This window comes from Panthera pardus, unplaced genomic scaffold (genome assembly GCF_024362965.1).
Source record: "Panthera pardus isolate Hobbes unplaced genomic scaffold, ASM2436296v1 HiC_scaffold_13, whole genome shotgun sequence".
Lineage (NCBI taxonomy): Eukaryota > Metazoa > Chordata > Mammalia > Carnivora > Felidae > Panthera > Panthera pardus.
Window position 1 is genome coordinate 71838322 of NW_026526688.1, and position 72089 is coordinate 71910410.

Below are 72089 nucleotides of genomic sequence, written 5' to 3' on the forward strand. Positions count from 1 at the left end.
TGGTCCAAATATATATGTGCGTGTAATGTATACATCAGATTTCAAAGACCAAACACTAAGAATGGAAAATGCCTCCTTAGTAATTTTTATGTTGGTTACAGGTCAAAATAATACTTTAATTTATTGTTAAATAAGATATATTATTAAAATTAATTTTACCTGTTTCTACCTTTTGACATCCACAAGAAAATGTTGTACTTGTCCAGTACAAGTGCCACACTATTGAATTCACGTAATCATAACCATGACCCTCAAGTGGGCTTTTTACATTGCCAGGAAGTGATTTGATACATCCCCAGACCATTCATCCTATTAATTTTCACACCTTCTACACTCTCCTCTACCCCTATCTCTACTCTCAGTTGATGATTCTGATTTCATTTTCATTGAAACAGTGGAAACAATCAGAAGAGAATTTCCATTTTGACTCTTCCATCGCTTCCTACCATCAACCCCTACGTACTCTGTGCTCCTGCCCTTTACCATAAATGAACTATCCACACCAAACTTTTCACTTGTGTATTACATCATGGCACCTCAAGAGCTTTGCTCCATCAATTATGGATTCTTTCTTCTACATGGTTGCGTTGTGACTCTTAAGTGTATCATATCTATAAGAATGTAAACATGCTGTTGTTTTTGAAACTCATGAAAACTTTTGTTGACCACATTTTGCGTGTCAGAACTGTTTTTAATTTTTCCATTTAGTACTAACAATCCTCAAGAGAGTTGTTCATATGCACTGTCTCAAACTTTTCTTCTTGGATTCTCTTTTTGGCCACTGGAATATTCATACTACCCCTTCTCTGACTCTGTCACAGTGTTTAGCTCAATGTCAAATTTCAGGTCTCATCTTGCTTGAATCATTAGCAGAATTTAACACCGTTGACTACTCTTCCCCTGTGAGTCACCTTTTTCATTTGGAGACAAGTATATCTCACTCTCTTGGTTTTTCTCCTGCCTTCCTCTCATTGGTCACTCCATATGGTCTTCCCTTTTCCCATAGTTTTTAAAATTAGAGATTAGGGGTCAGTCCTTGACCATCTCCTCTTCTCTAGCTACACTCCCTGGCTTGATGACTCATTCTAATGGCCTTAAATACAATCCAGTTGCCACTCATTCCTAAATGTCTGTCTCCAGCCCAGACCTCCTTTCTGAACTCCAGACTCAACCCTCTCCAAATGTTTGCCCAACATCTCTACCTGAATGGCTAATAGGCATTGCAATCTCAACAGGTCTAGAACTGAGCTAACCTTGCCACTTCTGCAAAATCTACAAAGAGCCTTTATTATCTCATGTGATAGCAATTTCATTCTGATTGCTCAGGTCACAACTCCTGGAGTCATCCTTCACTCCTATCTCTTTCTCACAGTCCACGTGTAATCCACAAGAAAATCCTTTTGGCTCTACCTTTAAAAATGTAAGAATCCAACAGCTTCCTACAACCTTCTCCACTACCCACTCACTCACCCCACCCACCCCCCACACATATGCTATTCCCAGTACCTTAAGCAAGAATAAACATAAATAGGTTCACGTCATTCTTTAAACAAATTCACAGAAATTTTCCATTTTATTAAAATAAAAGATAAAACTCTTACAGTGGTCTACAAGCCTAGTATTATATGCCTTCCCATTATCCTTCTGATCCTCTCCCCTCTCTTTTTCTTACTACAGTCCACTTATATTGGCTTCTTTGCTCTTCCTCAAAAACAAATAGCTTCCACACAGGACCTTGGTTCTAGCTATGCAGAGTACCTGGAATGTTCTCCTCTTGCGTTCTCCTTTACTGCTTTCAATGTTCTCCTTTACTGCTTCCAAAACTGTTCAAATATTACCTTCCCAAATATGTCTACACTGCCTACCCCACTTATTACAATAATTGACACCATTTCCTCAAAACTGAGAAATCTTGATCTCTTCTGCCATGTTGTCTTTCTCTTTCTTTCTTTCCTTTTCTTTCTTCTTCTTCTTCTTCTTCTCCTTCTCCTTCTCCTTCTCCTTCTCCTTCTCCTTCTTCTTCTTCTTCTTCCCATAACACATTTCATCTTCCAACTCATTAGGTAACTTACTTAGTGATTAGGTTTATTGTCATCTCTTCTAAACTAGAAGCTCCAAAAAAATAGGGACATATGTTTTGCTCATTGATGCATCCTATGCAACTGCAAGCAGTATCTGGACCACATTAGGTATTTTATCTTTGTTGAATGAGGATAATTAACCCTGAGAATTTAATGCTAACTCAAGTACTGTATAAAAATACTTTTCATTATTCTTGATTTACTGAAAATGTTACAAAGAATTTGGTCTTATGATGCAACATAAATGTTCATGAATTTTCTTGCCATTGTAATAATGTTTGTTTAAAAAATCCTCTACATCTAAGGGGCACCCGGGTGGCTCAGTTAGTTAAGCGTCTGACTTCGGCTCAGGTCATGATCTCGCGGTCTGTGAGTTCAAGCCCCACGTCAGGCTCTGTGCTGACTGCTCAGAGCCTGGAGCCTGTTTCAGATTCTGTGTCTCCCTCTCTCTCTGCCCCTCCCCCACTTGCACTCTGTCTCTGTCTCAAAAATAAATAAACGTTAAAAAATTTTTTTAATTAAAAAAAAAATCCTCGGGGCGCCTGGGTGGCGCAGTCGGTTAAGCATCCGACTTCAGCCAGGTCACGATCTCGCGGTCCGTGAGTTCGAGCCCCGCGTCAGGCTCTGGGCTGATGGCTCGGAGCCTGGAGCCTGTTTCCGATTCTGTGTCTCCCTCTCTCTCTGCCCCTCCCCCATTCATGCTCTGTCTCTCTCTGTCCCAAAAATAAATAAAAAACGTTGAAAAAAAAATTAAAAAAAAAATCCTCTACATCTATCTGACATTGATCTGGGTTGTCACATTTGTTTTGCCACAGAGCTGCGCATGAGTTTCATCTCACATACAGTCTCAGCAGTCACCTTTTAAAAACACAGTTGAACTAGGCTCTTTCATCAGGCTTAAAAGTCTTTTTATTTTTATTTTTTTCAGTTTTAAAATTCTTATATTTGCCAAGGAACCTCACAACTTTTTATAAATCTAAAAATTCATCTGATTTCTCTTCAACATGTGTACTAGGACAACTGTAACAAATCACCACAACAAATGTGGTTGCTAAAAACAACAGAAATTTATTATCTCACAGATCTCTAGAAGTTTAAAATCAAGATGCTGTAAGGACCATACTCCCAATGAAGGCTCCAGGGGGACAACCCTTCCTCAACTTCTCCAGCTTCTGGTGGCTTCTGGTGGCTTCTGGAGTCCCTTGGCTTGTGGCTACATCATTCTAATCTCTCCCTCTGTTTTCACATGGCCTTTCTCTGCGAATGTCTCTGTGTCCACATCTTCTCTTTTCTCCACACAGATGGCAAATTGATGCTGGTAAACCATAAATCCAGAATTATTTCATCATCTGAGATCCTTAAACAAATCACATCTGAAAAGAATCTATTTCCAAATTAATTTACCCTGAGGTTCTAGGTGGACATGAATTTGGAGAGAAACTATACCACTGTAGTATAAAATTCACATGGTGAAAATTTTTAAATCATTTATACTATATTATTCCTCATGCCTCTTGAATGTTCAACTTTTGAATTTTGTTATTTTTGAGTTGTGTTTTTGTTTTGCTTTGCTTTGACTTCTTTTTTGGTAAGATACACTAAGCACACAACTTATAACCTTCCTTTAGAATAGTCCTCAAAAATATGAAAATAATGACAAATGAATATTTTTGTTCTGGCAAATACATTTCTCTCAAATGTTCTATTGCACAAAGGTAAGAGGTTAGAGTGAAGAAAACAAAGAAACATCAAATTGCAGCTAGTATGTTTGTATAATTAGACCCTGTCCGGGTAACCTTGACCCACAGTGTCATGTTCTATATGGACACATGATTTTGCAACTTTCTGGGCCTACAAGTTAAGCATTAGTGGAGTCCTTCCCCCTATCTCGACCAATAACAGGAACGTTTTTCAATCCTGTGAGCAAAACCACAGGGTTGAGGTGTATAAACAGAGCTGTTTTACTGATGGCCTGGCAGCAGCTGAGTAACAAACAAAAACCTCCCACACACTGAGCCAATAGCACACCATGGCAAGAAATGGAGTAAAAAAACTCATTAGCAGATTCTCAAAAACCTTTCATTTTCAGAAAGTTGAACACACCAGCTAGGGATGGGCTTTTTTTTTTAAGTTTATTTATTTATTTTGAGAGAGAGGGAGTATGTGTGAAAGGGAGTGGGGCAGAAAGAGAGGGAGAGAGAAAATCCCAAGCAATTTCCGCACTGTCAGCTCAGAGCCCAATGTGAGGTTCAAACTCACGAAACTGGGATCATGACTTGAGCCAAAACTAAGACTCGGACACTTAACTTACTGAGCCATACAGTTGCCCCAGGATGGGCTTTTTAAACAAATAATTAGACTATATTCATGATACATTTATTATGATTGTTAATGACGATGTCACAGATACGTAACATTTTCTTGTGTATGTTCCTATGTAAATTATAAAGCAGTCACTTCCTACATTCATCTAGGGATGAACATCCCATTAAATAAATACATGAAAGCATGAATCAGAAGAATTGTTTGGATACCAAGATCAACATCTTATTAGATACACTCAGATAACAAGACATAGAATAAAGAAATACACAGCATGCTATTCACTTTTGTTTTGCTCCAAGAAGTTTGGTTTCTAGTATATTTGCTAGAAAAACATAAAATAAATATAGTATAAAAAATTACTGAGTTATTTAAAAGAAAAATCCTTCACCTTCTTCATGGAGACAAGTATATCAAGACAAGTATATAATCTCTTGGTTTCTTTTATATAAGATGTAGATATATGTCTATGTGTTGCCTTACCATTTTTCACAACTATCCAAATAACTGAGAACTGACACTACCATGAACCCCACCTCTTCTCCTACAGTTAATTGTTTTGGTGCTTTAAATTGGTTAATCTGAGTCTAATGCATAATAAGTCTGTCTTTTCAAAATTAGCAGTATTTTTCTTCTAACACATATTTGAATTACAATCTTTTAATGGATAATTATGGAAAATGAGACAGCAATAAGCACAGAAAACTGACTTCAGTCCTTGCAGAAAAGGTGCTACTTTGAAGAATCCCTTAAATGAGTAACCATAGGACTATGTTTTAATGTATAGAACAATAATCCATTAGTTTAAAAACAAAATCAGAGAAACCAGAAATTAATGCTCTTGTTTCCGGAAGAATGCTAACAACAACAACAACAACAACAAAGCAGAAATGATGACAGAAGGAGAATATCATCATTTTGGAAACATCAGAGCAATAATGAATTCAGACAAGATTCATTGATCTATGCTAAAATCCTCGCATGAAAAGTTGGGAACAAGATATTTTAATCTCAAAGAATCGCTCCCAGTGTTACTTATTACTTATTAAAGGGAACAAGTACATTTACAAAGGACACATCTGACAGGCAGCACTTTAACCAAGAGATCAAATGTGCGGTCACCAATAACAAGAGAGACTGAGATGTATAGACCTCTGGACACAATGCCTTGTGAAGAACATACGTAACTTTGTGGTACTCCAGTGACCTTAAATATTTGACTGGAGCCTAATCATCAAGAAGAAACTATATAATCAAGAATTCAGAGGCATTCTGCAAAACATATGACGTGTATCAATTATTCAAAAATAGAAATGTAACAAGAAGACAAAAATAAATTGATGGCTAGGAAACTGTTCTGGATTAAAGGCAACTAAATAGACATGACAACTGAACACAATCCATGATAGGATGGTGGATTGGGGAAATGAAACATTGTAAATAAAATACCTTTCTGTTTGGGGAGGAAGTTGAAAATTCTGAGTGTGGAATGCCTAATAAGTAATGGTGCTGTACCGGAGTAAAGCTTCCTGAGTAAGATTTTTATATTGTATTTTTGCAGGAGGATGTCCTTTTTTTTTTTTTTTTTTTTTTTTTTTTTTTTTTAAATAAAGAAGAGGATGATGTATTGCATTTAGAAGCAAAGATAAAGCAAATGTGGGGTGCCTGGGTGGCTCAGTCGGTTGAGCGTCCGACTTCAGCTCAGGTCATGATCTTGCCCTCTGTGAGTTCAAGCCCCGTGTTGGGCTCTGTACTGACAGCTCAGAGCCTGGAGCCAGCTTCAGATTCTGTGTCTCCCTCTCTCTCTGCTCCTCCCTACTCATGCTCTGTCTCTCTCTGTCTCTCAAAAATAAGTAAATGTTAAATTTTTTTTTTAAAAAAAGATGAAACAAATGTGGGAAAAAGTTAATAATTAGTGAATTATAGTAAAGCGTACTTAGGTATTCATTGCACAATTTTTTCCACTTTACTATAAGTTTGTACTTTTAATTTATTTTATTTTTTTTTAAGTTTATTTATTTATTTTGAGAGACACAAAGACAGTGTGAGTGGGTGAGGGGCAGAGAGAGAAGAAGAGAGAATCCCAATCAGGCTCCACACTGTCAGCACAGAGACTGATGCAGGACTTGAACTCATGAACTGTGAGATCATGACCTGAAACCAAGAGTCAGATGCTTAACTGACTGAGCCACCCAGGCATCGCTGTAAGTTTGTACTTTTAAAAATAAGAGGTTAGAGGGGCACCGGGTGGCTCAGTTGATTAAGCGTTTGACTTTGGCTCAGGTCATGATCTCACAGGTCTTGAGTTCAAGCTCCACCTCAGGCTCTGTGCTGACAGTTCAGAGCCTGGAGTCTGCTTCAGATCCTGTGTCTCCCTCTCTCTCTGCCCCTCCTCCACTCATGTTCTGTCTCTCTCTCTCCGCTCTTTCTCTCTCTCAAAAATAAAATAAACATTAAAAAATAATAATAAGAGGTTGGAAAAATTACAATAATTTTCTTATATTAGTGTGTGTCATGAGAAAAGTACAAGGCTAGGACAAACTTTTTATTCATTCACAAATATTTACTACCTGCCTCCCACCTGCCAGACATTTTTCTAGAGTTGGATGGATCAGCAAACAAAACAGGCAAAGAGCCCTGATTTCGTGGAACGTCTGAGCTTTTACCTCATGTCTGAGCTTCCTCCTTTTTTCCATAGATGAGGATGGAGGATGACAATTGGGCCGGACTCAGCGAGGTCTATCATAAGGTCCCGTTCTACACTAAATGCTATCATTTAGATGAACGAATTTGTGTTGAATAGATACGATCACAGTGGCTAATTTCTTCCATTTAGTGTTTTTTTAAGCTTCTTTATTTATTTTGAAAGCAAGAGAGACAGACAGAATCCTAAGCAGACTCTATGCTGTCAGTGCAAAGTGTGACGCTGGCTTTGAACTCACAAAGTGTGAGATCATGACCTGAGCTGAGATCAAGAGTCAGATGCTTAACCAACTGAGCCACGCAGGCTCCCACTTAGTGTTTTAAAAAAAAGATTATATTGCAATGAATGCAAAACCACTAACCAACAATGCTTACATACAGGATATAACAGAAAATACCAGTATCAGTCCTACTTTTTGTATTATTACAAACCAAAGCAAGACACTATCAAAGTATTTATTGAAAACATGCTAAGTTGTTAAATTCTCTTTGGTTTTTCTTTCTAAAATTATTAAGGAAAAAATCTATTTCCAGTAAAAGAAAACATATTCTTTACCTTGTCTTCCTTTGCAGATCCTATACTGCTTTTCCAAATCTGTCTAAATTAAAAAAAAAAAAAATGCATCACCATTAATGGTTATGCATTGTCCTAAACAAAATGTAAAACACAGAGTGTTAATTGAAAGCTAAATTTAAAAGTAGTAGCCAAAGATGACTTGTTAAAATAACTTTAGATATCTGCCAATTCAATAGGATCAACATTTTTATGAAAAACACATAAGATTTTCTGAAAAATAGAATAAATAGGAAATACTTGTCTATTTAATTGAATATACTTCTCTGGCCAGAATATACTTCTGTCTATTTAATTGAATATACTTCTCTGGACACTGCATATTCTCTGTATATTTAATTGAATATACTTCTCTGGACACTGCATAAAATTCTTAATGTTGTTTATGTTCTGAATTCAAGTTTGAGGTCAGATGAAAGGTTTTGTTTCTTTCCTATTCATTCTCTTTTATTTTATCTTTTGAGTTTATCAATAATAATGAGTAGCTTTCTGCTGTTGGTGCTACTTGTACAATGACAGTTCAGAATGCTCTAGATCCTCACTGCATTTGTTTTGCCATGTAATTACACACTTTTGTGTGTGTGCATGTTGTAGGGTGGTGTTGGACAGGGTCTGAAAAATCTTATCTTTTAGCAAATGCACTTGCTATGCAAAACAAGTACAAGAAGCCTGGAAAGTAGGAGAAAGGAAAGTGGAAATTTCTGTACTGATGTTTAAGGAGATCCCTCAAAGAGTTAAGGAAATTCAGATCAGGAAGAAGATATAATGGATAACTGTGGAAAGGACACTGGGCTTTGATTTCAATCAAACAGGGAAGAACAAGGCAAATGAAAGGGAGATTTTCTCGCCAGACAGAAAGGATGGAATTTAAGTTTACTAAAAGTTGCTAATCGAGTGGGGGAGATGGTTAAGTATTTTTCACCTGAAGAGAGAAGGAGAGAAGAAATCAGCATTGAGAAGTTTGTCTTCAAGAGGGAGAGGGGCACCTGGGTGGCTATGTTGGTTAAGCATCTGACTTCTGCTTAGGTCATGATCTCACTGCTAGTGAGTTCGAGCCCCGCGTCGGGCTCTGTGCTGACAGCTCAGAGCTTGGAGCCTGCTTCGGATTCTGTGACTCCCTCTCTCTCTCTGCCCCTCTCCTGCTCATGCTCTGTCTCTCTCTGTCTCTCAAAAAACAAATAAACGTTAAAAAAAATTTAAAACAAGAGGGAGAGAGATGAGGAGGTATTACATCAGCACAAGCAGGAACAGATACTTTCATCATATTTAAATGTCCCAGAAGAGAGGGACAAGTTTGAGCAAATAAAAATAAGAAGATGATTTTCTTTCTTTTCTTGTTTATTAAGTATAAGACAGGCAAGAAATGGAGAGATCTTGCCTGCTCTCCTTCCTTTCTGTTTCATTCTTTCTCCCTGTCTCTCTCCCTCTCTAACACCCGAAGGCAATGTGGGGAAATAACTAAAAGTGTGGGCTCAGAGCACCTGAGTGGCTCAGTTGGTTAAGCATCCAACTTTGGCTCAGGTCATGATCTCACAGTTCATGGGTTTGAGCCTGTGACTTCCTCTTTCTCTGTCCCTCCTCCACTCTCTCCCTCTCTCTCTCTCACTCTCTCAAAAATAAACATTAAAAACAATTATTTAAAGTGTGGGCTCCAAGAAAGACGAAGTGACATGGAAGTGAAGATATTAAGAAACGTTAGGAAAATTGCTAGTTATTTTTGAGCCTTGGTTAAATTATAAGGCAGATAAAATACAGCTTTGGAAGACGGTCTTTCTCTTGATTTTGCTTCCCTCACCACCTGTTCCCCTCCTCTCACCACACACACTCATAGGAACCCCTCTCCCCACCCACCTTCTTTATTATTGTTGCCTGCCTGACCTGTTCTTTCTGGATTAGCCCCACTTCTTACCAGTCTGTTCTCAACTTGAATCAAGTAATGACTCTGCCTTTAGAAGTTCAAACAGTGGGGCGCCTCAGTGGCTTGTTAAGCATCGGACTATAGCACAGGTCATGATCTCACAGTTTGTGAGTTGGAGCCCCGAGGGGCTCTGTGCTGACAGCTCAGAGCCTGGAACCTGCTTCGGATTCTCTGTTTCCCTCTCTCTCTGCCCCTCCCCTTCTCTCTCTCTCTCTCTCTCTCTCTCTCTCTCTCAAAAATAAATAAACATTTAAAAAAAAGAAGTTCAAACAGTGGATAACTAATAATTACCTTATTTATAGAATATAAATAATAGGATTATATAGGATAGAAAATACAGGATATAAATAATTAGGCCTATTTAACACTGTAATCTAGGACCTTGCTAACCAAAGGGCTCCAACAGCTGCTGTGGAGAGATGGTAAGAAGAAAGGGAGGAAGGCCAGGAAGGCAAGGTGAATAGGTAAGTAGCTGTTATTCCTCTCAGGAATACCTAAATTTTAAAAACTGAAGTTGTCATTTAACCCCAAAGAAGAGATCTTTCATGGAGAAGTTTATCCACCATGAGATTGACCCTCTTCCTGAAATCTTTGATTGTTGGGGAAGTATCCAGGATTTTCATTTACATCCCTTGAAACTTCTTACTTTGCCTCCATATAACACTAGTTTCAGGTTACAGTACTGAGTTTCCAAGAAACTGTATGTAAAATATATCTAACCATGTTAATGGTCAGTGTTAGAAAATTCTAAAAGGCTCGTAGTGATACATGCAGTTCCTCAGTTGTGTCAATAGGTGGTGCCATTTATACACAACAATGTATTTTCTCACTTCTTATTTAATATAATTTCTCAAAAATGTTAATATGGACAAATAACTGGCCTGTGTGCTCTATTGAATTTGTATGCTTTCAGCAATCATTACTTCTTGAGGAGAAATTTTCTAATGTTTTATTTTGTTACTTTCATTGATTACTATTTCTGTTTGAAACAGCTTACCTCTGTTACTAAGAAAGTCACTTCAGCCAGGAAAAGGCCTCTCTACCCCCCAAATTTCATTTCAACCACGTTTTGATTCAAAGTGGTAGAAAGAGAGAGGTGGAAACGAAAGCTAAAGAGATTTTCTTCCAGGTACACCGCCTAAGTGTCAACGAGGCTGGTCAGGGGTGATTCTAAAACCAAAGATATCTGTAGGGATTGTCTCTTTCATTCAGAGAAAAAGATTTCCCAGTTATGTATTTTGTTTCCCTCTCTGATGGCCTCTCGTCAGTCCATAAATACTCATAGCTGGTTCTGCCAGCATTTTGGGTTTGCAGATTATGTGTTTTATGAGGCAAAACACAGCAACACAAACATTTATACTGCCCCCACGTTTTACAACCTCAATTGGTGCATTTTATATAAAGGCCACAAAATGAACACGGTTATGAATGAAAATTGGATATACCTCAAGGACGCCACAGGCTGAAATTGAGAATGAAGCAGATTGAGAAACCAAAAGCCTATGCTGAGAAAGGTAAGGAGTGAACTCCTCCAGTTACCATTTTCATTCCCACAGGCTAGAAATTAGCCAGGGGAAAGGGAGATTATGTTTCCCATTTGGGAAATTTGATTTCCGATATGACTTGGATATAAGTAATGGAGTTTCTGTTATGTAGGAATGAAGTAATTTCTATGAAGGAGTCAAACAAAAATAGTTGTGAAATATCACTGTATGCTAGGATCTATTTTTTGGTTTTATCTTGTTTGGGTTTTTGTTGTTGTTTCTATGTATCATGCGCCTCTAAGTTTTTTGTTTTGTTTCGTTTTGTTTTGTTTTGCTTTTAAATACAGTAAAACTTGTTTGATGTTCCTTAAAATGCTTCTCTAAAGATCAGTATTCAATGCAAGGGCCACTTGCCGTTGTTCTGTAGGGTTTACTTCAGTCAGGAAAGTAAGACGTTTGCTTTGTCTTTCAGGCTGGTGTGTCATTTAGTAAACCAATTTTAACCTTCTTCATAGGAATATTTCACCTTGTTTCTTCACTATTCATGAGCAATAATAATTATTTCCAAAACTCTTTTAAAGTCTTCGCAAATGACTAAGAATATTCCAGTAAAACCGCAGTAATTGTCAAGGAATGGATCTATATTAAACAAGTTGACAGATACACCTGAAAACTTTGCTTTTTCAGGGTATGCTGGCAACTGGCAATACTTTGGTTGGCCAGTTACTAATTACTAGATCACTCTTCCCCTTCTAACAGCTTTGGGCCCTGGAGTAGGAAGGGTGCCAGATGCCCAGAGACTGAGTTGTCCTTCAGTAAGAGTTCATTCTTTGTGTTTGTAAACTGATGGCTAAGTAATACGCACAAAAGAGCATTGTTAATTTATTTTGATAGGAAATAAAAATAACAAGAGCTTTTTTTTTTTTTTTAGAGACAGATGCAGAGAGAGAGATCACAAGTGGGGAGAGGTGCAGATAGAGAAAGAGAAAGAATTTTTTTTGTTTAATGTTTATTTGTGAGAGAGACAGAGACAGAGACAGAGACAGAGACAGAGACAGAGAACGAGTGGGGGAGGAGCAGAGAGAGAGGGAAACACAGAATCCGAAGCAGGCTCCAGGCTCTGAGCTGTCAGCACACAGCCCGAGGTGGGGCTTGAACCTACGAACTGTGAGATCATGACCTGAGCCGAAGTTGGACACTGAACCAACTGAGCCACCCAGGTGCCCCACAATAGTTTTTCTTATATTTCTAATTTTGCCCTGGGACTGGGCCAATTACTTTATATATACATTGCCTAACTCAATATTAAAAGCAACTATACGTGGGACAATTGTAAAATTTTTGTCTAAAGTTAGGCTACTCAGATTAATACATAATTTCCTGCTTAGTGTCTAGTCTGTAAAATAATCATAATATAATTTGTAATTGTGTCCTAAGACTTTACAAATGAAATGGAGTCCCTTAGAAAATGTTTATAAGTGCCTTTTATATATCATGATGTAAGCTCAGCTAATTGATTGGGACCTATGATGTATTAAGTAATGATTTAATGATAAGCCACACTTGCAACCTTTTAGAAACAAATGCTGACCAGTTGAAACAAACGATACTTCTTGAATTGAAGCAAAAAATATAAGTCAATTCACTTAATTATAAGCATTTGTGACGCCATTAAGAACTCATTTCTTAAATGAGAATTTTAGACAATGTTTAAAAATCCCCGAATATTTTGCCATTTGCCACAGCACTACTAAATTAGCAGAATAATAAAAATAGGTAATACTAATTGAGTACTTTTCATGCATGGTTCAGGTGACGTGCCAATTTATCCCCAGGTATTGTCTTATTTAATACAACAAACTCATGAGGCAAATACTGTTCTCCCATCTGATGGAAGAGGAACCGCTTACTAGAAAGATTAAGAAACTCGGCACAGTTTCTGAACAGTAGCACAGGTTATAAGAGGCCAGGCCTGACCAGGCGAATGCTATTTCCATGTCAAAGTCCATCTCATCCTCTCAGCTGTATTTCAGACTTCCTTCAGCGAAGAAATTCTGAATGTCTTCTACAGAAAAATAAAAACAAATTTTTTTTGTTTCCAACATAAGATTCAGAATATGTTATATATTGCCAGGAAAAATTTAGGGCCACATTCACCAGCCCTTATCAATCAATATAAATAAACACGAGTTGATTTATTACTGACAGTATTGAAAAAACTCACTTTCTGAAGAGGTTGAAAATAGATTGCTTAACTGATAACACGATTTTAAACATTCTGATTAGATTAACCAACTGAAGTAAAATAGTTGTGTTTCGACGCCTGTGACGCTGCAGAGGTTACGTTCAGCCACACACACCTTACTGTAGGACTATGATTAATTGAAGATCAATTAAAAGTCAAAGATTAAAGATTGCCTTTTAACCCCACTTATAACTCTCAGAAGAATCGGCCTGATTTTGCTCAAGACATCTAAGAGACTTTGTGTTTCATGGTGGGGGTGGGGGGGGGGAGTATTGTATTTCAAAACTGAGAGCTAATTCTTTTAAAGATTATGAGTTGTAAGCACCCCATTCGATTCAACCCATGGAATCAACACGTCTACTTAGTTTCTAAAGAAACCATGTAACTCAAGATGGATTTTGAAAAAGGTGAAAAGGGTAACCTGTTCCAACTTTTCTTTGGGTTGTGTTTCTCACAGATTGCATTAAGGTTTTCTAACTCATTACTTGTGTTTGTTTCATTATTTTGCTCAACTTAAGGACTCCTGGAAAAGATAAAGCTATGCCTCTCAAAGAAACTGCTGCCATCTGCCAATGACCGGAAGAAGTCGACCATGACTTTGCCATCTCCACTTGTTTCCACGGAGTACACAACCTTGTTCGCAGCCAGAGCAAAATTCGCAAGCTGATCTGGTTGGTGGTGGCTCAGTGTCACTCGTGGTGTGGCAGGTCTGTAGTCGCTTGGTCAGCTACTTCACATGGTCCACCACGATGTCCACCGAGGTTCAGTATGTGGAAAAGATCGAGTTCCCGGCTGTGACGTTTTGCCATTTAAACAGGTAACAATTACTCTTTTAGTAGTGATAGGTCTCTATCACCTTGCTAGGGTAACCTTGCTTGTATAAGATAAGTTAGGTTTTACTATGTGATATTTAATGTATATAAAACCTTTGAAGTTCTTAAATTATACCTAAAAACCCAAATTTAGGAAGGCAAAGGAGCTTATTTGATTTCTTCTTTAATTTTTCTTTCTTTCCTTTCTTCTTTCTTTCCACAATTATTTACTAGGCATCACACCAAATCCTGTGGTTAGATAAAAGTCTGGATCCTTGCACTTAAAAAGTTTGTTGATTAGGAAGAAAGAGAGAAACATAAACAGTCACCATGCAGTGTGTATGATAATTGTGCAGTACCATAAAGTTATGTGCAGGGGCTCTGAAAGCACAGGGGACAGGGGACAGTCTCGGTCTGGAGTGTCATGGAAGTCTGAGTATCAAGGATGCCCAGGCAGTTCCTAGATGGAGGTGAAGAAGAACCTGAAGAGGGAGCCACTGTGCGAAAGTAGTATGGAGACAGGAAATGTTCTGATGTGTACATAACGAGACCTTCAAGGTAACCAAGGCAGGGCCAGCATCATGGATGCGTGACCTGTGCCATCACACGGGGCCCGAAGCTCAGAAGAGCTTTACGCTTGGCTTAATACTCTGCTGTTCTTGAGTCCTTAGCTACAACTCCCTCCAGAAAACTGCAATTCAATGACTGTATCAGGTCTCCTGTAGGAGGGTGGCTGTGCCCCATGACGCCTTCCAGAAAAGCCCTGTAATTGCCAATGGATGGCCTGGAAGAGCACATGCTGGATTTACCCTAGAGACGGGGAGGGCGATTTCCTTAAGATCCCCCACTGATCCACTACTTGATCATGGACAAATCACTTAATCTTAGCTTCAACTTCTGTATGTGTAAAATGATATGGCGTTGTCTACCCATTTCCTGTTGCATCAGATGAGGTGACACATACACCATTTTGTCTCATTCCTGGGGTTTTCCTTGGACAGGTGTTCAATATATATTAGATATTATAGCACACTTGTGTGACTGTTAGATATGTGTCAAAGTGTGCATCAAGGTCCCAAAGAGTAAAAGCAAATCAACCCCATCCCCCAGAGATTTTTAATACCATTGCCTTGTACTATGTTAAATGGTCTGTGTTCTAACATAAGCAAAGGCTGATTGAAGATATCTGTTCTTAAAATAAAATGTATATACTATTTTGACAATGGCAGCGTGAGGAATTTCACAGATCCTCTCTTCAGAGAAATAACCATAACTGGTAAAAAATTATTTTTTTTAAAAAAGTAACCATTGAGAGGTAAATCTCCAAAATATAAACAATTCCTCCCCCCCAAAAAACCCCACAAAACTCAATAACCCAGTTAAAAAATGTACTAAGGATTTGAGTAGACATTTCTTCAAGGAAGACATACGAATGGAGAATAGTTATATGGAAAAAAAAATGGTCAACATCATTAACCATCAGAGAAATGCAAATAAACACAGTTAGATACACCTCACACCTGTCAGGATGTCTATTATCAAAAAACAAAAACAAACAAAAAAACAAAGACAGCTAGTGTTGGTGAGGATCTGAATAGATTGGAATCTTTGTACACTGTTGGTGGGAATGCATAAGGGAACATTGGCTAGGAAAACAGTGTAGAGGCTTCTCAAAAAATTAAAAATAGATTTACCATATGACCTGGCAGTTTCTCTTCTAAGTATGTATCCAAAAGAATTTAAAACAGATCTCAAAGAGATACTGACACTCCCATACTGATTGCAACAGTATTCATAATACCTAAGATCTGAAACAATCTAAATGCCCATTGATAGAAAAATGGATAAAGAAAATGTGATATGTGCATACACTGAAATATTATCCAGCCTTAAAAAAGAAGGAGATTCTGCAATATGAAACCTTATAATATAAACCTTGAGGACACTATGCTAAACGAAATAAGCCGGTCGCAGAAAGGCAAGTACTACATGAATCCACTTATACGATGTCTCTCAAATAGTCCAATTCATTGAATCAAAGAGTGGAATGGTGGTTGCTAAGGACTGAGGGGACAGGAAGTGGAATTGGGGAGTTAGCAATCAATATGCACAAAGCTTCAGGGGCCCCTGGGTAGCTCAGTAGGTTAGGCGTCCGACTTCAGCTCAGGTCATGATCTCACAGTCCGTGAGTTGGAGTCCTGCATTGGGCTCTGTGCTGACAGCTCGGAGCCTGGACCCTGCTTCAGATTCTGTGTCTCCCTCTCTCTCTGCCCCTCCCATGCTCATGCTCTGTCTCTCTCTGTCTCAAATATAAATAAAAACATTAAAAAATATATGCATAAAGTTTCAGTTATACAAGATAAATAAGTTTTAGAGATCTGCTGTGCCACATTGTACCTATAATCAACAATACAATATTGTATACTTGAATTTGTTAAGAGAGTAGATCTCATATTAAGGGTTCCTACCACATAAAATTTTTCAAAAATTAGTAGCAAAAAAGAGAAAATCATTGTATCTATTACAATAATTAGAATATAATATGGAGTGCCTGGGTGGCTCAGTTGGTTAAGTGACCAACTTTGGCCCAGGTCATGATCTTGCGGTTTGTGAGTTTGAGCCCTGCGTCGGGCTCTGTGTTGACAGCTCGGAGCCTGGAGCCTGCTTTGGATTCTGTGCCTCCCTCTCTTTCTGCCCCTCCCTCACTCATGCTTTCTCTCTGCCTCTCAAAAATAAATAAACGCTTAAAAAACAAAGACATGTTAAGGGATTTTAAATAAAAGATGAAAGCATGACTCTTATACAAATATAAAATGAACACGTGTCAAAGATTTTATTTTAGTGAGAGATCTGATAAGATATTAAAATTGGCTCCTAGGAGATCCAACCAGCAGACATTCTTCCCCCTTTTTCCTCTCCATAAAACGATCTGGAAAAGACTCATTTCTTGTTAATGCATGGTGGACTTAAATCTGTTTTGGTGGGATTCAGTGAAGGGCTGAGTCAGGCATCAACTTGGACATCAGATGAAGCATATACATTTGGGTTACATAACCTGGGGATGTGTAGTGAGAGGGCATTAATCCACACAAGAAGGACAGATTCGTTGACTGGCTATCAATTATTAACTTGTTTAAACAAATCAGTGTATTTTTATTATGTTTTCTTTTGCTAGCCTCTTACCAGTGTATGTTAAATAAAAGAGTAAGTACACTCAAACTAAGCAAGGTTTCTGAAAGATTAGACACAGGAAGGTTTTAAAATTTGAATTAAAGTTGAAAATAAACTCAGCAAGGCCCTTCGGTTTTATGCTGAACAATATGTCTCACAGTTTTTTTTTACTTCCTTTGTTCCAAATATTGGTAGGCTTTATTCATTAAGTTTAGTTCATCTGCTTAAATCACCCTCATGGTCTCAACTATTATTATGTAATACAAAACATTTTAAAAGATTATTTTAAAACGCCTTCCCTTGTACTCCTTTTATCTATTGTATTCATACCTCCTACACGTGTGGTAATTCCTTCATTTCTCTGCACAATCCTTTTGAAAAGAATCCGGTGAACATTATATGAAGTAGTAATGATTCTTGACCCAAAATTGCAGGGCTTTGGAGCTGATCCCTGGTATGCTGTCATCATTCAGAGAGACAGAAGGCTGAAGGAAGTGGAAGGTCCATCCCTCAGTTAGGGCTAACACCATGATTCTCCCCCAAATCCTCTGCAAATGTAGATGGCTAACTCCTCAAAGATCACTACAAATACTTTTGACCAAGAAAAGCAAGGTTTTTGGCTGTAATACACTTAGTAGAATACCACCATGAGTTAGCTGTGTTTTTAAGAGAAGAGGAAGTCATAGGAGGCTATGTATAGGATTCTAGAACCTGGGCTGGTGGATTTAAGACAGGCCCTGCAAGGGTCAAAGCTGGGTAAATAAGACACTATCTTAGGACCTGGCCATTAAAGCAGTTTCTCATCTCTGAAAGGATGTATATTGGCTTGGGTTTGTTTTCTATTTTCTATGTTTGGTTTTGTGTGTGTTCTACCCTGACCGAGAAAGGGTTTCACGTGGCTTATATGAGAAAGCAAAAGGATATAAAATATAATTGAAAGTGAAGATAAAATATAATATAAAATCTGGGACATAAAGGAAGTCCAAGAGTGTGGTTACATACACACAAACTATGCACCACATAGCTCTGTGTACTTACTTACCAAGGGTGGATACACATTTATTCTATGCTTTCTCGCAGTAAATTTGAATGGAGCATGTTTGTTCAGTTTCAAGATTTATAATATCCAAAGTATGAAATACCAATCACATTTTGAAAAGAATATAGAGTATACATTTAAACAACCATACATAAGGCAGGGTCGAAGTTGCTTAGCAGAATAAGGGAGTTACAAAATCCTTATTGTAGTTAGGGCAAATAGATAGCTTCTGCTTTAGTTGCCAGGAAAGTACTTTGACCATAAATGAGGCATTCATTTATTTAATGCATATTTACCTACCTCTCACTGTATTCTAGGCACTCTTCTACATTTTTTAGGAAAAATAACTTAATCATCAAAATAGCGTTTTGAGACAGGTTTTTTTTTTTTTTTTTTTTAACATACACCAATTTTACAAGTGAAGAAACTGAGTCACAGTGAGAGGAAGAAATTGGCTAAGTCATCCCATTAAGTGGCTGTAACAATCAGGGCTCAATCAGAGAAAAAGAAGCCCTGTGAGTGACACAGAATAAGGGATTTATTCTGGGGATTAAGTCCACTACATGGACTTAATTTTAATTTACATGGACCAATTTTAATCCAGCTGGGCTTGAAGTCAGCAACATCAGCAGTCAGAAAGGAAAATAGATCTGAAGTGAAGGAAACAATCACAGACTAGAAATGCGTGTCTCTCTTTTTCACAAGCCCTGATCTTGGTAGTGTAGGAGACCTACAGGATAAGCTGGCACCTTCTTCAGGTTGTACTCTTTCTTGACCCAAGATCTGAAGAAGCTTAAGGAGGCCAGGGAGCTCCTGGCTGCTGTCCCACACCAACAAGTTGAGTCAGGAGATCTACAACAATGTGTGTACCAGACCAAAGCTCCGACCCTACGATGACCTCAGATTGTAACCAGATAAATCCAAGGAAGAAGATGTTGGAAAATAGTTCCAACATAAGCACATGGGCACGGCACAAAGCCACAACAATGACAGAGCTGGGATTTGAACTCAGGAAATCTAGCCCCTAAGTCTATATTCTTAGTGACCTCGCGTTCCTATTCTCTTCATGTTGCGTCTCGAAGATCCGTTAGGACGTATCCAGATCAATGTCTGAGAAGTATTCTAGGTAAATGAAACTGTATGTGCAAATACAAGGTAAATTGCAGGATGTGACAAAGACTTCTTAGGGATTCAATTTTGCTTGAATGTGTTCTGAATGAAGGAAAGCGTAGCAGATATGCCTGAGAAGTTGATAGGGGCCAGATGTTTGGCCCCTAGATAATGTGTCTACTACATAATAGAAAGTTTTTGCTCTTCTAAATATTGCCTTTATTTCTACTAATAGGTTCCAAACAGATGCTACAGCCAAATTTAGTATTATTTTTTTCTTACGGAATATTGTATCCAACGTCCTCTATCTTCAGGAAATCAGGTCCAATTATACTGGCTTTAAAGACGCTATTGGGGCGCCTGCGTGGCGCAGTCGGTTAAGCGTCCGACTTCAGCCAGGTCACGATCTCGCGGTCCGTGAGTTTGAGCCCCGCGTCAGGCTCTGGGCTGATGGCTCGGAGCCTGGAGCCTGTTTCCGATTCTGTGCCTCCCTCTCTCTCTGCCCCTCCCCCGTTCGTGCTCTGTCTCTCTCTGTCCCAAAAATAAATAAAAAACGTTGAAAAAAAAATTAAAAAAAAAAAAAAAAAAAAAAAAGACGCTATTGATTTTTTTGCAAGTTATCAAAACTTCAGCATTACGGAGTTTGTAAAAAAAAAAAAAATGGTCTTTATCTCAACAATAGCACTTTGTTGGAATGTGACTTTTTTGGAAAGCCATGTGGCCCACAGGTAATGGTTTGATATTTCTTCCAATATCATCAATATAACAAACTATAGCACAGTACTGCTTCACACTGAGATAATGTTTACTTTCGTGGGGAATCAACTGAAACTTGCTCAAAGATTGTGTTTAGTTAGTTGAGCATTATGACATCAGGGGTGTGGAATACACACGAGACGTATTTCTTTTCTTAAGTAGTTTAGATAAGAAAAGGTAGAAAACAGAAATCTTCGATTACCTTTATTGAAGGATAATCTTTCCAAAACAAAAAAAATTGTCACCCCAGGGGATATTTTAATTTTTCCCATTCTTCAGTAACTTATTCCAAGGTAGCATTTTTATTATCATTAAGGAGCCAACATTTAGTTTTTTTGGCTTGGGGGCTATAGAAAATGAGTAGGCACCAGCATTTGACTGTGAAAATTATGTATATTTCTCTGATCACTCATAACATCCTGTTTTTATCCTTTATAGGATTAATCTACACTTAAGATAAAGTTTCAGATATACCTGAAAACTATTAGCAAAGGCAATTTGACATCCTGTTTCTTGTATCAGCAATTCTGTAGCATGTGTTGTCAGGTGATTCCAAGTTAATTTCATAAATTCATGATTTGGGGACACAATTCTGTATCCTTTTGGTAGCCTTCTTTAGCACACAGAAAACAGGAAAAAAAAAAAAAAAGCCTGACAGACATCTGACAGAGATAAAGCCCTGCTGTACTCTTAATTTAGAGAAGTTCTTCTCTGTTGCTTGTTATTTACCAACCAACATATTTAAACTTGTCACCAAGAAATTTTATAGTAAACATGTATTAGGTCCTCTCTCTCTGTCTCATGACTCACATTGGCTTTTTCCCGTGTGAGTTCTCCCTCCCAGAGCCATGATGACTCCTGGCAACTCTAGCCTCTCATTATCATAGATTAATACTCCAGTATCCTCTTAATAATTCCATGGAAGACAGATTAGTTCTTCTTGCTTATTTACATATTAAAATGTCCCACCTAGATAATCACATACAAAAAAATAAAAACTATTATTGAGCACAAACCAGAGTCACCACATTATCTGTTCTTTCTGATCTTTATGCATTCTCATTTAGACATCTGATTTAAAAAAAAAAAAAAAGTTTGAGCAATTTAAACTTCAAAAGTGACCAAACTACCCAGCTGATTGTATTTTCTTTGGTTCATTTTCTTTTTTTTTTAAATTTTTTTTTAAAGTTTATTTATTTTTGAGACAGAGAGACAGAGCATGAACAGGGGAGGGGCAGAAAGAGAGGGAGACACAGAATCTGAAACGGGCCCCAAGCTCTGAGCTGTCAGCACAGAGCCTGACGCGGGGTTTGAACTCACAGATCGTGATATCATGACCTGAGCCGAAGTCGGACACTTAACCGACTGAGCCACCCAGGCGCCCCTATTTGGTTCATTTTCATATTGGAGGACTTTGCACATGTCTTCACTGAATATGGAAATTGTTTTACTTTTTTTTTTTTTAATTTTTTTTTTTAATGTTTTTTATTTATTTTTGAGACAGAGAGAGACAGAGCATGAACGGGGGAGGGGCAGAGAGAGAGGGAGACACAGAATCGGAAGCAGGCTCCAGGCTCTGAGCCATCAGCCCAGAGCCCGACGCGGGGCTCGAACTCACGGACCGCGAGATTGTGACCTGAGCTGAAGTCGTAAGCTTAACCGACTGAGCCACCCAGGCGCCCCTGTTTTACTTTTAATTATGGCAAAAATATCCGAGCAAGGAACAAAGTGAGTGTCTCTGGAAGAGGATTAAGCTTGCTCTTCAATTTCAATCAGGTACTGAATTTTCCTAAACCTAGCCAGGGCTCAAGACAAAAAAGAATGATCAAAAGACTTGATCAAAACATTTTGCCCCGTCATATTGTGCCCATGAATTGTATATTATTTCCATTTTTGATTATGTAGACTGGAGTCCCATGTATGCAAATATTGATCTCTAATATTAAAAATTCATAATTTAGAGGCTAACCTGGACATTTTTAGCTATACTACTGTCAGTTTTGTGACTCCAGAAACGTTTAAGCCACAAAATAAGGAAACCAGAGGTTTCTAAAGCACAATGTGTGTAGTTAATTTAAGATGACTTTATGTATTTTAAGAATATTTTTAGAAAGATTTTTATGTAAAGAAGGCAATATGTTTTGGAAAGAAGCCATGCACACGTATTTAACAAACCATGGAACATATAGTCTGAAGGATTATTTTAAAAATACTTGCTATGGAAAGAATTTTGTATAAATTGATTTTGCCTAAGCCTAGCTTCTGTAAATTGGTAATTGATCCAAAAAGTCTAAGTGTTTAAGCTTGAGAGGCAGATGTCCAGACACCTACGAAATTCAACAGACGTCAGCTTCAAGCGTACCTGGTGTAGCTCCCACCCAAGGTTAATCCTTAAGTTTTATCTTACACAGCTCTTTCTAGTATTACACATTTAGAGATAATCTACTTCATTATAGTGGTTTTATAAATGAGGATTCTGAAATGCTGATAAATTAAGAATCAGAAATCACACAATTAATGGCAAAGTTGAGAAATACATCTAGTTTCCCCAAATCCCATTGAATTATCCTATCTTCCAATCCAAGTGAATGGGGCCATTGGCTACTTTCAAAGAATTTTTCTTAAGGTATATTTCATAACTTCCTCTTGTATCTCATTCAAAATACTTTTTGCTCAACACAGTACTACACAGAATAATGCATGTATATATATTTGATCATATACTTATACTGTATTTGCTTGTACATATATTTGATTAATATTTCCAGGTGATTTCAGGGGAGCGTGGGTGGTTCCGTCTGTTGGGCGGCTGACTACCGCTCAGGTCATGATCTCGCGGTCTGTGAGTTTGAGCCCCGTGTTGGGCTCTGTGCTGACAGCTCAGAGCCTGGAGCCTGCTTCTGAATTTGTGTCTCCCTCTCTCTCTGCCCCTTTCCTGCTTGCTCTCTGTCTCTCTCTTTCAAAAATAATAAACAATAAAAAAATTAAAAAAAATACTTCTAGGTGATTTCAATACTGGCCATATGGTCAGTTCCAATATTACATTGTGGATTATACAAGCTAGAATTTCCCAAATATTTTTTTTTTAATTTTTTAACGTTTATTTATTTTTGAGACAGAGAGAGACAGAATATGAATGGGGGAGGGACAGAGAGAGAGGGAGACACAGAATGGGAAGCAGGCTCCAGGTTCTGAGCCATCAGCCCAAAGCCCGACGTGGGGCTCGAACTCACGGACCGCGAGATCGTGACCTGAGCCGAAGTCGGACGCTTAACCGACTGAGCCACCCAGGCGCCCCGAATTTCCCAAATATTTTTAGGATGCAATTGAAGTCTGCAGATGCAATGCAATATTCCATAAGTGAATGGCTCTTAAATACTTGTCCAGACTAGCCAACCGAGTATTTCTTAGAGTCCTAACAGACCCAGGAGGAATAGGGTCCTGAGTTACAAATGGAATATTAAGCACGTTCATTAAATGTAATTACATATACAATCGACCTATTCACAGGAAAAATCATCGTATCCCCAAGCCCATTCTTTCTCCTTATAACCTGAAATTACAACTACAGACAGTCTCTGACTTCACAATGTCTCCACTTGCAATTTTTCAGCTTTACAATGGTGCAAAGTGATACACATTCAGTCAAAGTCACACTTCGAAGTTTGAATTTGGACCTGTCCTTGGGCGAATGATATGTGGTGTGACAGTGTCTCATGATGCTGGGTGGCAGTAGCTCCCAGACAGCTACGCAATCACCAGCATAAATAACTGATATGCTTACAACCATTCTGCACCATCTGTTTCTCATGTTTAGTTCCATATTCTGTCAACTACATGAGATACTCAACATTTTATTATTAAAAAGAGCTTTGAGTTAATTATTTTGCCCAGCTGTGGACTAAAGTGAGTGCTCTAAGCATGTTTAAGGTAGGCGAGGCTAAACTATGATGCTCAGTAAGTTAGGAGTATTAAATGCATTTTTGATTTATGGTATTTTCACCTTACAATGGCTTTATCAGGATGTAATCTCATTGTACGTCAAGGAAGATCTTTAATAACAAAATCACAAGAAGTTTCTTCGTTTTTTTTCATCTGGCATAGGATTTATAGAAGAGCATGATGTTAAAGAAATAGTGTAAGTCTTCACTCTTAGGAGGAAATGAATTTCAATTTTAAAGAAGGCCAGAGATTTTAATTGCAAAGAGACGAAAGGAGCCAAATGATTTTCTAAAACCAATGAAGCGAAGAGAACAGCCAAGGAAGAAGCAACTAAAAGGCAACAAGGTGAAGAGAGGGCCTCCAGGAAATCAGATGATTAACAGTCATGATATGTACTGTGGCATTCATCTAAGGTAAAAAGTAATCTATGGAAACTCTTGACACCTTGACATGTGATTCAACCATGAAAAGTATCTTAGAGGTGTTTAATTTTCAGTTTTTATATAAAAATTGAACAGTGATATGAAATGGTTGATTTTAAGTAAGTCAAATGCTATCATGAGATAGTATAACTAATTCTTAAGCTTTTGTAGAATTGATATCAATTTGTAACTTGGGGAAATTGTTGTTTGTTTCAGGTGGAATTCACTTATGAACAAACCCTTGGTTTTGTTTATGCTGGAATCATCTTTGTTATCCATTCACCACAGAAGGTGCCCCAGATTGATGGTTTAGGCTTGTCATCACCTGTGGGAATGCATGCACAGGTAACAATCCGCCAAGTCAAGGTAAATAATATTCACAAGGTGTAGAGTCTGAGGGAATCAGGTAAGGTAATAAATGTATATACACATAAATAATACTTCCACTAGAAACCTTTTTCTGCCATGCTCTCAGAAGACCTCTGGAAATTCCAGAGTTTCATTTCAGATTCTTTCCCATTACTAGGAGGTAACTATTTAGCAAAAACAATGAATTCACATGTACAACATAAGTGAAAGCTGGGAAACCTGGTAAAATCAGCGTAATTTTAAATTCCATTAGAGATGGAAAGAATCAGTAAATATGAAGACACTCCTAAGTTGCTGAACTGTGCATTTTCTCAATGAGATGCTCTGGAAAGAAGAAAAATAAGTGGGAAGAGGAGGAATTTTGGAGTCAGACATGTCTGGCTGATTTCCATTGGCCAGCCTCTTGCTCTGCAATTTCCTTAATTAACTTCCTGAAATTCCATCTCCTTTCTCTGATAAAGATAATATTGTGTTTTCATGGTTATTATGAGGTTTACGTGAAATGACATAAAGAAAGCACTTACCCACTGCCTGGCATAAAATAAGTACTCAATAAAGGATTATTTGTGTGTGTATGATTTTGGTTCCTATTTTGTGGGTGGACTGATTAATATGCTAACATATTATTTCCATAAATGATACTATTTTTCTTATATGAGTTAATTTTTAGAGCAGTCTGTCTGATTTTATTAATTCACTACAGGTACAGAGCATTTGGGATATGTGTGAAAGGACCCCTGTTATATCTACCTTCAGGGATTTTCACGTTAATAGAGCAGGCAAAATAGGCAAATGTAGTCAATTAAAAAAAAAAAGAATCAAAGAGATCTGAGAAAAAAAGTAAAAATGTATATTAGCTTCTCTTCTTGGAATGGAGATGTATGGATTGACTCAGATAAACTTCCTGAGCTAGGTATTTATTTTATCTCAAGACAGTCCATCAAGAATACTCCTGGGGAGAATGCAACCCTAACATCAAGCTGCAGAATTTTAGTACCTACAGCACTTCTGGTTGCTTGAAGGAATGCATGGCTCAGCACATACAAGAGCAATGCGGATGTTTACCTTTTCTGCTTCCTGGTAAATAAAGAATGACAAATTTCCCTTATTTAATTTTTCCTACTTAATTTGAGTCACAGGAAATGAACGTATCAGAAAATTGTTTTCCATTCTTATGAAATTCTATGCCAGAAAAGTCATCCATTTAACAAATACAACCTCCACTGACAGATTTTAAATCCCGGAGTCATAGTGGAGATTTCTGGAAAAGAAAAGAAAATTGAACGAGGCCCCAATTCTTCTTTTGAGCATGTAAGTCTGGGTGCTCTTAAATATCTAAAACCGATCATCACAGTTTTCTCAGTTTGAAAGCAAAATTAGATCATCTATATAAATCTTAACCCCAAATATTTCATCATTGGGGAATTCTTTTCTTTCTGGTTAGAAAAACAACCGAGGCTCCCTTTGCATAGAATTTGGAACATTTCCAAAGTCATGGATATTGGAAGCAAGCCCCGAAGGATGCAGTAGGGCAGGGTGGATAAGAGCTAGACTCTGACCCAGGCTGTTCATTTCAGCTACACAATTTTTCCTCTATGTGACCTTCAACTAAACCTCTCTGTACCTCCTATAAGCTGGGAAGAATAATAATAGTATCCTAGCTCATGGGATTGTCATAAGGATGAAAGGAGCATGTAAGTAGCTTGAAACCCACCTGACACAGAATACACTCTATATAAACACTGGTTATTTTTATTCAGATTTGCCTCATCCCCCTTCTCCGGCAAATTTATAAAGAAGTGTAGAGTGCATTAAAGGCAATACCGGTTTGGCCCTTTAAATTTGCTGCTATGGCCCATCTCCCGCGCACGCGCGCGCACACACACACACACACACACACACACACACACACACACTGGATATACTACTAACTCTGCTCTTATTAACAATGGTTTCTACTTGGCAAACTTCTTAGGAATTTTGAGAATCATCACTTCCTTCTTTCGAGCATTCTGATCATTGGCCTCTGGCCCCTCAAAAACTGCCATTCTGTAAAACTGCTAATGCTGGATCTGATCCATCATTCCTAATTATCTTTCCAAAGTTTCTGGGGAAAAAAAAAATCTGAACTGATGGATGAACCATAATGTTTATAATTTTAAAATGTATTACTTCTTACAAGTCAGAAACTGGATTATAAATATGTAATTTTGTAAGTTAATTACAACTATGTAATTAGGAGCTAGACAAAGTGAAATATAAAATACGAAGCATGGCATTTGTGCAAACTTTTGCATATCCCACGTGCTTCCAAAATGGTATCTTATTTGGTTTGATCCTCACATATCCATCTACGTGAGAACATAGACGAGGACGTTAAAAATATAGAGACGTTAAATGAAGCAGCGAAAGTACCTCTACTAACAACTTGCAGAGCCAATCCCCAAAATCAGTTTTTCAGATATGGATTGTTTCCAAAACGTCATTGCTCTTTGCAATGAGAAAAACAGCATTTGAAGAAGCCCCGCATACTTTGGGAAAGACAGGCTTCTTTATCAATTTAATGATGAAAGTAGATTTATTTTTTGTATTTCTTTCATTTCCTTTACAAAGAGCACTTCCTCATAGTTAGCCAAATGTACCTGCAAATTATAAGTGGACAATCCCTTTTGGTTATTTTCAAGATCCTTGACTAAACATTGAGGCTAACCCCAGAGACCGCATGGGGTTACGGCAGTAGACAATTAGCGATGTTAAGGTGCAATGACTAACGTTTTAGAATCAGCCTGGAATTAATCCCAGCTCTGCTACATATTGATTTTACAATTTCTCGCAAGGTCCACAGCCAATGGTTAACAATATTAGTCCTTACCTGCCCCATACTACCGCTAGAAAGGCAACATACCAGGTGTGTCAGTGTGTATATGTATGTTTAAAGCACATGTAAGTATTGTAATTACAGGTAAGTTTAAAGCATATGTAAATATGGAAGTGTTCAGTCACTAAATCGTACACCGGAAACTAATATTACATTGCAGGTTAACTAACTGGAACTTAGATAAAAACTTTTTTTTTTTTAAAGAAAGTATACTGTATGCTATGCATCTTCCAATACCATAAAAAAAAATCAAACAATCAATCAATGCATAGAAGGAACAGGACAGAAGGTGAGCAAAATGAGCCAAGCCCAGCTCCCCTGCAACTGCTTGGACAAACCACTTTCTGGACCTTAGTTTCTTATTTATAACAATGATGATTCCCACATCACAGGATTAGTGTAGGGACAAATGAGATGATAAGTGTGAGAACAATTTTAAACTTCAAAGCTACGTTTTAAGACATTATCTCCACTTAAATGATTTTGCCTGATATAGATGGATGAAGAGAAACATGGAAATTAACAAAAACATTACTATTTTTCCTTTCAATGTATATTTACCTTAAGTATTAGCATGTTTTCATAGTTTGTTGTTGTTCTTGCTGTTTTGCAAACCACAAGATGGATGGATAAAATATATTTTTGTCATTATGTCACTTATTTCATGAAATGTAAAGTCTTTATGTTTAGATTTATTATTTTTAAGGAAATGGGATAGAGTGTGACCTACAAAAGTTTTACAACTGTGTTTCACCTACACTTGGTAAGTGGTTTAATTTATTTCTTTATTCTCACGATTTATATGACAATTGCTCAGAGTGATACAACACGTTAAACCATAGTATCGCTAGTCCTGAGATGAAACAGAATAGAGACTGTAAAGAGGAACTTTTTCAATGTTTTTAGAATTAGGAACAGTAGCTTATATAGACATAGACAGTAAAACAAAACAAAACCCTCTGAATTCAAGATGCACCTGAATTAAAGATATTCATTGACCTGGGCACCTGGGTGGCTCAGTGGGTTAAGTGTCAGACTTAAGCTCAGGTCATGATCTCACGGTGTGTGGGTTCAATCCCCATGTCAGGCTCTGTGCTGACAGCTCAGGGCCTGGAGCCTGCTTCAGATTCTCTGTCTCCCTCTCTCTGCCCTCCCTCCACTTGCATGCTCTCTCTCTCTCTTTCTCAAAAATAAATAGACATTAAAAAATTCTTATGAAAAACAGACATTCAGTGACAAAGTCACAGCAGAAAGCTTTGATTCTTATTTGTTTTCTTTAAAAAAAAAGTGTATTTATTTTGAGAGAGGGAGTATGAGCAGGGGAGAGGTAAGGAGAGAGATAGAGAATCCCAAGCAGGCTCTGTGCTGTCAGTCCAGAGCCCAACGTGGGGCTCTATCTCACGAATTGTGAGATCCTGACCTGAACTGAGATCAAGAGACAGATGCTTGACTGACGGAGCCACCCAGGCACCGCATGATTTTTATTTCCAAATTTTGTGTTTTTTCAATTTTATAGTTTTGTATAATCAAAATAGCCTTGCTTTTTTTTTTTTTCTTATTACATAAATAAAGCATGCTTGTTATGACTAGTTCCAACGTTACAGAACAGAGAAAAGTCTTGCGGAGATCAGTACAAGTTGCATCACTCTGAGAGTTATTATCATTATTTAGGTGACCATCCTCTCATTTATTCATTTCGTTATATACCGCATTATATGTAAATGCTTATATAAATTTTTATGCAAATGAGACCAATACCATACACGCCACCTTTACTGGGTACAACTTCTTTTTAAGCAATATTTTTTTACTTTCATATTATTTATCTTAACTCCAAACCAATGTTAATACTCTAGTATATTCTACTTTTATTTTTTTCCACATAAATAGGTTCATATTTATGATGGTAAATCATTGTTTTTTAAAATTAAAATAGAATAATATTCTATAAAACTTGCTGTTCTGTCCCATTGTGGAAATATCTCCAGGACACCAGGAATAGAATGAGAAGTTTCTTTTCCATTGTTGTAAAATAGTTCATGGAATGGATACGGGTAGAAGGAACCTGATGTATTTTTTAATATCTTTCAAGCTGAATATGCAGAAGTCAGATTATTGACCAGTGGAGTTAGGAGTTACATTGTCAAATTTCTTATGATTTCCTATCCCTGATGGAGGCTGGAGAGAAAGTTTGGGGAAATAAATCATGCATGCAGTCCTTCAGGGAGTGTGGAGTGATAATGGGTTACACAGAAAAATGTGTGCTTATGACAGCATGTGTGTGTGAGTGGATGTGTTTGTGTGAGTTGAAGGAAAGGATGGTGTTTATTACCAGAATAAAGAACTAGAGAAAGCAAGCAAAAGTCATGCCCTGAAGAAGTATCATACTTAGATTCCGGAGAAGAAACCCAAAGTTTGCCATTAATCAGGGAGTCTTGGTAAACAAAGCATTCACAAGAACAAAGAGTTTCGGTAGCAAAACTACAGGGAAGAACAAGAAAGGAATATTTACCCAGAGTGAGGAGCAGAGAGATTGGGTACCAGGATGTGGTCCAAAGGAAAGCTGGAGACAAATACCACCTCCTGCAGGGGATTTTTCAAGGATACATTTGCATCGATAGCTTGATTGCTCTACAGAAGTCAAGACAAGACAGAGGACAGAGAACCTCGGTGGTTGAGTAAGAAGTCACTAGGTCCACAGCTACAAGATAATCTGAACACCCAGCCATGTATTTTACGCTGTTAGAACTTGAGATAAACCGCAGGATAAGTTTACTTTAAACCTGAGTCATTGGCTTTCAGGATTATATTTCAAAGTTCCTCTCAAAGTGATATAAGGTCACACAAACAACTTTCCATCTTTCTCCTGTCCAAATGCATACTATTTTATGGAGATAAACCCAAAGAATTTCTAGAAAAAACTTCTCATTTCTCACAAAGGTCAGAAGCCAGTGACTCAATGAATTTAAAAGATAATAATTCCTATGTTTCATATTCTTTCTCCTTCGCTGTATTTATGTTAAAATATAAAATATAAACACCATTTGTTAAGACAGTGATGATAGAAATTGTTAACCACGTTTTTAGCATTGAAAATCAAATGATAAAATTTTAAAAAACTCTTTCCTCCCAACTGTGAAATGATCCCCTTTTCTCAATATCCTGTCCTGATTTTCATTTCAGACTACATTAAAGTTAAGGAATCATGTACAATGGGAAAACATAAATTCTAGCTGCCCTGTTCCTTGTGAAGAAACAGAATACTCTGCTACTATTTCTTATTCTACTTTTCCAAGTCAAAAACCTTTGAAATATCTTTCCAAGAAGTTAAATCAAAGTCAGGAATATATCAGGTAATCTTTTTTAGTCTTGTAAATTCCTTGAAATCAGCACGAATATTTTGTTTACTCAAAACTCTTAAAGGCCAAGAAAACAAAATTCTGATCAATCAAAGGAGGCAAAGACTTATGTCACTCAATTAACAATGAAAACCTAGAATTTTAAAAGTACATAAGGTCATGCCCTTGAATCCTTTAATTGTGTGAAAACTAAAATGAGGCCTGCTTGAGTAATTTGCTCATGATCTCACCCTTGTTGACCCAACTGGAGAAAATAATAGTACTGACTAATATTAGTTGATGCTTTAAAGTATGAAAACCTCCAGGACACCTGGGTGGCTCGGTCAGTTGGGTGTCCGACTTCGACTCAGGTCATGATCTCACGATTTGTGAGTTCAAGCCCTGCATCAGGCTCTGTTCTGACAGCTCAGAGCCTGGATCCTGCTTTAGATTCTGTGTCTCCTGCTCTTTCTGCCCCTTCCCTGCTCACTCTCTGTCTCTCTCTGTCTCAAAAATAAATAAACGTTAAAAAAATTAAAGTGTGAAAACTCCTTACCTGCATATCACATAGTTTGTTTTAATAACTGTAAGGTTGATGGAACACAAATTATTGTTCTCATTTTACAGGTAAGGAAACTGAAGCACACTGTATCTCATGTAAATGTCCTATAAAGGTAGTCAGTGGCACAGAAAGAACTTATGCCCAAGACTTATGACCACAGATTCCTTGTATTTTTCCATAAAGATATATACTTCCAAGTTTCATTAACTGAGGATTAAATTAGGTCTCTTTCTGCTACACCATTAGAAATTGCAAGTCAAACTTCATGGAGAACTCTTTTAAAATCAGGGAGCAGCCTTAACATTTCTCTTTGTTTCGTGTTTATATTTTTAAGTTGAGCACCTGAAACAGCAATATAGTACATTGGTGTTTGCAATTTCATTTAATATAATTAAAATATATTAACTAATTAAAAGCTGATTTACTTTTGCACAGCCGGGTATCTAACGGTAAAAGCATGTTTTGAATCCAGTGCTATCCTGGTATTTATTTTAATGAAATAAATAAAATACTCTCCCCATGTAAATACCCAAACAATAAAGTGATCTTTAAAAATCAGAAAGCGGGGCAACTGGCTGGCTGGGTCGATTAAGGGTCTGACTTCGGCTCAAGTCATGATCTCACAGTTTGTGGGCTTGAGCCCCACATCAGGCTCTATGGTGACAGCTCAGAGCCTGGAGCCTGCTTCGGATTCTGTGTCTCTCTCCCTCTCTGCCCCTCCCCCGCTCACGCTCGCTCGCTCTCTCTCTCTCTATCTCTCTCTCAGAAATTAAATAGAAACATTTAAGACATTTTTAAATCAGAAAGAGAAAGTACTTTCATCAAGACAGGGTTCATAAGGTATGATTTCAAATACTTAGCAGATAAGAAGAAGAAAAGGCTAGAAAATTTGCAATGATCTCTGTTAATGGTTTTGTATCCAGTACAGATGTCTCTTTGTATTCCATTTTAATATGTGAAAGTGATTTATATATGGTATTATTTCTGTTATACTAAAATATGACCAAGAAGAGTACTTTGTGTGACTTTTGGCTGCTAGAGATCTCCCGAGTTTCATCACTATTTAATATGCAAAGAATGTAGGCATGATTTTGGAGACATATCGGTGAATCAAAAAAGAACCCATGTATAACGAAGATGATCCTAGAGAACATTGAGAGGTTTTTTTCCCTAAAACTTAGATTATTATAAATTTCTTTCCAATTAATCTTATCACACAATGGATATGTGAGGACCTCACATGGCTGTGAAGAGTTGAGGCCATTACTGTGAGGAATAGGGCGAGTCGCTGAACTGAGGCAGCGGAATGCAGGGTGTCCAAATCATAGATGGAGCTGGTGGTTAAAAACCACACATATAATTAGGAAACTGGCTTGGGCACAGGTACCAGAAATCAAAGAGTAATAAATCAGAAAACACAAATGCCAGGAGAGCAGATGTGAAATCTTAGCCACGGTAAGATTTGAAACAAAGCAACTTCCAACATACATGAAGACTTGTCTGTGTTTCTTCCGTGCACACAGCCAACCTCAGACTATGACCAATCTAGGGCCTCATGTGGCAGCTGCCAAACCCCATTAGAAAGATGATAGGAAGCTTAGCTTGACTAAGGTAGGCAGTTTGCAAGTGAAGATAAATTTATTGAAGATAAAGATAAATTTTGGCTGAATCTAGGCCAATTCCATTAGCAAAACAAATGAAATTTGTGAATTGTTCTGTTTTAATTTGACAATTTTTCAAGTAAAAATTGTATGAAATTGTTTGTTTTATGCAAAACTAATTCATTTCCCTTAATACAGCACTCGTACTCAAGCAACTGGAAGTCCTTATTTAGTGTTTTGTAAACGCAATATACTCTCGATTTTTATGTTGATCTCCTTACTGTTATTAAAATCCAAATATGTTATAGTTGTGCCTCCCCGACACAAACAAATATTCTTGGACTTAAATCCCAAACAATTTCATTATCTTCATGAAGCATAGATTCAATGAGAGCCAAATTACTAGGCAAGCAAGGCACATGCCTGCAAGAAGTAGAATAAATGTCACACTATTTTGTAAGGGATGAATTTATCTTCTCTCAAAAACACAGATGGATAATGATTGGAAACAGTTATGAGGTTTGTGCTTAGGAAATTAAACAATATTATCAGTGTACATGCAAATTAAGAGCACAATGGAGAGCAAAAAGATTGCAGTATTGCTAAAATTACTGGACTTCCAAGACTTTATTATTTTCTTCACTTTGGCAGCTGTTTTATTATTTGTAAATATGGCAGTACCTCCTGATTATCAACTTAAATAAAATACATTCTCCTGTCACCCTGGGTTAAACCAGTGGAAATTAAGTAAACATATTAATGATATATTTTGAAGTAAGTGTACTTAGGAATATTGATTTCTAACTGTGAACAATTAGGAGAGTGATTTACAGCCATGTTCCTTAGATATATGAGAAAACACCACGTAATTCCAAGAAACATTGCTAATAGGACTCATTCTTATTGTTGCCATCTGAAAAATCGTCAGGTGGTTGGTTTCCACCTCAGCTTATAAACAGACAGGTTAATATCTACCCCTTCCTTCATTGGTTTCATCTTCAATTTGTTCCTTATTTCTTCATTTTACAAATATGTACTGAGCACCTACTCTGTGTCAGGATATGAGGTGTTCTAGGCATTAAGTTTACCTCACTGAACAAAAGACAAAAACCCTGACTTGTTGCACTTATTCCCACTGGGGTGAAGATGAACAATAAATATATATAGTCATATCAGATGGTGCTAAGTGCTGTGGAGAGAAAGGAAGCAGAAAAAGGGCCCAAGGAAGCCAGAGTCAGGAAGAGTTGTTCTTAGGGTTGAGGATTGAAATAAAGTAAGATCTTCCTGAGAAGGTGGCAGTTGAGCAAAGATCTAAAGCAGTGGTTCTCGAACTTTTTGATCTCAAGGTCCCTTTGCATTCTTAGAAGTTACTGAAGAGTCCAATGAGCTTTTATTTGTGTGAGTTGTATAAATATTTGTCATATTGAAAATTTAAACTATAAAAATGTTATTTATTAATTCATTTGAAACAGTAATAATAAATTACTCTATGGCAACATTAGCTAAAAGATTTTTATAAACAATAACTATTTTCAGAAATATATAATTTAGGAAGAAGAGTAGTATTGTTTTAGAATATTGTAAATTTCTTCAGTCTCTAGCTTAATAGAAGCCAGCTAGATTTTCATTTTTGCATTTAATCTGTTGGTTTATGTTACTTTGGTTGATGACTGTGAAGAAAACCTTAGGTCAAACAGATATGTAGTTGGGAAAGACAGGCATATTTTAATAGCTTTTGGGGATATGTGACACTTTTCTTTGATAACACATCAGAGCTCAACAAGTGAAGTTTCTTACATGTTCATTATAATATGCATCTTGTGGTTGCCCCATGGGGAGTGGAATTAACTCTCTACTCAAAATCTGATTTGGATGTTGGGACCCATGATGTCACACTCGCCTCAAGGGAGTATGAAAAAATTCATAGTCATATAATGAGACTTTCTGGGAAGTCCCTGGGGTCTCCCAAGCAGATCCTCTGTTGGCTTGAGAGAACAAGGAGAGGCAGCCACCTTTGCCTTGCAATGTGGTTATGAATTCAGACTTGGCTTAGAAATCCCAAGGGTTTGAACTTTCCCAGTTACCAAAGGAGAAAGTGCATGGGCTTTCCTATCAGTTTATCTCTTATGGGATTGGAAGAGGCAAGGATGGCACTGGAAAGCTGCCATTTGAAAGTCGTGATATATCAACACATCTCAATGAAGTTTTTGTACTTAAATATATTAATATCTCTTGGTCTTGTACTTTCAATGGATCTTTCATCCACGAATGATTTTGAACATTATTTCTTGGTCATTAGAAAACTTCTAGGGGCGCCTGGGTGGCTCAGTTAGTGAAGCATCAGAGTCTTGATTTCAGCTCAGGTCATGATCTCACAGTTCGTGGGATCGAGCCCCTCATTGGGCACCATGCTGACAGCACAGGGCCTACTTGGGATGCTGTCTCTTCCTCTTTCTCTGTCCCTTTCCTGCTCATGCTCTCTCTCTCTCTCTCTCTCTCAAAATAAATAAGCATTAAAAAAAAAGAAAAAATTCTCTGAGTTGTGCAGATCTTCCAAATATTGATCCATTTTATTATATAATATATATTTCATTTTAATATCATTATTTATCAAAAAGTCTTTAAAAATTGGGGAGTTGTCAAGCTCATCATAGCAGACACAAATTCTCCAAAATTCTGTCACATTAAAACCTAAGCTCAAAATTTATATTATTATTTTCTATTAATTTTTTTAATGTTTATTTATCTTTGAGAGAGAAGGTGCATGGGGGAGGGGCCAAGAGGGAGGGAGTCACAGAATCTGAAGCAAGCTCCAAGCTGTCAGCGCAGGGCCTGACATGGGGCTCAAACCCACAAGCTGTGAAACATGACCTGAGCCGAAGTTGGATGCTTAACTGAGCCACCCAGGTGCCCCTCGAAATTTATTATTAACTACAAATCTTATCAGCTATTGAAGCAACAAGTCATTGTGTTCATTTCTGTGACAATGTCCACCAAATATCATAGTCTGAATAACCATAGTTTGCCAGTTTGCTAGCTTCCTTGAAATAACAATCACAGTCAAAATATCACATGATATGTTCGTTTATTATGAAAATAATTTTGACTTCATGAACCCCCCAAAAAGATATCGGGGACCCCTAAGTGTCTGTGACCACACTTTGAAAACTACTGATCTAAAGGAGATATAAGAATTAGCCTCAGTGGTAAATGGTGGAAGAACATTCCAGCAGGAGGGAAAATCAAATGCAGAGGAAGATTCTAAGCCAACAGCATGCCTCATGTACGGATAGAGCACAATGAAGGTTGGTATGGCAGGAAGCAGTATAAGCAATGACCCATGATGGTAGGGCATGAGTTGAGAAAGTTCAAAGTGGGTGGGTGACAGAGGTAGGGCCATGGAGGAGTTTTACTTAGAGTATACTGGGGAATATCTAGGGAGTTTTGAGCAAAAGAGTGATATGATTTGTTAGTTGCAGAAGTATTATTTTGATTATTGTGTGAAGAAATAGGATATGTAGATATTGCAGTGAAATACATTAAAGTTGGAAGTGGAAAGACCATTCAGAAAGCTATTGGAAAAATCCAGGTGAGATGGATTCTGTACATATTTTGAAGATAAAGCAAATATTTACCGATGGATTTGGCTGTGTATTGTTAATATCTTATAAATGGAGGAAATGTGAAGAGTTTGACTTGGAATATGTTCAATTTGAAATACCTGTTGAACATTCAAAGAAAAATACCATGAGACAACTGGATATGTTATTCAAGTTCAAAGTAAGATCTGAGCTGGGGTGGGGACAGAGTATGAGGGCATCCAAGGCTATCTGAAGAGATATTTTAAAATAATTTTTATTCACTTTGGTCTCGAGTAAAGATTTCTAGAAGACACTAGGAAAACAGTCTGCCCTAATATATTAATGATATAAATGACTGCCATTTATTGAACACCCAGTATATACCAGATTCTATGCCAATTCTTTACATACATTATTTAATTTCTCCTCACATAGCTTTAAAATCCCAACTCTAGGGGTGCCTGGTGGCTCAGTCGATTCAGTGTCTGACTTTGGCTGAGGTCATGATCTCTCAGTCCGTGAGTTCAAGCCCCATGCCAGGCTCTGTGCTGACGGCTCAGAGCCTGCAGCTGGCTTTGGATTGTGTGTCTCCCTTTCTTCTGCTCCTCCCCCACTCACTCACTCTCTCTCTCTCTCTCTCAAAAATAAAAATAAACATTAAAAAAAAAAAAATCAAATCAAATCCAATCCAATCCTGACTCTAAAATCCCCACTACAGATGAGGAAACCAAGGTTCCAGAAACCCACATGGTTTCTCCAGGATCACACAAGTAACAAAAGACAAGATTTGAATTCAGATCAGACACATACTTAAATGTTTGTAAATATTCCAATCTACTCAATAGATATTGACATTTAATGTCTTTTTCCAATTTTCTCAGGAATAAGCCATAGAAAAATTATTGGATCTGGGGAAAAATTCTTCTCCTTAAATACCAACATGGCAAGAGTACCTTCCAAATGTAACAAGCTATTGTGATTACAGTGCTGTGTTTAATTCAACATTAAGTGACAACTGAATTAAAAATGAATATTAATTTCATCAAATAAGCATTAAAAGTAATGCTGACAATCTTGAGCCAGATTAACTCTGTTTTTATCCCCAGGGAGAATCTTGTGAACATTGAAATAAACTACAGTGACTTATACTATAAGATAACTCAGCAGCAAAAGGCAGTGAGTGTGTCTGAGTTACTTGGTAAGTGTTAATTTACTTGTTCTTCAATTTTTAAGACATTTTCTCTCAGGTTCTTTTTTTTTTTTTTTTTTTCCTTTTGTACTTAAGGTTTTAGCTTCTCAATGGAGAAGTGATAGTGCTAGTCTTCGTCTGTCATTTAAATTTTTTTTTTTTTAATGTTTATTTATTTTTGAGACAGGGAGAGATAGCATGAACAGGGGAGGGGCAGAGAGAGAGGGAGACACAGAATCTGAAACAGGCTCCAGGCTCTGAGCTGTCAGCACAAAGCCCGACGCAGGGCTTGAACTCACGGACCGTGAGATCATGACCTGAGCCGAAGCCGGATGCCTAACCGACTGAGCCACCCAGGCGCCCCTTTCGTCTGTCATTTAAATCTGACACTTTCTCTCTCCCTAGACACACCTCCAGTAAACCTCACACTGGGTTTCACCAAGAAAGGCTGACATTCATATTCGAACTCAGCATCTTGCTTTCCTTTCAGACACCGGGCACTCCTCCCCGCCAAGCAACTGACTTATAGAGTGTTCCAGCAATCCTGCTTCTGAGTAGATAAGCATCTCAGACATCCACACAGAACTCCACTCAGATTGGAGCGAAGAGACTGAGCGAGTAGAATTTAATCTTTTTGTACTTCTAATTTATTATTTATTTATTTATTTATTTATTATAGAATTTATTGTCAAGTTAGCTAACATACAGTGCACATGGTGCGCTCTTGGCTTCGGGAGTAGATTCCTGTGATTCACCACTCACTCAAAAAAACCCAGTGCTCATCCCAACAAGTGCCTTCCTCAGTGCCCACCACCGATTGTCCTGCCCATCCCTCTGCCACCCCACTCTCTACCACCCTTAGTTTGTTCTCTGTATTTAAAGTCTCTTATGGCTGGCTTCCCTCTCTGTTTGTAAGTATATATTTTTTTCTTTCCCTTCCCCCATGATCTTCTGTGACATTTCTCAACTTTCACCTATGAGTGAAAACGTATGATATCTGTCTTTTGCTGACTGACTTATATCACTTAGTGTAATACCCTCCAGTTCCGTCCACCTTGTTGCAAATAGCAAGATTTCATTCTTTTTCATTGCCAAGTAGTATTCCATTGTATATATGTACCACTTCTTCTTTATCCATTCATGAGGTGATGGACATTTGAGCTCCTTCCATAATTTGGCTATTGTTGATAGTGCTGCTATAAACATTGGGGTACATGTGCTCCCATGAATCAGCACTCAAGTAAAATTCAATCTTTAAGTTACAAGCATTGTCTGTTCATGTCCTTAACAAATTTAATTGCTGATTTTGTAGATCTTATTGCATATTTACAGGAAGTTATGTAGGAGACAGTAAAAAGTATCAATCAGGCAAAATAACAGCAATCACACATGAGCAGCTAAGACCCTAAATGGGGAGGAAATATACAAATTTCTCAAAGGTCTAGAGGCAACTTATATTTCACTACCAAACTGTAAAAAAAAATAGCATGATTCTAAGAATGGTCCAAGGCAATGAGAAAAAGATTAATAATGTAATCTATTTAAGAAGTCAGTGCTACAGGGGCACCTGAGTGGCTCAGTCAGTTAAGAGACTGACTTCAGCTCAGGTCATGATCTCGCAGTTCATGGGTTTGAGCCCCGCATAAGACTGTGCTGACAGCTCAGAGCCTGGAACCTGAGATTCTGTGTCTCCTTCTCCCTCTACTCCTCCCTCACTCATTATTATTATTAAAATAATAAACATAAACATAAAAAAATTTTAATAAACATTTTAAAAAATAATTTAAAAAAAAGAAGTCAGTGCTACAGTAGTCAAATTCAGAGACAAAAAGTTGGATGGTGGTTGCCAGGGGCTGGGGGGAATGGGAGACTGGAGAGATTTTTTAATGGGTACAGGGTTTAAGTTGGGGGGATAAAAAAGTTCTGGAGACGGACGTTGGTGATGGCTGCACTACAGTGGGAATGTACGTAGTGCCACAGAACTACATGCTTAAAATCTATTAATATGGCAAATTTTGTGTTACATTTTACTACAACTAAGCACAATCAATAAAGACAAATATAGATTTTAAAAATTTCTTAAAGAGAAGGCAATACTGTGTTAACATATTTTAGTTAGATGAAATATTACAAGTGCTTAAAAAGAAATAGTTTGGACGCTAGAATTCACAAATTGCTTCACAAATTGTTTCTGGAAAACATCATCATTCAATTAGTCACCTGAATGTTACATTTCTGTTCATTTACCACATGGAAATGAATTTGTAATTGTCTAGGATGTTTTATTGATTTGCCTCAATTTATTATCTTCCAAAATCTTTGAGTTGTATTTTTGGAAACAGATTTTACAATTGCTTTCTCTCTCTCTCTCTCTCTCTCAAGTCATCAGTTGGTTAATTCTTTCTCTGTAACTCTCTCCTTTTTGAGATGATTTACATAAATATTATTTTAAGATATCATTAATTTCTATTACTTCATACCAATCTTAACATAATACAACTAATTCATTTTCATATAATATCAACTATGGTTAATCTATTAGCTTCAAATAATTTAAACTCTAGTAATGTTTGATGTGCCTTTTATAAAAGACACATTATTTATTCGATTTCATTATTGGCTGTATTATATCAGATGTTGGTGGTCAACTGGACCTATTTTGTGGGGCCAGCATGATTACAATTATAGAAATTATTGAATATATATTCACCAATTTCTACTGGATATGCATTTTGTTCTTGCTGAAGATACCTCAAATGACCCAGGGGTCTCCTCCACCTCAGCATCATCTGAAGAAGAGAAATCACATAGAAGAATGCTAATGTTCACATAGGACAAAAGCTTTTGCTTTTCTCTTCATAATACCTTCAAATTTCTTCATGACTAATTCACTGTTATGTAATTTTATCTTATATTTTGGGAATTCAGTAAAAGCCACTGTAGGTATCTATCTCTTTATACATCTTTATCTCTGTCTATACTTATGTGTATATATATAATATATATATTACATATATATTATATATATTAATATAATATATATTATATATTAATATATTAATATATATTATATATATTAATATATTAATATATTATATATAATATATAATATATTAATATATATTATATATATTATATATACACACACACACATACACACACACACACATGCATACACATACAGGGAAAGAGAGAGAGAAAAAAAAGAGAGAGAGAGCAGGGAGGTACTATTTTTTTTTCAACATTGATTTCCCAGCACCTGCAACAGTAGAGATGGTGTAGTAGGCATTTCATAATTTTTTTTTAATGAATGAATGTATAATGTAAAAGGACATTCTTTATGTCCTTTATCTTCTTATGTCCTATCTAAAAATGCAAACTGGACCTGGTAAATGAACTGTATGTGAGGAGAAAAGATACTTTTTTATTCTGGAAAGAATATGTGCAGACTGTGCTTTACAAAATTTCTGAGAATATTTATTTTCACTAAAATTCAACATAATTTTATTTTACTTTGTCTGTAAAGTTATACTGTATAACTGTATAACTTTTCTAGGGGCAGGAATCTCTATGTTTTTCCTATACAGGTGGATATTTAAATCTATTTAAAAATAAAGTTAAATTTATTTAATTTTATTGGTATATTGGTATATTGGGAGTACGTAGTGTTTTGTCAGTTTCTCCACATATCTCCATGTGCTTATTTAATCAATCAACCTGCTTTCAGCCTCTCAGAATATTCAATCAATGGTGAATTATTCAGAAGTCTTGTCAAAAACATTTAAGAAATAATCATCAGGTCATAGAATTCTAACCCCAAATTCATTCTAGTGTTTCCAGGTCTCATTTCCTTTCCAGCCACATGAGAATAACATCTGAAAAGTTTTAAGGTGTTGTTTTCAAGTTTATTTATAAGCGAGTGCTTAGTGCTGTGGAGATCAGGCCAGTGCAATTAGACAGGACTCAGTCGAATGAGGAATATGTTTATCTCATGACCTGGCCATCCCTATCATGACAAATACTTCAGAGAAATTCTCTCCCAGAGATGTGACAGGCTAGAAGCTGCTTCATCCTTATAGCTATCATTGGGGAGACCTACGGCAATGGCGTGGGTACATGCCATGCAAGACTAAGCAGCAGAGGGACACTATGGATTAAATGTGATCCCCCCATATGCTGATATATTGATAAATCTTTAAAAATAAAGTGTTAAGTAAAGAAAAGTTTAAAATATAAAGCACTCCTGGGGTACCTGGGTGGCTCAGTTGGTTATACATCTGACTTGATTTTGGATCTGGTTGTGATCTCAAGGTTTGTGAGATCCAACCCTACGTCGGGCTCCACACTGACAGCATGGTGCCTACCTGGGATTCTCTCTCTCCCTCCCTCTCTGCCTTCCCCCAGTGTCTCTCTCTTTCTCTCAAAATAAATAAACTTAACGTATATATACATATAACATATATATTATAATATATAAAACATATATATGTATAAGACTCCAAAACTCTATAATGCAACAGTTTATGTAAATTGAATACGCATGCACACAGAGCAAGTATGTTATGTCTTCAAGAGAACACATATTTAAAAAGTAAACAAAAATATCACATTAAATATTTACATAAAAACACATCAGAAAGATTGCCTGTAGTGGAAAGGAGAATGAGAAGTGAAGAAATAAGAAATAAAGAATAAGAAATAAGAGTAAGAAATAAAGAAATAAGAAATAAAATAAAAAATAAATAAGGTAAATAAACCAATAAACAGAAAATATAAGACTGATGATACTGCAGAGTGAAAAGTAACTCATTTCTCTGCCCTGTGGACCAAAATCTAGCATAAAATATTTGGCTGCAAAGCCATGAGTTTTTTTTGTTTGTTTTTGTTTTTGTGACAGTTGTGAAAAATCATTTGTTGTGCTAATATTAGTGTGACTGAATCTCAGGCTTACTGCAGGACAGCTTCTTACTTCTTGTATTGCAATTCTTTTCTCCTCTACTTATTCAAATTTGTTAAGTGAAACCAAGGAGATACTATTCTTACTCTTTTTCAACACATTGAAAAAATATTTAACTGATTTGAATCCATCAGGAAAAACTCCACAAACATTATTCTATGCCTAACATAAAATGAGAAAGTCACAAAATATAATTGAGATAACGCCTATGTTTTGGACTTGAAGAATCCTGAATTACAACAAATTTTAAGTATTTCACATGACCTTCACTAACTTATCTTCCGATATTCCTATGCTTTAAACATTACAAATATATACTGTTTAAAAGAAATTAAATAAGGATTGTTGTAATAAAAGAAGTAACTGATTAAGAACAGAACTTCTCAGAATGTAAGCCTCACTTCCTGTAATTGAGACTTAAGATGCGAGACCCTAGACCAGTAAAGAGAATTGAGCAACACAAGCAGTATAAGGAGTAGCTTTTGGACCCCTAAATCAATAGGTCAGAATTACTTTGGGAAAACAATAGGTATTATGGATTTCATGAGATTTTGATGCCTAAGGGTTGTCATTTTACCCTTGGTTAAAAGTAGCAAAAGCTCTAAAACAGATTAAGCAGAGACCAATCTCATCCATAGACTTTGCCTGATATAGCTTTGACCTCTGGAAAAATGGCAAAATTGATTGAAATAAAGAAGATGAATGAAAGGGGAAATGATAGAAAAGAGGAGGCTGCTGTGTCTGTTAATCACTTTTGTAAAAGTGAAATTACTGATGAGGAAAGGGAAAGGAAAATGAAACACAAGGTAAAATCGAGACTGATATATGAAACAAACATGCAAACAAAATGGGCATCATTTCTGCTCAAAGTTCTTTTGGGAACTTGGAAACATAGTGTACTATGAGGCTATTTTGTTTTAATGTTCATTTAGTTTTGAGAGAGAAAGAGAGAGCAAGTGAAGGGAGGGGCAGACAGAGGGGGACAGAGGATCTGATGGACTCCGCACTGACAGCAGAGTCAATGTGGGGCTTGAAATCCCAAAACGTGAGACCATAACCTGAGCCAAAGTGGGACGCTTCAGTGACTGAGCCACCCAGGTGCCCCATGAGGCTACTTATTTAGGACTTTATTACAAAAGTACCATCTCAGTATTATACAGTAACAGGCCAGAGGACAGTTGGACCACTTGGCTGAAAAGTACCATCAATTGCAAATGAATCCTTGCTTTCTTCATTTCTTTGCTTAAATGATCAAGAGACAAATAATGGAATGGTAAACACAGTGGAATGGAGGAGACAATTCAGGATGAATATTAATTTTGGTTGGTTGCCATGTTCAGCATCCAAACAAAAATCCCAGAATTTTAAATACACAATCCCAAATGTTTTAAATGTAAATATAATTAAACACACAATTGCAGAACTTTAAATGTTACCTCTTTGGGAATTGATGAAGATGGAAATACAGTCTGTGCACCTACAGAAAAATGGAATAGTTCTGAAGCATTTGAAATATTGTGGGTGCAAAGAACTCTAGGCTTGTGACATGATAACCAGCAAACCCTCCAGTGATACAACCCTGAGGCCAATAATAGTGGATATCAATAAATGTTTGGGCCCTTTACATAGCCCTCCTATTGAAAGGGGACAAGGTCACATAGGAACTTGAAGCTATGTAGGGCAATATCCAGAAGTTGAAAGAACGACTTGGAGGTTGCATTGGTGCTGCAGTGGATGACATAAGCATTAATAAGAAATTGCACATTGGAGAACAAAAAAGAAAAACAAAAACATCTTGTTGTGGCATCGCCTATACCTGATAGGAATGGAATGCACTTACCATAATGGAATGCACTTACTGTATAAAATAGAGGGCTTTGCCATTAATGGCTTGTAGCTTAAATAAGTCAATTTAACCTTTTGCTCCATTTTGTCATGCTAAGTGAGAACCTTTAGAATTACCCGATTTTCATCCACAGTTAATATTTTAACTTTAAAAAAAGCACAGATAATTTTGAAAATATTGTCAAATAGATGTATGAAGATTATCGTCTCCCTGACAGAAGCCTAATATTGCATCTCAGCATAAAATAGTGGAAGTTTAGGGTTGCAAGTCGCTGAATGCAGCAACTACAGATGATCCTCATAGGAGTCAATCATTGATCTGTTACCAGGCTTTAGTGGAGACAGAACCACATCAAATAATTCTAAGCCCCAATTCAGCTGCAACGTCAGAGACGCCATCCAATAAAGACAGAACAATTCAGAAGGACTGTATGATAAAATGGAAATGGTCTTTAAGGAAGCATGTTCAATGGCAGCTCTGAAGGAAGGGAAGGGTGGGAATATATTGCATCCAAGAACAGGTTGTAGTTGTGCATTTAGGGCCATGACAAAATCCCCAAAATGGGGAGCTCCTATTACTGAATGGCCCAAACATCATTATTTCCTCTCTGTTTAAACAAAACAAGCTTCTTGCTGTACTGATGGAAAATTCTTCACTGAAAGATGTAAGTCAGTTTAGAAATGAGCCCTCATTCACCCTGCGAATGATAAATCTTTGGTTGAAGAAGGCACGGTAAGTCCACACAATGGACATAATAGAAGACATTATATTTGGGGATACTGAAGCATGGGACTCCCACCACCAGGATAACATGTGGATATTCATAGACAATTGGAATTTGTCAATAGCCTTGCTGTGTGTCCAATCAAATGAGCCTTCAATTAGGACAATTAGGAATATCTCTCTATGGAGAATGAAATTTTAGAAATCTCTGTAAGAATTCTGAAGAAAAATCTAAACGGGTCATGTAGATGTCTATCTGGGAAAAGCCTAGTGGCCGATTCAAAATGAATTTGGAATGCAAAGTCTGAGGCTTGTTCTGGCCCCTGAAGCTGGCTACTTGGTATATGAAATATAAGAATACAGAGATGTTTAAACTATTCAATGATGGGTATAAAAGTGACATTCTTTTCTCCTGTATAAAACACTTCCCAGAATGCCAAGAGGAAAAGATTACAAGGCTTTGGGTAAGATTTTCAAGGACAATAGCTAGCAGGTAGGTTAGGGGAACTCTTACCAGTGACCCCATGTGACTTCAAATAGGTTCTGACTGGAATAGGCATGATTACTACTTTGGGCTTTATTACCCTTTGACTGAAGTCAATCCCCTCCAAGATTTGGAACAACAGATTGTGTTTCTATTTGATTCTACCAACTGCATTTCACAGATCAAGGAGACATGTCATTGCTGCTAATGTAGCAAAATGAGCTAAGAAGCTTAACATCATATGGACTTAATATATCTCCTACCATCCTCAAACTGGAATCAAAAACCTGTATTAAAAATGGAAAGAGTGTGATAGAGGTATGAAAGGCTGATCCAACTCATGGGTAAATTCAGATTTTATCTGAATATAAGGGATAGTGGAGGAGCACCTTTGCAAAGCATTCTTTGTAAAAAATATGGGGATGAGAATGAATGTTGGAGGATGATGCAAGCACATACTATCTGACTTTCTCACCTCAAAAATATCTTTCTTATTCTACTGTGTCTAGCTGTATCAGGTCGAGGACTGCACTTGTCTGTTCTGGAAGAGGGAAGAGCCACCATGCAAACAATCATGCCATAGTATCAATTTCTCTGAAAGTATAAATATTTCTAAGGGGAAAAATAGACTGAATGAAGATTCCACACTATGTAGCTCACCTGGGAGTAATTGGAAGTCCTGGCCCACTGCCTGTGTAGTGATAGTCCTCTAATCTTTCCCTTTCTAACAGCACACTTTATTGAGAATGGACAAAAGGAACACTAAGATTTCTGCTACTTGCCTGTGAGGGGTTGATGGCATGGCTGCATATGAAACTACAGCCTAGAGAGGTCAAGTCTCCAGGTGAAAAACAGATAGGCAGAAGCTGTGGAATATGGAAAAGGAGCACATAAATGACAAATAACCTTGGGAAAGAATACTGTCATTCTGTTCCAGAGAGAGGGGCTCAGAACAAGAGACCTAGTACTCTTAATTCTTTCAGGTATGGTCATGGGTCATGATTCATGCTGATGTGCTTTTCCTCTGAGACAGAAAAATGACCTGAAGCCAAACTATAAAGTTGACCCAATAAAGCTATTTGAGGTATTTGAAGAAAAGATATTAATTGGCAGCCCTTGGTAAACTGCCTGCAAAATGAGCAAGTAGGAATCATCTTTTGGGTTTTGCTTTTCAAGCCATGTTTATCATATTCGTACAGAGAAGACTCAGGCTAGAGGAATACATTTGTGGAAACCCTGTACAGTGTAAAATATGACATGTTTCTGGTAAGAGCACATATATATATCAGTGCTATTTCCTCTCCAAAATGCCATGAATCAACAAAGAACCTTCCCCATGGTACATCCAATTGCTCAGGAGGTAGATGTCAGATTGTTGGAGAGGAAAATGGTCAGAGCTTCAAAGTGATAACCTGAAAACCTATGTTGTTGGAAATTTGCTTCTAGAATTTTGCTCCTCTTATCCCAGATGGAACCTGAAGTTTAGTGAGCAGTGGCCTCTGGTAACTGTTTTTGTAGCAGGGGATGCATTTTTGTATAGAAAGAAATCTTTTGGGGATGGTTTGATAAATAACATGATAATATTAACTGAGATATGGTATGGAAAGACGATTTTTAATCTCTCCACTGCAGTTGTACGTTACAATAAAAGATTTAGAGTTTTAATTATGGATTGAAAGGTAAATGAAACTTGAGTAGACAATGATCCCAGGATGAGGCTGTATTTTCAGAAGTTAAGCCAAAATTCCCCCCTGATGTCATACTCATGGAGATTGAGTATTAAATGAATTTAAAATTTTCATGCTACCAAAACACAGTGTACCATTCAATTAAATATGAACTCTGTCAGTGACCATTTGGAGGTCCTCAATAAATTAGCACATCTCTCTAAGGCACTGGCAAAATTTCTGTCTCTGTTAAAAGTAAATTAAAATCTCCTTCAAGCTAGCCCCTTTAACTTCCTGAGCCTAAAGGGAGCTTTCCTACAACAAAATCCACTAAATCAGTTTTGTTTTAAGAGAGAGAAAGACAGAAAAGAAAACTAATACATGATTATATGTACATATATATTAATAATATGGTATATATACATCTATACTAATACGCGGTTAAGTTTCAGAAAGCTTATTGAAAAAAAAGTTCAGAAAAGGTGAAGAGAAATAACTTTTCACAGTTTTGGAGATGTCTAAACTGAGTTGAATCCTGCAGATCAGATTGGTAGAACTTGGATAAACAGAGAGAAGGCAAGGTCTTCAGCATAGAAGCTTGAAACAAAACCTTACAGCTGCAGGTTTGTACAGTGTGTTTGCAAAACATCAAGGAGATTAGTTTAGAGAGAGTGGAAAGGACATCAAGTTGAACTAGAAATCCTTTTGAATAAAAGAAGTGATTAGATTATAGGAATCCTTAAATTCTTCTCTAAGGTAATTGATCTTTGCCCTGCAGCAAATTGAGGAAGAGACACTGTCGTTTCTTGAAGGAGTGGTTAGATTGTGGTTGCAGATCAAAAGGAAAAATAGGCTGTATGATACCAACAGAATATGGGAATCTCCATGCAATGCCAATAGTAATGTTGACAGATTCTATGCAAGTAGTAGGCAGATTAAATTCACACATTAATTAGGACCCAGAAATTTTACTATTGAAAACATAAATACATATTATATATAATATATATTTAATATTATGCAGTATGTTATGTATTCATATTATGTATATATCATATCACATATATCATATATAAAAATCTCAAAAAGTAAATATATAAGTATTTCTTCCAAAAGTGTGTGTGTATCTCTCTCTCTCTCTCTCTCTATATATATATATACATACATACATACAAGCGTGTGTCTGTTCATGTGTATAATCTCCCAAGGGAAGAATTCACACATAAAAACATGAAGAGAAATATACATACATTACAACGTTGGGAGTTGGGGATATTTTGGGAGTCCATTAGTAAAGAAATGTTATTTTGTGTACACTTATGTTGGTGACCCCCAATAGATCATGCCTCACAGTGGAAGAACAAATAAAGATTTCATATTTCAGTGTCATGACGATATTTGTTTTCAGTCAAGTTTGGCCACATAAATAATTTATGCCTGGAGAATGGTACTTTTCCATTATGGAAATATTATTTGATGTTAGTGATGTTAAAGTGTTGATACTTTTGTTGTTATTTAGCTTAACTTGTGCTTTAATAAGGAGCAACATTTTAGAAATGATTTTTAACAATTTGATGATTTTTGAGTGATTAAAATAATACAGTAGATAGTAATTGAAAAATCTATTTGAATTCAGTCATTAAAATGTAGACAAAGATATACAATCCCATATAAATAATGTGTAATTCCCAAATTACTGAGTGAGAACCAGGAGAAAGATTTGTTTTCTTTTCACTTAAAGTAGTTGCTGCTTATGGCAAACATCTGAAAAAAATTACCAGGGGAAAAAAGAAAACTAAATGGGCAAACCCAGGTCATGACATTTAAAAATTTTGAGAAAAATATTGGGTGATTAAATTTCTGAAATAATAGATGCTTTAGTTCTAGAATGAAGGTCAGAGTAATTTTTCTTCTTTTGACAAAAAGAAAAGGTTGAAGACAATAAAATATTTTATATATACAAAATACTGATTGAAGTGCTAATTATTTAGCAAAATTGTTGGGATCTCATATTTTTGAAAGTTTTAGAAACTTGTTAAGACTTTGCCTTTTTGTTAAATATAGATTTATGATGCAATACAAATTTTATGTAATTTAAAATTCCTTTAAAACGAAAGGGAAAATATAGCAACAAAAGTTGAGTAAACCTTTGAATTAGCACCATTGCAAGAGCTAAGCAGTGAGCGTTGTGAGATCTTCATTGAGCTTCAAGCATGAATTTTAACACTGAAAGCCAGCACCTTGACAGCAGTGAGTGCAGGACTTGCCTGGCATTTCTCTTATTTCAAGCCCACAGATCGAGACATGTTGGCATCTTTTTCCATTTTTTTCTCTTACAACCGTATGAAAAAGCAAAATGTGTATATTATTAGGGAGTTACAGAAACAAGTAAACAAATAAGGCTGTTACTAGTTTTGGTTCTGTTTAAGGAAAAATAAAAAGTCAAGGAATATCCAGTTAAAGTTTCAAGATTTTAAAATCCAAATTTTTATATCTAAGTGTGAGTCAGTTTTCTTTAGGTACATATAATTACTGTTTTAAATCTGGCTAATATCATCTTCTAAATTCTCTAAGATACACGTACTCACATATACACACAGTCACACACCCTTGTGCCAGTGGGGAGAGTGGAAGGTATATATGGGGAAATCTAGGTTAATTTAAATGAATAAAATGGATTATAAAATACTTATGCTCTAATAATAGCATTTTACTGCAGTAGTCAAATTGAGTATATATATTGGAGCTATATGAAAATAAATCCATCATATATATCTTTTGCTACTCAAGTCTTCTTTTGATGGCACCATTTAGAAGAAAATACGCATATACCCTTGAATGAATGATGAGATCTGTTCATATATATCAACAATATTTTATCTGATAGCAAGGATAATTGCTAACAATTTAAAATTTTTCCCTTAAAATAATAATAAATTGTCATCCTCTCTACTCCCCCAGCCCCTGCCCTCCGCTGAGATTAAAAGGAAATAGACAATCCCTCCAGGTGGTCAACAGAGAATTGGTGACACCAGAAGTTGGCAAAGAGACAAGATGGCAGAGATTCTGACTGGTCTTTTGACTAATGCTGGATTGCTGTGATTGAGTATAATCAGTGAAATTCAGACACCTGAGAATAATAATGAACTTTAATGTTACATTTTTTTCTGTTTTTTTTTCTTTTTTTCTTTTCTTTTTTTTTTTTTTTTTTTTTTTGCAGATATTCCCATCTGATCTCTTCCCTCATATCTTCAGTGAAGCTTTGTTCAAACTGCAACTTGGTACTAACCATCCATGTGCATGTGTATGTGAAGAGAAGCTGTTTCAATAAATAACTCCACAGTCAGCACAAAGAACAAACTGCTAAGTGGAAAACACAGATGCTTTAGAAACTGCGCAAGTATCATTCTTCCTCCCCAGTAGATTCTCTAGTATTTGGAAGGACATCACTTATTTTTAAAGTTTATTTATTCATTTTGAGAGAGGGAAGTGGGGGAGGGGCAGAGAGAGAGGGGAGAGAGAGAATCCCAAGCAGATTCCAAAGTGGGGCTCTATCCCATGAATGAGAGATCATGACCTGAACCCAAACCAAGAGTCAGATGTTTAACTGACTGAGCCACCCAGGCGCCCCCGGAAGAAGGACATCGACAATCCTGAACTCCTGCCGTCTGGCAAAGCTCTAGCCTGGCTGCCGGGGATTGGAGTGGATGGAGATGCAGTCTTGGACATGCATTGTTTCATAATCTATTTGACAAGAGAACAAGCCATCAAAATTTTATCAGACAGAAGAATGGCAGTGGATTATGCCCAGGTACAATGGAAGCACAGACCTAAACTAGGATGGGAAACCAGGGTCTCCTGTATTTCTGGCAGACCTTGTTGGAAGACTTGAAAAGGAAAGTCAGTAAAAGTTCTTTTAGTCAACAACTGCTACAAATAAAATGAAGTTGCTAGTTGATAGAGGTGAGGAGCATGAGAGCGAGGTTGGCCACATTCGGAGGGTTCCCTCCACATCCAAGGAGTCCGCACTCTTAGAAAATTCCTTAATGGAAAGGTACAGTAAATGACTTTCTATCCTTACTTTTATGGCCCATCAAAGCATACTATTGGAATTAAACAGTCCCACAACCTGAAAACTTGAGGCAAATCTGGTTTTCAGGCAGAGCATAAGCCTTTCATACTTAGAAGGCCTGATTGCTATCACGACATCTCTCCTACTACATATATGATCCTCTTGTTCTATCCTTATGATTGTTGCTTTGTGACCTACACTGCGTTTTATCACGTGTTCTTTCTCTAGACCTGCTTTTGTCACCTGCCTGTGCCCCAGCCCTCCAAATCCTGCCTTTCAGTATTAGTCATAAGGTATAGGGCTAAAACCACCTGTCATATCTCCCCCACACTCCTTGCACACTTGTCCAACTAGAACTTTATCACCTGACAGATAATAATCTAATGTTAAAACTCTCATCAGAAGCTCACCCCTTGCCAACTGCTTTGCTTGCCTATAATGTGTTAGGCATCAGAACATTCTGCTTAGAAGCAAAGGTTCTGGCACCTAGTTGCCATGTATAATTATTAGCTCTCCCACTCACTCTCTGTTTGACTTTTGGCAAATTACCCAAACTTTATGTGCTCCATTTCCTTTTAAGTAAAATGGAGGTGGAGCTGTGTGAAGAAGAGGCAAGAACGACCCCGGATCGGCTAAAACCGAGGGCCACTGCATCCCCCAACCAGCACCTACACCCCCTGTCGCGACTACCATACCTAAGAGAATCGTTGAAGGGGATGCCAGCAGAAGGAAAGCCAAGGTGAAGGATGAGCCACAGAAAAGGTCTGCAGGCTCTCTGTGCCTCCAAAGCCAGAGCGCAACCCTCAAAAGACCCCTGTGAAGAAAGGAGAGAAGGTACCCAAAGAGGAAAAGGGAAAAGCAAATACTGGTGAGGATGGGAACAACCCTGCGGAAAACAGAGATGCCCAAACAGACCAGGCACAGGGAGGTGAGGGTCCTGGAGACGCCAAGTGAAGTGTGTGCATTTTTGACAACTGTTTACTCCTGGTGAAATACTGTTTTTCATCAAGTTTTATAAAAATGCAGGATTTTCTTTTTCCTTCTTCCTTCCTTCCTTCCTTCCTTCCTTCCTTTCTTCCTTTCTCTCTCTCTCTCTCTCTTTTTTTTTTTTGAACTATATTGGTAGTATACAGAAAGCTTCATTTTGTTTGGGGAAAGGGCCCATGTCACTAATAGAATATTTCCGAAGCTGGATTGATACAGGGGTGAAACGCCTTTGCCTTATAGTTTTGAGAAACTTCCTCTTGGTTCCCAGGAGTGGGGGATTCCTTGATGTTGACACACATCAGCCACCTTGGCACAAACAATTGTGGTGTGGAAAAACTGAAATTCATTTTGTTACAGCAAATACTTGGTGCCCAGGAAGGGACAAGAAGCACACACTCAGGAAATCATAAAAGACTGTTTATCTCGCACTGCTGCTGGCCGGCAGAGTTACCTTCAAAGGCCTAGCCTCTGGCTCGGGTTTTACTGATCTGTTATTATATTTGCTTCCGGGTTGGGCAGGACTAGTATAGTCAAGCTTCCGGTTCCTGGCTGCTGGCTGATGTAAGAGGCAAGCAAGATTGAAGAAGCCAAAAGCATGCAAGGGGAGTGTCCAGCCTCAGACATCTGGCTGGTCCTTTTTACTTGCGTTTACCAGCTTTCCTCCTCAATTTTTTATGACTTCTTTTCCCTTTCTGCCTTCACCATAGACTTGACTCCCTTAAACCCAAAGACCTGTTGGAACCTGAGCCCAGGAAGTGGTCCCCAGCACACCAGGCAGTCTGGACTTTGCAGTGTCACCACGGAGATGGCATCTCTTAAAACCATTTCTTTTTTAGCTTGTGGATCTTGGTAATTCTGCCATTTTCGTTTCACTTCCTGAAAGTCAGGGCCCACTTGTGAAAGGTGGTTAAACAACATGTTACATGTGAAATGTCAACCTTCACTTTGATGTTCAGAACATCAGATGAAGACTTCAGTGGGTTTCATAGAGGCTTTCTGATTTTGGTAGTCCATTGAAGAAGGGAATTTGAAAGTTGTTGTGTACTGTTGTGTGTGTGTGTGTTTAAGCTTATTTATTTTGAGACAGAGAGAATGTAAGTGAGAGAGTTGCAGAGAAAGAATCTCAAGCAGGCTCCACGCTGTCAGCATAGAGCCCACGTGGGGCTCGAACTCAAGAAACTGTCAGATCATAACCTGAGCTGAAATCAAGAATCAGATGCTTAACCGACTGAGCCACACAGGCAACCCAAAAATTGTTGTATACTGTTAGCGGTTGTCTCCCTATGCCCTGCCTGAAATACCATGATTGTTAATGAAAAGTATCTTTAATAAAGCTGGATACAGTTTGAAACTATAAAATTAAATTAAATTAAATTAAATTAAATTAAATTAATTAAAATAAAGTTAAAATAAAAATAAAAATAAAATGAAATAAAATAAAATAAAATAAAATAAAATAAAATAAATAAATGGAGGTAATAATAAGAGTATTTACCAATGGGTTGCTCTAAGGATTAAACACATGCAAAATGTTCAAAACAGTGTTGGGCACATGGGGTACCCAGTGACTGTAGTATTGCTCCCCAAATGCCATTGGTAGTGTAGATTTTTTTGTGAGTTTGAGGGGCTGCAGGGATTCTGATCACCTCTTTGTTCAACTTTTTCATGCCAAGTTCAAATAACTGTTACAGTACAGTACAACATTTAAAGAAACGTATGCTGAAAGAATTTTGTAACTTTTATTACAGTTTTAATGCTATTTTTAAAAGAACTTTTAAAAGGGATTTACATGTTAACAAATGCAATGAGCTATATATAAACAGCTTTAAATCCCCAAAAATTTATAAATCAGGAACACCTTTTTAGCACGAAAGAGGAGAGCATGAGCTCCGTATGATAGGCACATTTTCTCCCACTGAAATCTGAAGAACTCCTACCTTTCAGGGGATTTTATTGAGCACAAGTGAAGTAAAAATTGCTCATGTGTCCACAGGTGTGCAAAACTGCTAGTAGTTATCTTTTGCATTATTCATTTTCAGTTAGTACTTTGATAATCCTCCTGTCAGGTGTTAAAAATAGGCTCCGTTGACAGGGAAAGAGCAGCATTTAACAAGAATACAAATGAAGAGGAGAAATGGAATGTGGGTGGTAACTGAATGATAAACCAGATTTTTATAGTCTTTGTCAAAAGATAATAGGTGCTGCTTAGTACTTGATAATTGCTTCTTTCGCAAAACTTGCAAAAGAATTGTCAAGTGGAAATGCAAGGTTCCTTATAATCTTTATAATATTTTAACATTAAGTTGCTAATGTTAGCAACTTATGAAAAGGTCCAATTTCTCTTTCCTTAAATATTTTTCTAAGAATCTCTCAGATAGAACTCATTTTCCTTCATTACTCTTCTTATCACCATTTCTATTATGTTGTAGTACACAGAGTGTTAAAGTTTAAAAGAAAAGGCTCTATTCAAAACTGCATATTATAAATTAAAATAGGAAGTATAAGCATACATATACTTTTTTCTTTATCACATGATTACTTTCACTTTCAACTACTCAGCTACTTTTCTTGTTTTGTTCTTATATTTTTATATTTTTTATATTATTTATTTAGTTTGAGAGAGGGAGAGCAGGGACAGGGCAGAGAGAGAAGGAGAGAGAGAATCCCAAGTAGGTTCCCCACTTTTAGGTTCCCCCCTACGTGGGGCTCAGACTCACCAACCATGAAATCATATTCTTAGCCAAAATCAAGAGTCAGATGCTTAAATGACTGAGCCATCCAGGAGCCCCCTGTTTTGTTTTTATAAATAACAAGGTACGATTCAACGTGCTGGCAAGGAAGAAACAAAACAATCAAATATTTCATATGACTATTCACTTTTTATAGAAGATGCAGTCAGTATCCTGTGTAGCTAGACCTGAACTGTCTGATAATTGCCATCAGCTTTGAGTGACCATCGAGCATTTGAAAAGTGGCTGGTGTTTTTTATTTGTTTGTTTTAATTTTTTTTTTTAATGTTTATTTGGTGGGGGGGAGGGGGTAGCAGAATGAGAAGGAGACAAAAATCGGGAGCAGGGTCCAGGCTCTGAGCGGTCAGCACAGAGCCCGAAGCGGGACTCAAACTCACAAACTGCAAGATCATGACCTGACCAAAGTCAGATAGATGCTCAACCGACTGAGCCACCAAGGCACGCAGGGCTGGTGTTAAATTAACCAAATGAGGAGGTCATTAGACTGATGTGGCTCTAAGGCCATGTAAGTCTACATAAGCAACCCAAAATCTAAGCCTGAAAATGCCTCAGGGTTATGAAATTGAAACCCAAAGACAACCAATCACAAACAGCCATCTATACTTTAAACTATTAGCCATTCAAAATTTTCCTTACTTTGTTTCCACCTTTTTTCTAGAAAAGTCTCTCCCTGATATCCCAGTCAGTGGAGTGCTCCTAACCACTCCCAGTATAGTACTGCCCACTTGGAATGGATTTTTGCTCAAATAAACTCTTTAAAAAATTTTTTTTAAGTTTGTTTATTTTGAGAGGGAGGAGTAGAGAGAGGAGAAGGAGAGAATCCCAAACAGGGTCCGCACCATCTTGAACTCGCAAACTGCGAGATCATGACCTGAACTGAAATCAAGAGTCAGATGCCCAACAGCCTGAGCCACCCAGGTGCTGCTCAAATAGACTCTTAAAATATTTAACATATAAAATTTTAACACTAGTCTGAATTGAGATGTACTGCGAGTATAAAATACACACTGGATTTCAAAATTTCATGAAGATATAAAGAATATAAAATGCTTCATTAATAATATTGTATATGGATTACATATTGAGATGATAATATTTTGTATATATTTGGTTACATAAAACATATTATTAAAATTGTTGCACCCTGTTTCTTTCTTCTTTTTGAAGTGTGGATACCAGACATTTTTTCATTTAAAATTTCCCTATTTTAATGTGACTCAAATTTACATCTGATGTTATATTTCTTTTTGGCCATGTGGACAGAGACCACCCTTGCAATTTTCTAAACAAGCTTAAAAGATATGGTGCTTTGGATGCAGAAATAGTTCTACTAATGCATCAAGGAATTATAACCACCTTATTATTTTATATCCTGCTCTATATTTAAAATTGAGAATGTAAAATCATTAAACACACATGTTTCAAAACCATCACTGCACATACACATTGGCACCCTGCTTTTAAAATGCTTTGGACCCCAAGACACGTTTAACTCCCAGATCTTTCCTGCCTCGCAATCTCTAGGTTCCCGGCCCCTATCTCTAAGATACGAGGCTTTCTTGCCAGACCCTAAATTTGGTTTCTACCTACTTCCTGAGACTGATATTTTCTTCAGCCCTGACATCACCTTGTCCCAGATTCCAGGATGCAAACTCCTTACTCCCTGGGAAACACTGTGACCCTTCCCACTGAGAGTGCCAATTGCCCAGAAGCTGGCTCAGCCTGTGCCTTACACTGTAATGATTTTTACACAGAGATGAGCCAAATCCCTTTGATTCTGTTATTTGTCCTAATACATTTAAACTAAACTGCCAGATTTTCGTGTTGTGGTTGCCTAGAACTTTATGATTGTTTTATATTCGTGAATATATATAAATTATGTTGAAATTTATTCATGTGGTGCACAAAACCACAAAAGGGAAAGTATTTATAAACTTTTTAATTTATTTTTTTAAGTAGACAAAACCATTTTCTCTAGCTTTACTGAGGTACAAATGTTAAATTAAAATTGCATGTATTTGAGGCATACAATATGATGTTTTGATGTATGTATATATGTATACATTATGAAAAGATTGCTACAAGCTAATTAACATATCTATCACTTCTAATATTTACCTTTTGTGTGTATGTGTGTGCATATGTGTGTGACAGCCCTTAAGATCTTGGCAAATTTTAAGTATACAACACATTATTATTCTTAACAGTAGTCATTATGCTGTATATTAGGTCTCCAGAACTCATTCATCTTAAGTTTGTACGTTTGACCAACATCCCTCCATTTCCTCCAAACCCTATCTCTTGTAATCACCATTCTACTCCCTGTTTCTATGACTTCAACTTTAGTAGATTCTATACATAAGTTGGATCATACATTATTTGCCTTTCTGTGTCTGGCTTATTTCACTTATCATAATGCCCTTAATGTCCTCAAAATCTATCCATGTTGTCACAAATAGTAGATTTCTCTCTGTCTCTCTGTCTTTTTAAGTTTATTTATTTATTTTGAAAGAGAGAGCACAAGTGTGGAAGAGGCAGAGAAAGAGAGAATCCCAAGCATGCTCTGCACTGTTAGCTCAGGGCCCGATGCAGGGCGTGAACTCATGTACTGTGAGATCATGACCTGATTCAAAGTTCGACGTTTTAAGGACCGAGTCACCCAGGTGCCCCAGGATTACTCTTTTTTAAGGGCTGAATAACATTCCATTTGTATGTATGTATCAATTTCTTTATCCATTCATCCATTGATGGACACAGATTGTTTCCAAGTTTCAGTAATGAAGTTCTTTTCTTTTTTTTTAAGGGAAATGTTTCATAAGTTAATACAAAATGGGCAATAAATTTCACTAGTAACAATTTTAAACATTTTTATCTTATCTTATCTTATCTTATCTTATCTTATCTTATCTTTTATATATAGAGAGAGTGTAAGCAGGGGAGAGGGACAGAGGGAACAGAGAATCCCAAGCAGGCTCCATGCTCAGTGCAGAGACTTATGTGGGGCTCGACCCCACGACCCTGGGATCATGACATGAGCTGAAATCAAGAACAAGACGCTTAACAAACTGAGCCACCCAGGTGCCCCTAGTACTAATTTTAAAAACCTTACAGGTAATATTGACACTTGCTGTCTTTAATTTTAAGAGGTAATTTTCTATTCAAAAGGATTACTGCTTAAAATAGAGGTACATTTTCTCCCCTTATTTTAGAGAATCAAAATTAAAAAAAAAAACTTTATTAAAGAATTTAAACTTAGGTATCATAATTAGGTAAATAATATAAGGTCAATTTTTAATAGAAATACATACATTAATACTTTCATACACTAATCAGGATCTAGGCATTCTGATTTTAGCTTGCAGCCAAAAGTCCTCATCAACTCTTTGCCTTGGATTTGTTCATTTCTTAGAAGTTACTTTAAAATGGCTCAGTTGATCTACTCAATGTTCATTAACTGTTAAGAGAGTACATTTAGTACAGATTATCTAAGTATTTCCAAAAGGACCACACCAAAGTCAAGCATCACTCCACTGGAATTTTTATTGAAGAAATGATGGAATTTTAGAGTAAGCATTAACTTTAGGTATCTTTTTCAACTCCTTTTTTAAAGATTAGGAAACTAAATCCTAAGAAGTTAAATGATGTGTTAAAACCACAGGGCTAAACTCATGAGAACTGGATTCAGATTCTTAACTTTCTGTTCAGTGTTTTTTGCTTTCGTTTGGTTTTTAAAATCTACCCTACACTATTTCCTCTCTCCAATATAGTAGAAGTAGCAAGGAGGTATCATTTAAATACACTTTTAATACAATAGAAGAGGTTTTCTAATTTTCTCCTGGTAAATAAATAGTACTTGCTTATTTGTATTTAATAGGTTTTAACATGAGACAAATACAGCTTAGTTTGTCTATAATTCTTCTGTACAAAATTATAGCTTCTGTCACAATTGCCTGTTTTAATAAATTTAAACAGCTTCCTACAGAATTGGCAGGAAATACATGGGTGAAATTTTGAAACAAGATGTGTGTGAATACGTTTCATGCTACACAAACGGTTATAATGAGATAGAAATAGTTATTTTGATGACATTCCTTTGAACCTAAGGGAGGATGGATGAGTGGAAGGGAGGCATTCAAGGTTGCACATAAGAAGTGACAGTCGGGAGCCAAGGTGGTGAACTGTACTTCCAAGAGGTACCGTACTGTGTCCCTCCCAATTCTTTATCAGACTTAGATTCTAAATAGCATTCTCTGCTGCCCTCTAGAGTTCTTAAGAGTCATTAGTGAGGACAGCAAAAAGAGAAACTTACTTAGGGGTAAGCAAGTAAGTGACTTTTCCCCTTTAAGAATTCTGCGCCCATTTACAATGTGGGTTTTTGTTTGTATTTGATTTTTTTTTTGCACACCGCCAAGCAGTTCTCATGAAACCAGCTGGGTGTCTTAAAATTCAACTCATCTCCGCCACTATCTACTAGGAGACAGCATCAAATTCCACAGGTTAAGGGCTCAGTTCTACAAGACTGTCCCCCACTTTAGAGGATAATTGCAAGTCTAGATTGTCACCTGTGTTTATGACCAACTGGCTATAGATCCAAGTTTCCTACAATCTCCTATTTGGGTTTTATTGATTTCCTAGAACAGCATGCAAACTCAGAGAAATATTTTCCTTACTAAATTACCAGTTTATTATAAAAGGTATAACTCAGGAACAGTCAAATGGAATAGAGCAAGGTGGGTGAAGGTGAAGGATGGAGCCCCCAAGTCCTCTCCCATGGCATCACTCACCCTTTATGTCCTCATGTTCACCAACCCTGTCCTTTTGAGCTTTTATGGAGGTTTCATTACATAGGCATGATTGATTAAATCATTGGCCATTTGGCAATTCTTTTCAGCTTCCTGTCCTTTTACCCTCCCTGGAGTTTGGAGCTCAGATGTGGGACTGAAAGTTCCAACCCTCCAATCAATGGTTGGCTCCACTGGCACCAGCCTCCATCCTTAGGTGTGATTTAAAAGTCACCTCATAGGGGCGCCTGGGTGTCTCAGTCGGTTGAGCATCTGACTTCGGCTCAGGTCATGATCTCACAAGTCGTGAGTTCAAGCCCCACGTCAGGCCCTGTGCTGACAGCTCAGAGCCTGAAGCCTGCTTCGGATTCTGTGTCTCCCTCCCTCTGCCCCTTCCCCACTCATGCTTTCTCTCTCTGTCTCTCAAAAATGAATAAACGTTAAAAAATTTAAAAAAATAAATAAATAAAATAAGTAAATAAAAGTCACCTCATTAAAGTAAAAAAGACACCTTTGTCCTCTCGTCACTCAGGAAATTCCAAGAGTTTTAGTTCTTTTTTTTTTAAATGTTTATTTATCTATTTCTGAGAGAGAAAGAGAGCCTGTAAGCACAGGTGGAGGAGGGGCAGAGAGAGATGGAGAGAGAGAATCCCAAACAGGCTCTATGCTGAGAGCACAGAGCCCGACATGGGGCTTGATCTCACGAACAGCAAGACCATGACCTGAGCCGAAATCAAGAGTCAGAAGCTTAACCAACTGAGCCACCCAGCCATCCCCAAGGAGTCCTGTGTTTAGAAACAGGGAGGAGACAAAGATGAAATATATTATTTCTTATTACAATGTCACAAACTTTAATAACACAGAAAACAGAACATGTCATTTGGTGACTTACCCTATATTTATTTAAAACAAATAAAATAATGAATTCTTTCTGCAAGATATTTTTGTGTGTGTATATAAATTGGTGTTCTACTGTAAAAGTTTTAAAATGTGTACTTCTATCGTCAAATCAAACTGACATAACATTTTCATAACATTTGGCTCTAATTTTTTTGGATGGTTTTCAGTAGGATTGCTTCACTGAACTTTGATCTGTCTTCAGCAAACATTCTATCCTGCCACCACAATAAAGTAGTACACAAACTAGCTGAAGCCCCCCAGTTCCACCCTCAACCCTGGTTCTTCTCTCTCTAAATCAGCCCCTACCTCAGTGACAGTATGGTCTCCTCCAAACACAAATTATGCAATGCCACTTTTTAAAGTCCTTTTGTGCTTCCCTTTTTGTCCAGTCTCCATTTATCATTCTCTTTGATTCTCGTTTGTGGCCCCACCACTGGAAGAGACTGCTCCCTCCTCTCCTTCCCCCAACATATGGTAAGTGCCCATTTGGTGTTGGGCTCAAGGGACAAATCTAGGAAAGGAGGAACTATTTATTTTAGCCTTAAAAAACAAAGCCAGGGGGAGCCAAGATGGCGGAACAGGATGGAAGTTTTGTGTGTCTCGCGTCCATGAAATACAGCCAGACCAACACTAAACCATCTTACACACCTAGAAAACTGACTGGAGGATTAACACAACAATCTGCACAACCTGAACCACAGAATTCAGCAGGTATGCGGCGCAGAAAGCTGAACTTGGGGAGCGGTAAGGGAGGTGTTTTTGTGAGCAGAGAGAGGACTGGAGGGGGGAGAATATGGGAAAAGCACCCCTCCCCAAAAGCAGCTGGAGAGAAAGTGGAAAATTGGAAACAGCCGCAGGGACTAAACTAAAAAGGGAGAAAGGAGGAAGGAGAGGGCTTAAATTCCATTAAGACTGTAAACAAGGGGAGCACAAAGTCTGCAACTATGCAGCTCGATACCTGGTGATTCTCTGGTGGGAAGGGTGAATCCCCAGGAGCAGAGTGGGATCCGGGAGGTTCTCAGGCCACACGGGAAAAAGCGGTTCCACTGCTGGAAGAACATTCGGTAGAGACTGTTGAAGCCACCTGGTCCCAGCAGACCCCAGAAAATGGCCACATCCGCTGGTGCTGGAACAAGGTCGTTAAGGGTGAGGCCTGGTGCCAGATGTGTGTTGTGATTTTCCATAATCCCTGAAAAGCTGCTGCTATACTATCTCGCAAACTTTTTCTGGGGCAGGCTGGCAACTGGCCGCAGTCTCGGGGCACTGGCAGAAGCAGGGTCCGGCAAGCGGTCCTGGGTGCAGGCGACATTCAGCCATTGCTCATTCGGCCATTGCTCGGTGAGACCCTCCCGCAGAGGGGCGGAGCAGGCCAAAGCCACAGTCCTTCAGAAGTAAGGGGCTGGGGAAAATAGCCACATCTGAGACAAAGCTCTAGAGACAGGTACTGCCTGGGGCTTGGTCATGGACAGTGAAGAAGCGGGGAGTGAACAAAAGCTGAAGACAGAGGACGGGTGCGCGATTGCTGAGCATTAAGAGTTCCCATACTAGAGATTGGGTATCTGGGTGACTCCATGGAAACCTCTCCCGCGCATGCGCATAGCACACCTACAGGCTCTGCACCAATCCAACCCAGTAGGCTAGCAGCGCCATCTAGTGGAGAACGGAGCCATTACACTGAGCCCTGCCCAACTGGGCCAACCTTGCTCTTGAAGAACACAAGTCTCACCGCCTGCTTAGTTTATGGACTATAAAGCGTATCCTACTCAGACTTCTAGGGAAAAAAGAAGTAATTTCAGCCATATTTCAATCAGTTAGCGGGTCCATCTATTCAATTTTCTTTTTTTTATCTCTTTTTCACTTCTTTTTCTTGAATATAGAAAAGGAAAAAATTTCAGTTTTATTTCAATTTTTATTAAAAAAATTTCCTTCAATTTGTTTACTATATTTTTTACTTTTATGTATATTTTTTCAAATTCTATTTTACTTCCATCATTTTATTTTAGTCTACTACAGTGTATTCACTTTTTCAAAATTTCAAATGATTTTCCCTATTTTGTCTCTTTTTTGTTTCTTTTTGTTTTTCTTTTTTTTGTTTCCTTTCTTTTTCTTAAATACAGAAAGAGAAAAAATTCATTTTTATTTTTAATTTTTATTAAAAATATTTTTCTTTAATTTTTTTACTATATTCTTTACTTTTGTGTAATTTTCTTCAAATTCTATTTTACTTCCATCATTTCATTTTAGTCTACATCAGTGTATTCATTTTTTTCAAATTCTCAAACGATTTCCTTTTCTTTTTTTTCCCCTTTTTCCTCTAATCAATCAAACCACTTTCAACACCCAGACCAAAACACACCTAGGATCCAGCATCATTTATTCAATTTTTTTTGTGTGTGTTTTTAATTTTTTAATTTTCAAATGTTTCTAATTTTAAGTTCTATAATTTTAATTTTTCTACCCCATTAATTCCTTTTCTCCCTTCAAAATGATGAAACGAAGGAATTGACCCCAAAAGAAAGAGCACGAAGAAACGACAGCCAGGGATTTAACCAACACAGATACAAGCAAGATGTCTGAACCAGAATTTAGAATCATGACAATAAGAATACTAGCTGGAGTCAAAAATAGACTAGAATCCCTTTCTGCGGAGATAAAAGAAGTAAAAACTAGTCAGGATGAAATTAAAAGTGCTATAACTGAGCTGCAATCATGGATGGATGCCACAGCAACAAGCATAGATGAGGCAGAGCAGAAAATCAGTGATACAGAGGACAAACTTATGGAGAATAATGAAGCAGAAAAAAAGAGGGAGATTGAGGCAAAAGAGCATGATTTAAGAATTAGAGAAATAAGTGACTCATTAAAAAGGAACAACATCAGAATCACAGGGGGTCCCAGAAGAGGAAGAGAGAGAAATAGGGAAGGGTTATAAATTTCCTAACCTGGGGAAAGACACGGACATCAAAATTCAGGAAGCATAGAGGACTCCCATTAGATTCAACAAAAACCGACCATGAACAAGGCATATCATAGTCAAACTCACAAAACACTCAGGCAAGGAGAGAATCATGAAAGCAGCAAGGGAAAAAAAAGTCCTTAACCTACAAAAGAAGACAGATCAGGTATGCAGCAGACCTATTCACAGAAACTTGGCGGGCCAGAAAGGAGTGGCAGGATATATTTAATGTGCCAAATCAGAAAAATATGCAGCCAAGAATTCTTTATCCAGCAAGGCTGTCATTCAAAATAGAAGGAGAGATAAAAAGTTTCCCAGACAAACAAAAATTAAAGGAGTTTGTGACCACTTAACCAGCCCTGCAAGAAATTTTAAGGGGGGGTCTCTCTGAGGGGAGAAAAGATGAAAATATAAATAAATAAATAAATAAATAAATACATACATACATAACAAAAGCAACAAAGATTAGAAAGGACCAGAGAACACAATCAGAAACTCCAACTCTACAGGCATCATAATGGCAATAAATTTATATCTTTCAGTACTCACTCTAAATGTCAATGGACTCAATGCTCCAATTAAAAGACATGGGGCGGGGCGCCTGGGTGGCTCAGTCAGTTGAGCTGCTGACTTCAGCTCAGGTCATGATCTCGAAGTCCGTGAGTTCGAGCCCCGCATTGGACTCTGTGCTGACAGCTCAGAGCCTGGAGCCTGTTTCAGATTCTGTGTCTCCCTCTCTCTGACCCTCCCCTGTTCATGCTCTGTCTCTCCCTGTCTCAAAAATAAATAAAATGTCAAGAAAAAAAAATTTTTTTAAAAGACATGGGGTAACAGAATGGATAAGAAAACAAGATCCATCTATATGCTGTTTACAAGAGACCCACTTTACACCTAAAGACACCTTCAGATTGAAAGTAAGGGGATGGAGAACCATCTATCATGCTAATGGTCAACAAAAGAAAGCTGGAGTAGCCATACTTATATCAGACAATCTAGACATTAAAATAAAGATTGTATCAAGAGATGCAGAAGGGCATTATATCATAATCAAGGGGTCTATCCACCAAGAAGACCTAACAGTTGTAACCATTTATATGCCAAATGTGAAAGCACACAAATACATAAATCAATGAATCACAAACATAAAGAAACTCATCAGTAGTAATACCATAATCATAGGGGACTTCAACACCCCACTCACAGCAATGGAAAAATCATCTCATCAAAAAATCAACAAGGAAACAACGGCTTTGAATGACACACTGGGCCAGATGGACTTAACAGAGATATATTCAGAACATTTCCTCCTAAAGCAGCAGAATATACATTCTTCTCCAGTGCACATGGAACGTTCTCCAAAATAGACCCTATACTGGGACACAAATCAGCCCTAAGTAAGTACAAAAAGATCGAGATCATACAATGCATATTTTCAGACCACAACACTATGAAACTCAAAATCAACCACAAGAAAAAATTTGGAAAGGTAACAAATACTTACAGACTGAAGAACATCCTACTAAAGAATGAATGGGCTAACCAAGAAGTTAAAGAGGAAATTAAAAAGTATATGGAAGCTAATGAAAATGATCACACCACAACCCAAAACCTCTGGGATACAACAAAGGAGGTCATAAGAGGAAAGTATATAGCAATCCAAGCCTTCCTACAGAAGGAAGAAAGATCTCAGATACACAACCTAACCTCACACCTTAAAGAGCTGGAAAAAGAACAGCAAATAAAACCCAAAACGAGCAGAAGACAGGAAATAATAAAGATTAGAGCAGAAATTAATGCTATCGAAACCAAAAAACTGTAGAAGAGATCAATGAAACCAAAAGATGGTTCTTTGAAAGAATTAACAAAATTGATAAATCACTAGCCAATTTGATCAAAAAGAAAAAGGAAAGGACCCAGATACATAAAATCAAGAATGAAAGAGGAGAGATCACAACCAACACAGAAGAAATAAAAACAATAATAAGAGAATATTATGAGCAATTATATGCCAATAAAATGGGCAATCTGGAAGAAATGGACAAATTCCTAGAAACATAAACTATCAAAACTAAACAAGAAGAAATAGAAAATTTGAACAGGCCCATAACCAGTAAAGAAATAGAATTAGTAATCAAAAGTTTCCCAAAAAACAAGAGTCCAGAGCCAGAAGGCTTTCCAGGGGAAATCTACCAAACATTTAAGGAAGAGTTAACACCTATTCTCTTGAAGCTGTTCCAAAAAATAGAAATGGAAGGAAATCTCCCAAAGCCTTTCTATGAAGCCAGCATTACCTTGATTACAAAACCAGACAGAGACCCCATTAAAAAGCAGAACTATAGACCAATTTCCCTGATAAACATGGATGCAAAAATCCTCAACAAGATATTAGCCAACCAGATCCAAAAATACATTAAAAAAATTTATTCACCACAACCAAGCGGGATTTATACCTGGGATGCAGGGCTGGTTCAATATCCGCAAAAACAATTAACGTGATTCATCATATCAATAAAAGAAAGGACAAGAACCATATGATCCTCTCAATAGATGCAGAGAAAGCATTTGACAAAATACAGCATCCTTTCTTGATAAAAACCCTCAAGAAAGTAGGGATAGAAGGAGCATACCTCCAGATCACAAATGCCATATATGAACGACCCAATGCTAATATCACCCTTAATGGGGAAAAACTGACAGCTTTCCCCTAAGATCAGGAACAAGACAGGGATATCCATTCTCACCACTGTTATTCAACATAGTATTGGAAGTTTTAGCCTCTGCAGTAAGACAACACAAAGAAATAAAAGGCATCTAAATTGGCCAGGAGGAGGTCAAACTTTCACTCTTTGCAGTTGATATGATATTCTATATGGAAAACCCAAAAGATTCCACCAAAAAACTGCTAGAATTGATTCATGAATTCAGCAAAGTTGCAGGATATAAAATCAACACACAGAAATCGGTTGCATTCCTATACACCAACAATGAAGCAACAGAAAGAGAAATCAAGGAATTGACCCCATTTACAGTTGCACAAAAAACCATAAAAAACCTAGGAATAAATCTAACCAAAGAGGTGAAAAATCTATACACTGAAAACTATAGAAAGCTTATGAAATAAATTGAAGAAGACACAAAAAAATGGAAAAAGATTCCCCTCTCCTGTATAGGAAGAACAAATATTGTTAAAATGTCAATATTACCCAAGGCAATCTACATAGTCAATGCAATCCCTATCAAAGCAACACCAGCATTCTTCAAAGAGCTAGAACAAATAATCCTAAAATTTATATGGAAGGAGAAAAGGCCCCAAATAGCCAAAGCAATCTTGAAAAAGAAAACCAAAGCATTAGGCATCACAATCCCAGACTTCAAGCTATCCTGCAAAGCTGTAATCATCCAGATAGTATGGTAATGGCACAAGAACAGACACTCAGATCAGTGGAACAGAATAGAGAACCCAGAAATGGACCCACAAACGTATGGCCAACTAGTCTTTGACAAAGCAGGAAAGAATATCCAATGGAATAAAGACAGTCTCTTCAGCAAGTGGTGCTGGAAAAACTGGACAGCAACATGCAGAAGAATGAACCTGGACCACTTTCTTACACCATACACAAAAATAAACTCAAAATGGATGAAAGACCTCAATGTAAGATAGGAAGCCATCAAAATCCTCGAGGAGAAAGGAGGCAAAAACCTCTTTGATCTTAGCTGCAGCAACTTCTTAACACGTCTCCAGAGGCAAGGGAAACAAAAGCAAAAATAAACTACTGGGACCCCATCAAAATAAAAAGCTTCTGCACAGTGAAGGAAACCATCTGCAACACTAAAAGGCAACCGACAGAATGGGAGAAGATATTTGCAAATGATATATCAGATAAAGGGATAGTGTCCAAAATCTACAAAGAACTTCTCAAACTCAACACCCAAAAACCAAATAATCCAGTGAAGAAATGGGCAAAAGACATGAATAGACACTTCTCCAAAGAAGACATCCAGATGGCCAACTGACACATGAAAAAATGCTCAACTTCACTCATCATCAGGGAAATACAAATCAAAACTACAATGAGATACCACCTTACACCTGTCAGAATGGCTAACATGAACAACTCAGGCAACAACAGATGTTGTCGAGGATGCGGAGAAAGAGGATCTCTTTTGCATTTTCAGTGGGGATGCAAGCTGGTGCAGCCACTCTGGAAAACAGTACAGAGTTTCCTCAGGAAACTAAAAATAGAACTACCCTACAACCCAGCAATCGCACTACTAGGTATTTATCCACGGGATACAGGTGTGCTGTTTCGAAGGGACACATGCACCCCAATGTTTATAGCAGGATTATCAACAATAGCCAAAGTATGGAAAGAGCCAAATGTCCATAGATGGATGAAAGGATAAAGAAGATGTGGTATATATATATACAATGGAGTATTACTCGACAATCAAAAAGAATGAAATCTTGCCATTTGCAACTACACAGATGGAATTGGAGGGTATTATGCTAAGTGAAATTAGTCAGTCAGAGAAAGACAAATATCATATGACTTCACTCATATGAGGACTTTAAGAGAGAAAACAGATGAACATAAGGGAAGGGAAACAAAAATAATATAAAAACAGGGAGGGGGACAAAACAGAAGAGACTCATAAATATGGAGAACAAACTGAGCGTTACTGGAGGGGTTGTGGGAGGGGGGATGGGCTAAATGGGTAAGGGGCACTAAGGAATCTACTCCTGAAATCGTTGCACTATATGCTAACTTATTTGGATGTAAATTATATATATAAAAAAGTTAAAATAATAGAAAAAAATAAAAGAAAAAAAACGTAAAGCCTAAGACAGAAACGGACATATAAATAAACAATATGCTAACTATGGTAAATATTGTGGAACAGGAAGATAAGGAAGGACTAAATTTGCCTAGGAAATAGGAGTTTGCCAGCAGAGTATGGGGACAGAGCATTCCAGAAAGAGTATAGTGGAAAATTACAAAGGTAGGGACTAACATAGAAGGCTGGTAAATTTTGTATGTTTTGCTGGGGGTGTAGAGACAATGAATAGCTATTAAGTGATTGTAGGCAGGAGAGTAATTTGGATTTGAGAGAGACCACTCTGGCAGCAATTTGGGAGTGTGGAATGCAGAGGGAGAATGATGGGAAGTAGAAAGACTTATAAAGAAGATCTTGTAACTGTTCCGATTAGAGATGATGACTGCCTGAAGTAAGATAATGTAGGCAGAATAAAGAAGACTTTAAAAAATATTCAAGATGCAAAAACTGGAATTTAAGTGGTTCAAACACAGAGATGTTTGTTCACTGATGCATTCCAAACATCATACCTAGAAGAGTGCCTGCCACAACTAGATGTTCAATAAATATATGTTGGATTCTGGGAAGATGGCAGTGCCACGGTAGTTTTTGAGTCTTCCTGAATCTTCCTTACAAACAGGCATAGCAATTAAAATTGCAAAGCCAAAAACCCACAGGTGCCTAAGCCAAAACAAAAGCACTTACTTGCAACCCAAATGTACCCAAAACCTATGGATTGGGAAACACTGATAACTAAAATCATCAGATGGTGTTATTATCTAGGAAATAGGAGGAAGAAACTGGGTGCTAAAAATCAGAGAATCCAGATATCTCAAATACATACTAGAAAGCTCAGTCAACTAATCTGAGACTTTAGCAACCAAAATGGGGAAGAACAATCGACAGAAATCAATCACTGAGTAAGCATAAGGAGCCCAAGGGAAGGTCTGATGAGGATGGGATGGGATGGGATCTATGATATCTGAAAATAATCAACAAACTCTCCTTGCCAGAACAAACACCTGTACAGAGAAGGAGCTAGGAATAAAATGCATACTGAACAGGACAGCAGAGTTGGGACAAAGAAAAGTGGAGATACGGGGGGAAAAAGGGAAAATTAAGAACACATGATTAAACAAGTCCTGGAACAAAAGAATACCACGTAAAACTGGAGAATTCAAAAATAATAATGATAGCAAAACATGATGTATCAGAATACTTGGTCCAAATGTTTTTATCAGAAGAAATTGTACAGCATTCAATTCTTTGTTTTTGTTTTTGTTTTTAAGTTTATTTATTTTGAGAGAGGGGAGAGGCAGGGAGAGGGAGAGAGAGAATCCCAAGCAGGCTCCACACTGTCAGTACAAAGCCTGACACAGGGCTCGACTCCATCAACCAAACAGTGAGATCATGAGCTGAGCCAAAATCAACATGAGTTGCACACTTAACTGACTGAGTCATGCAGGTGCCCCATATAGCGTTCAGTTCTTAAGACAAACATATAACTCGAAATCGTGGGACAAAGAAAAACTGAATTAAATAAATAGAAGGAAGAAATTAATGATTAAAGCAGAAATTTAAAAGTTGGAAAATAGAAAAATAGTAAAACTAACCAATCCAAAACCCAGTTCTCTGAAAATGGAAAAAAGTCGCTAATTAACAGGATTAAGAGATAAATGAAGAAAACAAACACTATTTGAGGCAAAATAATCTTCAAAAGTGGGAAAAAAATTAAGTATCAAAAAGGTTTATTTTGTGCGCCTATTAAAATACTTTTAAAAATCTGAATGAAATGGATAGTTTTCTTTTTAAAAACTAATATTGTTAAGTCTAATAAATTGAAAAGGTAAAGAGATCAGTTCCCAGAGAAGCCACAAAGAATACAATTAGAGAGCTATTCCACAAACCAAACAAAACAAAGGCACTAAATCTGGACAACTTCACTGGAAATTTTTTTCCAAACTGTTAACTATCCCCCCAAAATATTAGGCAAACTTTCACATCTGTTATGAGGAAATGTATGATTAATTCCCCAAACCTGACAAAACATACACAACTACAAACCATTCCTTTTTTTATAAAAATGGACGTAACCATCAGAGTGAAATGTTAGAAACAAAATAGAGTAACGTATTAAAAGATAAAACATACTTATTTAGGTTGTTAGGATGTGGATACAATAAGCCATCTAAAGTGGCAAGGAGAAAACCTTGCACAAGGTAGATGTGCAACTCCTGTTAGTCAAGATTATTGGTAGTCACAGATTTGACAAGTGAGATTATTCAAGGATATGAGGAAGAAATCTTGAGAAACATCAGTGCCTAAAGGAGCTGTTGGGGAACAAAGTTAGAGGATTCATATTTCCCAATCTCAAAACTCACCGCAAAGCTACAGTAAACAGGACTGAGTGGTACTGGCACTGGGATAGACATAAATCTAGGGAGAGAACTGAGAGTCCAAAAATACACCCTTACATTTACGGTCAATTTACTTTCAAGAAGAGTGCCCAGATAATTCAATGAGGAAAGAATAGGCTTTTCAACAGAGGATGCTGGGATAAGTGGACTTCCACAAGCAGAAGAACGAATTTGGACTCCCAGGGTCATCATATACCAAAGCTAACTCAAGATGCACCAAACACCTAATGTAAGAGCTAAAACTATGAACAAAACTATGAAGCTCTTGGTAGAAAATACAGGTGTAAATCTTTGTGACCTTGGATTAGGCAATGGTTTCTTAGGTATGCTATCTAAAGCATAAGCAGCCTAAGAAAAATGTGCACAAATTTAACCATATCAAAATTTAAAACTTTTGAGCCTCAAAGTGCACTACAAAGAAAGTGAAAAAACTGACATATTAGGTGAAAAAAAAGTATTTCTAAATCATGATCTTATTAAGTCTAGTGTCCAGAATATAAGAACTCCTAAAACTCAACAATTAAAAACCAAATAACTCAGGGCACCTGGGTGGCTCAGTTGGTTAAGCCTCCAACTCAGCTGAGGTTATGATTTTTTTTTTTTAATGTTTACTTATTTTTGAGAGAGACAGAGTGTG

At 37.3% G+C, this 72089-nt stretch overlaps 1 protein-coding gene and 1 pseudogene across 1 annotated transcript; both read left to right on the forward strand.

The window, feature by feature from the left end:
- Positions 1-11072: 11072 nt before the first annotated feature.
- On the forward strand, positions 11073-40919 carry ASIC5 (acid sensing ion channel subunit family member 5). The gene is given in 16 exon segments (XM_053900702.1): positions 11073-11112; positions 13846-13911; positions 13914-14003; positions 14006-14144; positions 19695-19796; positions 20047-20116; positions 20119-20187; positions 21626-21657; positions 21898-21991; positions 24796-24945; positions 25881-26028; positions 28533-28589; positions 31010-31050; positions 31052-31179; positions 38015-38106; positions 40732-40919. Coding segments are annotated over 16 exon segments (1506 nt in total).
- A 10796-nt stretch (positions 40920-51715) lies between these two features.
- Positions 51716-52899, forward strand: LOC109262178 (non-histone chromosomal protein HMG-17-like; annotated as a pseudogene).
- Positions 52900-72089: the final 19190 nt, after the last annotated feature.